This window comes from Miniopterus schreibersii (genome assembly GCF_964146895.1).
Source record: "Miniopterus schreibersii genome assembly, chromosome: 7".
Classification (NCBI taxonomy): Eukaryota; Metazoa; Chordata; class Mammalia; order Chiroptera; family Miniopteridae; genus Miniopterus; species Miniopterus schreibersii.
In genome coordinates this window covers 27,474,140-27,546,228 of record NC_138108.1, presented here as the reverse complement: position 1 = coordinate 27,546,228, position 72,089 = coordinate 27,474,140, and positions in this window count along the sequence as shown.

Genomic DNA, 72,089 nt, shown 5'->3' with positions numbered 1-72,089 from the left:
TATTTTGTAAAAAATATCTATTGCTAATTATGTTTTATGGTTACATAGACTTATATACCCATAGAAATCTTTCACATCTTACATCCAAATCAAAATTACATAGGATGTAAATTTTATGATAAATCAGTTAAATTATCACTACTTTCAATTGGCTCATATGATAGCAGTTTGAAGTAGAAAAACATCATCTCAATATCAAAAAGCACATGCATTTTACTACTTTGATTTCCTGTTAGTAATTACAGAATCAGTTAAATTGATCATTCTGGCATTAATTCTACCAAGGTATCCCAAAGAGTGCTCTGAAAAGTCTCATTCATGAAATTGTACAGTGTTTAACATACTGATAAAAATTTTGTCTTAATTGCATTTTACTGCTAAAAGACATTTGGGCATGTTGTGAGCTTTTAAAAAGCAAAAGTCTGCCTCTTTATTGATACTGTAAATTGATGCATTAGTTTTTTTCAGAATAACTGGATAGCAGAGAAGGTAATTATTATCTCGCATGCTGGGATATGTATGTGTGATTGCACCAACCACAGATGTTTTCATCAATAAAGAACTAAACAAAAATGCCACATTATTAAGTATTCATTCTTTATTTAATTAAGTACAGTTCATAGAGAGTGAAAGTTACCTCAGTTTTTATATAGATTAAATTTGTTGAAGTAAGAAACAAATTTTGTGTCTTTGGCAGAAAATAGTTATAAAATTGTGGGGTTTTTGCACAGGCTAAAATATTAGCAGTCTTTAAAATATTTTTTGTAAAACCAGAGTATTTAATTCTATATATTTTTAAAGTTTTATCTTCTTTCTCATAAATTTTATATATTTTCTCAAAACACACTTTAAGTCAGAAGTATCACTACCAAATAAAATAATCAGATATACAATTCCTTAACCAAGGACAATTGTCACATAAATTTTCTGAATCTGATTTTGATCTTTTCAAGATGTTTGTAGCATATGCACTTGTTCTTAACACACTTATAAATTATTGTATCACTGTAATTTTAAAAATATCCGTGGATTTTTATTAAAATAATGATAAAATGCCCACCTAAATATTCTAGGACAACAAACACATAGAACCATTGATTTCCTACAGAAACATTTATTCCTCACATATTTCATAAAGCAATCTTGAAACTAGAAAATAGAACAATGAATTTTCCAGCTCAGGCTGAAATTGTTCTTCATTCAATGTGGAGAATTTTATTTTTTTTGGCCAAAGAGGACCGATGAAACTAACTAATAACATGTGCCTCTTTTAAACTTGTTTCCATCTCATAACAAAATTGCAAGCTTTTCTCAATGATTTTTTGTCCCACTTTCATATCACTCATGGTAACCCTGATAAGAAAAAGGCACACGCACCTACTCATAAGCTGGAAGAGCCTGAAAGTCTGAATAACTGGAAACAATTATGGATACTTAGGCAGTATTTCCACAGCTTCTCTTTTACTAAGCTCACCAAAGTTTATGTTGCCTAATAAACAGACTTGTCCAAAAGTAGTCCCAGTTGCTCAGTCTGGATTTCCTGGACAATATGCTAGATGGGAACGGGGCTTCCTCTTGCCCCCAGCAGAAGGGCGTGGCAACTTAACTCAGCTTCCCAGGGGTCAGGGGAGTTCCTCACCCTGTCAAGGGCACTGCAGTTTACCAAACATCCCAATTTCTTCAGGCACTACAGACACTGAGTCATTCAAATAGCACATATCTAAACTAAACTGCATGGTTCTCAAATAGTTCTCCAAGTGAAAAGTATTTTTTACACTTTAACATAAAATGGTAGAAACAGCAGGGTGGGCTCTCCTATGGAGCACAAGCCCACTGAACGTTAGATAGCCCCTGGCCACGGCATGTACCTTGCAGGCTAGTGGAAGAATTGCAGGACCTGTGCCCTCCCTTGCTTACCTGTGGCTTGTAAGCTCCTTTATTAAAGACTATTTCTCAAACAATGTCATTAACATTGTGGATTTGCACCAAGCCCCATTACATGCCATTTTATTGAATGCATGATTGTTTTAAACAATACAAAAAAGAAAAAGTTATTTTCAGAAGCCCATAAATCTTCACGAAAATCAATCATTGATGCTTAAAAACATAGATTTTTTTAAAAAAATCCAACAGTCTTATATACTCTAAATAAATCAGGATAATATATAAAATAAAAATAATTTAATTCTAAATGTGCTTAACCTTTTATCATTATATAGGAGATACATCTATCAAATTTGCTGTACAATTAAATAATTAATCCTCAGAATTATGTCATCTATAAACCGAATTAACTATTTATTAGAGACCAAAAAAAGTCTTTATATTGTTTTTATATTTTTTCTTTTGTGACATTTTATTTTATATCTTTTTTTCTGTACATGAATTTTTAATAATATATTAGTAGTTTCTGCCTTCTCTTTTTTGTAACATAACTTTCTTCAAATAAAATGTTATACACAATCACAATATATTAAGTACTAGCATAGTTTGAAATTTATTTTATAGAAATCATTCCCAATTTATGACCATAAATTGATTTTTAAATTCAAATTTCTAAGTAAACATTTTATAATATCTTTTGGAGGTAAGTTATGGAAACTTTCCTAAATATATTGAATCATTATTTATTTATTCTAGCAGCGGACATTTAAAAACTGTGCCTGTCAATATTGGCGGAACAAAGGCAGAGCCAGTGTAAAAGGGCATCAGCTCTAAAACCACATGTCCTGGGTTCGTGTTTCAGCTCATCTACATGGTCAGCTGCTGAGCGGGGGTAAGAGATGTAGCTTCTGCAAGCCCCTGCTTGAGTTGTGATGTTAAGCGAGGTCTACTAAGTGACCATTTAGAAGCATGCTTGGGCATCAGAAGTGTTCTCTGAGGGTAGCTGCTGTTAAGGCAAGATATACAAATGATCCAAATCAGAACACTGTGAGATGAGAGGGAGCTCCATTAATAATTATTCCTGAACATAAACCAAGATTCTCCCAGGTAAACTGAAATATATGATCAACTTGGCTAGCGGGCTCTTGCTGATTGTAAGATGTCTAAAATAGCCCATAAAATAGAAATATAACATTAATGAATCACAGAGAGTTATTAAGAAAAATAGTCAAAGATGTAGGAATGTGTGATAAATCCTGAAAAAATTATTGTCAGAGAAATGTTAAAAGTAAAATAATTGAAAGTGAAGGTCTGGCAGAAAAGCACAAAGAAAGAATGGAAAGTCTACAAAGAAAGTCATCAAATATTCAGGCACGTACGCTTCAAAAATAATAAAGGCCCTGGTTAAACTTGATGAAGCCCTAGGCTTTATAGAAATATTGGTTTATAATTAGACTGTGAAATTAAAATGAGAAGTAGTGAACATCATGTTTCGCTGTCATGTGCTACTCTAGACTGTCCTGGCAAATATTATTCAGTCTAGCAATTAGCATACAGTGGCAATTACAACCTATATTTCACTGAGTAAAACATAAGCATTTTCATTACAATTATTTTTATTTTCAAGCTAAATTCCCAATATATTTTTAACATTAAACATAAAAGTTGGTTTCAATTTTAGGTGGATTTACTTTAATTTCCTATTTCCGTTTTTCAATGGCAAATGTCCTTGATTAATAAGGACCTCTTGGGTCTTCCTGAATAAGACCATTGTGAGGATTAAATAAGATGAGGCATCAGCAGCACTTAGCAATGTACATTGTTCATGAAATAAAATTTAATACAGTTTAAATTGCATCATTTAACTTGCTCTTGTGCTAAACACTAAGATTTAAAAAATGAATGATAGAGGCTGTCCTCTAAGTGCTTACTCTGTAGCTGGAGATTCTGATTTTCCAAATACATATTACAAAACAATCGTATAAGAACTATAATAAAAATTAGCCAAATATTCTTGTTCGGGGGTGTGGAGGCAGACAACTCACAGAGTGATTTTAAACCATTAAAGTGTGATTATCAAAGAACTGGTGAGAACTGCAAAACTCTCAGCACATACAACTCTGTTCAAACAACTGCAAGAAGTGCCTGGACGAAACTCTAGCATGGCTTTCAGCAGCTTAAAGCCATATCCATGGAAGGACCCCAGCCTCCCTTAAAATGCTCACCAGGAGAATTTACTGCTTGTTCCACACAAAACCTGGTCATTGGCAGATAGGCTCCTGAACCCCTTCTCAGAGCAATTACTCAGTTACTTTAGAAAGCTTCTAATTATAAATCCTTTCTCTGCCCTTAGAGAAGTAAATCTACCACCCAAAGCTGTTTCCCCAAGGATTTGAGAGCTATCTGAAAGTGAGCATTCAAGACGATAACCCCACTCCCAGTCCCTGTGTAGAATAAGGACCTAAATTGATGGGTGCCTTGCTCTAAATTACACCACTGTCTCCTGCTGTGAAGGTAGAAGTTTGTTTTCCTCTCAAATGAGTGCCGATTAACAAACCTGGATGGGCTAGTCACATGGACCAGCCCCTTTGACACCCTCAGTGCCACTCCCTTAGCATACCTCCACCTTAAAAAAGACTCCAGCCTTCTGTCTCTGACTTATGTTCATGCTGGACCCGCTTCCCTATTGGAACAGTTAGTGAAAAAATCTGTCCTTGCTACTTTAGCGCCCAGCTTGGTTTATCTTTTACATGGGAATATCCAAGAGAATTCAAGAAAACTTCAGGTCTGTTCTTTAACTTCTCTGAATGCCTTTAAGAAAAGCTATCATCTCCATCTACTTACCATTTTTAGGCAACAGAATAGATACATTTTGTGAGTATAATTAGATCACCTGAGCTTTTGTCCTTAAGTGATCTAACGATTCTGCTCACCACCATATCATTAAGGAAAACAACACTGATTGTACAGTTCATATATTATTATTTTTTGTTTCTTAGGAAAATATTGTCTCAAAGTTGAGAAAAACTGTACTTTCATGTCCCTCTAAACCTGATGCTTTTTTTACAAAAGAGTCGGAGCAGAATCAGAGGTGTGAACAGAGAGGGAAAGTTGCGTGCACTGAAACCTTGTGCACGTCCTGGGCCATGCTGTCCTCAGACCCAGTCCTTGTTCTCCTTCCCCTGCTCTGTATCTCGGGGTAGCTGGTCCTTGGCTCAGATGCTGTCTGGTTACTTTCAACAAAGGCTTTGAGCAAAATTAGAGGACAGAACGTAGGCAAAAGCTATGGTCTTTCTCCCTGCTCCTCTCTGATTCAGGCAGTGCCTCTCCAGGGTCTGGCCAGGAAGAAGATGCACCGTGGTTCCTTCCTCCCCAGGGGGACCCAGGCCCTCAATTCCAGCAGCATTGTCTCCCCTTTTGTTCAAAACTCTGGGTAAAGTAGCAGCTTCCTGCCTTTGCTAATGTCAGTGTGGTCTCAGCTTTTCTGTGACCTGTGAAACCAATTCCCTGCATTACATTTTCTCTTTTTTAAAAATATAAAGCTGTGTCTGTTTCTGTGGCTAAACCCTGATGGATACAAAACTCCCTGAAGGAAAAATGCAGATAATGATGTGAGAAAGCAGTAGGAGATAGTCAGAGATGTCTTAAACTGTAAAACAAGTCAATTCTTATTTTAAAATAGTGATTTGCGTCTTGTAGTTTCCCTACAATTATAAGTCTTAATTTGTGTGCCATTTTAATAAAATGAATGCGATTTATTTTGGAAGAGAAAAATACAGAATGAATCCATTATCTCTGGGATCACAGTTCGGTTTATCATAGATATCATTTCATCTAAAATAGCAATGCTAATGATAACCATGACAATATGCAGTTGTTACATCCCCATCTGGAAGTTTCAGAAGTTCAAAAACCGCCATGACGATAAAACTATGCATAGCCTAAACTGTCATTCCCCTACCTAAATCTGCTTCTAATTCAGCTTCTAATTAAAGCTAATTATTTTCCATTTTTCCCTCAGTACAAATATGTTTATACAAACATTATTCATTCATAAATATGTATTATAACCCAGAATAGTGGAGAAGAGCTATTTACCACTTAAAAAGCACTGTATTAATTTGTACTTTATAAACTATCAAATGTAAAATATATTTTCTTATAGAGAATTATTTTCTTTATCTGTATTATTTAGCAATTAGCTAGTCATATAATGATTTCTAAATATAAACAAAATAAAACAAAAATTTAAGAACACCTGTATCTGTTTACTTTCTAAAACATCATTACCTACAATATATAGATTTCTTAAAGTATGACCAGAGAAAGACCTTATGAAACAGTCAGTTGATATGCTTGATAAAATTACAGATTCCTGGGCCTAATTTTATATCTAATAAATCAGAGAGAGTACTTAGAAGTGGGCATTTGAAATATAGTCGACCCTTGAACAACACAGGTTTGAAGTCCGCTCGTCCAACTTTCAATGAGTATAATCGACCTTTTATATATCCATGGTTTTCCCATCCTAAGTTTCAACCAACTGTGGTTGAAAACAATATTTTCATATCCCAATCACAACCTCCCAGGGGTGGTTTCCCACAGCAGATTCCCAAACACAGATCGAAACCAGTGTTTTTCATCTGAGTTTGGTTGAGTTCACACCTAACACCCACATTGTTCAAGGGTCATCTTGATGGATGTTTAAGTTCAGCCAGACATCTGCATCATGCACATTAAAGTTTGAGGATCACCATTATAAAGGAATGAAATTAATTTATGCAGTTACAGTTATAGATGATTTCATAAAATAGGTTATAAAATATTTGTAAAATAACAACCTGTATATATCAATATAGAGATTTAATATTAGTGAATAGTGAAGGTGAAAAACTTGCAGATATAACAAATGCTTTGTACTGAAATATAAAAGCCTTTTGATGTGGCTACCTGCCTATAAAATCAGATCAAATATTTTAAAGATTGAAAATAAAGTGCAAATGCAGGACACAGGACTGACACACACTTCCATCCCCCAAAGAAGCTCACTATGTGAATGTGCGTTTAATAAGTTAAAATGGGCAATAATCAGAGAGAAGATTCCAACATAAGTGATCACATTGATAATGGCAGTTGGAACAGTTAGTGCCAATTTTCTTTAGTGCTACATAAGGATTATACAAAACAAGTATCAACAGGAATAGCTTCTGCGTTATGTCAGCTTTCAGTTTTAAACTATTCTTGGCAAATGACCTACCCAACTGGTGTTGAAAGTTTTAGTTTGACCATTTGGCCATGGACCCTCCCTAAGAGATCAGTAGGAGGCAAAGCAAAACTCTAAAAAAAGTTGTAAATTATATACAGTTTACAACTGAAACTAAGGTTCAGTATATTTGCTGATATATTTCAAAATAAAGACTTATCTCACAACCCTCTGGTGCATACTTCATCTTTGTTGCTAAATCCTTCTACTGTCATATTCAATTCCAACAACATGGAACCAGTTGCAGTTCCTTTAATGAGCACTGCTCTTTCAAATATCCACTCATCTCCGAGGGACTTTTTTTGTGTGTGAGAGGTTCTTTTCTCCCCTCCACTTAGATCCCTCATAAATGTTGCCTCCTCTATGGTGGCTATTCTAAGACACAGATCATAGCAACATTATTGTACTTTATCATTTTCCTTGGAGTAAACTTTCCTCAAAGTATTTTCAGCAAAATAATATTTTAAACATCACTTAGCACTCAATTATGATAACTTTATTTGCTCTGTACTCATTGAAATACAGGTTTTTAAATTTTCCTTTCTGTTTTATGGTACTTATAAATAAAGCATGGTGAAGAATTCCCACTTGATTACATCCCACAAAGTCATGCTTAATGATACACAAAGTAGTCTCTACACTGCAATGATTAAATAATTTGGTTTAGCATTTAAAAATAAAAAATAAGGCATGCATTTGGAGGAATGAAGAATAAAAAGGACATCATAGAATGTGCACATCACAACAAATCTCCTTGTGTCTAAAAGATACCCCGGTAAAGATGAAATTAAAGTAGGCTTTAATTTATGTGAATAAAATGCATTTGCGAAACTTGACACAGGTTAATAGTTTTACACATAAAACTATGCTCCTACTGTAACAAGTATGTGAAACCATGTAGAGAGTTTTAGAATTTAGGTAAATAACAGTCCATGAGACTTTGTAGCCTGTTAATTCTGTTCAGAAGTTTCTGGTACAAAAGATCCATTTCTTTCTTAATTCCCTCAGTGGCAATTTAGATGATGATATTGAAATAAATTAATTTTTAAGAACAAGAATGTTCCATTATTTTTTTAAAAAATGTTTTGGCCTGCATATATATACCCAAAGAATGTATACACATTTTAACAGCTGATAGCTCAATTTTGAAAATGAAATGTATTTTAATAAACACGGCCTTTGTAATTATTCAAAGTGTGTGTGTACATTTTTGGGGATACCCTATATAAATGTATATATACAAAATATCCATCTTAGAAATTATTTTAAGTAAAAGTCCATTTTAAATAAAAATTTATTTTAAGTCAATGGTTAGAATCATTGACTTCCCCAAACACCTACCATGTATCAATGAACTATAATTTCTCTGTTTTTAACCACAGCAGTCATACATGCCCTTATCATAGATGCTTTTCATTTGCAAGGATAGAACATTCCTAGAGGATAATGATTTTTCACCCTATTTGTACTGATTTCTAAGTGTCTAGTGTCACTCAGAAATAGTGAGCTAAGCTACAGAATGTCAAAACATGTTGGGATCATATGGACAGTTCTGTCCAAGTAGTACTTTAAATCAGTTATTTTTCCTTTTTCTTGTATAAAATCTGTCAAATATATATTCTATGTTGAATCAAGAAACTTAGAGCATATTAGAAATTCTCAAACTCAAGTTTTATCGGTGTGACTTTTAATGCTTAAATTGTCCTTCAGGAAATGTGAAATGAAGCAATTTTAAATTCAGTTAGATATTTAAAAATACTATATAATTCTTCTAAAAGTCAAGCAGCTTTAGTTGTTTTAGCTAATTCAAGCAATTTTATTAAAAAGAGAATAGAAAACTGTAATCTTTAAAATAATGCCAAAAAGCTCCAAATTCTTACCAAAACCTAGTAAAACTGGCATTTTATTTCTACATGTTACAAAACACTTAGGTGAAAACTTTTATGTTGTATTTCCTTAAATTCCTGAACTTTTTAAAAGCTTGACAAATATCATAAATATTTTTATAGTTCTGCAGTGTCTAAACTATTTTAACTACGGAACATACAATTAGTGGGTTGTCTTATTTTGTTTTCACTCACGGAGGATCCCAATAGATAAGTCGGCAAAGGATATCATCAGACAATGTACAGGAAGAAAAATATACTGTTTACTGGTTTATTTAACCAGCTGTACTTGACAGGTCACAAACAGGAAACGATTTTAGGGTGTATTCATAGGATAGCCTTTCCCTTTCTGTCACATCTCCCTACCATGAACGGGGTAGACATTTCCAACAGAACCCATTACATTTTTGAGCCCTTTCCTGTACAAACAGTCTCATTTTAATTCCTAAAACTCAGTATGAAGAGAAAGAATCAAACTGGGAACCCAAGCCCGTGCGCCCTCACTACCCGCCAGCTCACCTCCCGGGAGGTTCTGCAAACCAGCGGGGCGGTGAGCTGAGGCCTGTTGCTTCACGTCTCGTCTTCCACTTTCTTTCTCCCTCCCTAAGGCTCCAGGACTCCTTCACGCCGTCTTTCCTCTCCCCTCCCCTCACTGAGACCCCTTCTTCTACAGGCATCATCAGGGAAAAGGGATGGAAGAAAGGCCCTGAGCCTTTTGCTTACACGATGCCGTCTGACGCACCTCAGCTTCGGGAGCCTCCCCCGCCAGGCCGTCCTGTTAGGGATCCCTTACCGGGCTCCCCAAGGCCTCAGGCAGGCTTCCCAAGCGCCGTCCCCGCAGTCCTGACACGGAAGACGGCAGCTATGTTTGCAAACCGTTAAGCATGGCCCTCACTAATGAAAACATCATCATTATCAACTCCATGACTGCGGGTTTACCGCCGGCACTCGGAGATTTACCCCTCTCTCAGGATAACGCTCAGCTGGACGCTCTGAACGTAAATGCATTCACTCTCTCCTGCATCTTTAGATAGATAAACACTGATTACCCAAATGATGTGTGTAGCTTCTCCTTTAGTCAGACTTCATCTATGGCTGACTGTTTTTCATACCGTAGGTATACTGGTTGATTGCAGAAGTGAAACTGAGACAAAAGCCTGAGCACTTTACGGCTAAATCTAACAAATTGCTGGGTATAAACAGAAGAGATATTGTTATGATGTCTCCTTGGTCATTTTTTTTTCTTTTTTTGTTGGTCTTAGAGAGAGGAAAGGAGGGAGGGAAAGAGGGAGGAAGAGAGAGAAAGAGAAAGAGAGAGAGAAACATCGAATGGTTGCCTCCCGCATGTGCCCCAACTGGGGACTGAGCCCACAACCTGGGTATGTGCCCTGCCCAGGAACCACACCGCTGCCTCCGCAGCCACATCAGAATCACAACTAACACACAGAACCACCGCCACTCAGGGCCTCCTGAGATCCGGCTGCGCAGAAGCCCCACAGCCAGGGAGCTGAAGCAGCACCGAGACCGGGAGGAGGGGGAGACGCGGGCGGATCGGGGCTGAATGGGAGACAAGCCCCGGGCCCACACCCGGTGCGGCGGGTTAAACCCAGGAGGGAATCTCCGGGGAGGGGGTTTCCTGGAGGAGGGAGGGGTCCCAGCCCCACAGCAGGCCCCCAGCCCAGGGCTCCAGGGCCGGGAAGAGACGTCCCCACAACTCCGGGCTGTGAAACCAGCGGGGACTGTCCCTGAGGGTCGCGGAGGCTGCGGGAGCCCCAGCAGCTCCTCTAAAGGGCCCGGCACGGACTCACTCGGACGCTCCCTCTGAGCCCAGCGCCGGGAGCAGCCGGAAAGGACCCGGGACACTCGGGGAGGAACTGACCTGCCTGAGATCCGGGCGAGAGGTGGAGGGGCGGCTTCCTCCCGGGCAGAAGGGCTGGCGGAGGCCACGGCTCCTTTGGCGAGTCCTCCCCGCACACAGCCAGCAGGCAGGCGCCATGTTTGAATCGCCAGCACCTGACTCCCACCCTTGGCCCCGCCCCGTGATTCCCGGAGGCCCCGCCCCTCCCACCTGCAGCTCATCCAGGCCATTTCCAGGGGCTTTTCTGTGCAAGTGGCCTCTCGAGCCTCAAGCTTAGGACTTTCCTAAAATCTCTCAAACAAGCAGCAGCGAGCCCCATATGGCTTGATAAGTGGCCCCAGGCCTGGCACTAGCGGCAGCTGCATTGGCTCATAGCTGGGCCTCTCCTGGGCACCTCCAAGCCCAGCACAAGGAGCAGCCAACTACGGTTTGCTGTGTAGCTCATGCCCAGCCCTGGGCAAGGCACTGGCACAGGCTGACTTTGCACCTCCCAGGAGGCCCCAGAGACAGTGCGCCTGGTCCTCAGACTTGGCCACATTGGATTACAACCCTACCACATCCACGAGTGACACACTCAAGGGGTGCACTTGGTGAACAAAGCTCCACTGAAGTAAATCCTGCTCCATAGGGGTGGCTCTGACACAGCAGCTCTTTGGCTGTAGCTGCAGCTGGTCCTCACAGCTGATTGGCCTGGGAGTCAACTCCTCCTGGGGAGGCCAAGAGCAACCAAGGCTCAACTACAACAGGACAGTACACACAGGGGAGCATCTAGAAGGCCCAGCTCAGGTAACTGGGGAGGCTGAGCCACTGGACCCTACAGGACACCTACTACACAAAGCCACTCTACAAATTCCAGGAGACATAGCAGCTCTACCTAATACACAGAAACAAACACCTGGAAGCAGCCAAAATGTGGAGGCAAAGAAACATGTCACAAAGGAAAGAACAGAAGAAATCTCTAGAAGAGGAACTAAATGAAATAGAGCCAAGCAAGCTAACACACACAGAGTTCAGAATTTTGTTTGGAAGGATGTTCAAGTGTATTAGTAAGACTATTATGAAAACAAGTGAGACCATCAATGACATAATAAAGTATCAATCAGAAAGGAAGGCTACATGAACTGAAATGAGCAATGATTTGCAGGGAATCAACAGCAGAGTAGAGGACACTGAGAATCAAATCAACAATTTGGAACATGAGGAGACAAACACCCAACCAGAAGAGTGAAAAGAAAAAATACAGAAATATGAACATAGTATAAGGAGCCTCTGGGACAACTTCAAGCAGCCCAACATTCATATTATTGGGGTGCCAGAAAAAGAGAGAGAGCAAGAAATTGAAAACCTATTTGAAAAAATAATGACAGAAAACTTTCCCTACCTGGGGAAGAAATAGACTTACAAGTCCAGGAAGCACAGAGGGCCCCAAACAAGAGGAACCCAAAGAGGCCCACAGCAAGACACATCATAATTAAAATGCCAAAGGTTATAGACAAAGAGAGAATCTTGAAAGCAGCAAGAGAAAAACAGTACCTACAAAGGAGCACCCATATGACTGTCAGCTGATTTCTCAACAGAAACCTGGCAGGCCAGAAGGGAGTGGCAAGAAATAGTCAAAGTGATGAAAAACAAGAGGCTACAACCAAGATTACTCTACTCAGCAAGGCTGTCATTTAGAATTGAAGGGCAGATAAAGAGCTTCTCAGACAAGGAAGAGCTAAAGGAGTTCATCACCACCAGGCCAGCACTACAGGAAAAGTTGAAGGGTCTTCTTTAAGAAGAAGCTAATGAACAATAGAACTGGACAAATGAAATAGATTCAGAGACATTGACCCATGTAACAGACAATCATATTTCAGAGGGAAGAGGGAAGAGGGAAGGAGGGTGGAGGGTGGGAAGAGATTAACCAAAGAAGTTATATGCATATATGCCTAACCCATGGACATAGACTATGATGGGATGAAGGCCTGGGGAGAGGGTGGGAGCGAGGTGGAGGGGGTCAACTGGGAAAAAATGGGTCACCTGTAATATTTTCAACAATAGAGATTAAAAAAAAACACAAACTTAGATATTGAGATTGGATGTTACTGGACATACAAAAGAATATACCGAGCTTGGTATATTGGTGGTAATGCTGGATCTGTGTGAAAAGTATATTAGAATTCAATCTCTTTGCATTTGTATAATTTTTCTGCAGTTGAAAAAATCTTTAAAAATCTTAAAATCTTAAAAAAATCTATAGAACATAATAAAAAAGGAGCATATGACTACTTCAACAGAACACCTAGCAATGCTGGTATTTAGTATTTAGTAGTCTTATAAAATATAAAGTAATTGTTTGTATAAACCCACATGATAAGTAGGTCAAACAAATAATCATGTGCAGCATTCAATTTCCTTTTAACAATATTCTTAGTGGTTTTTATTCCTTAGAGATAGTGATCTGGATTGTTTTTGCTATATTTGTAATTAATACCTAAATTAATATAATTGTAACTATATGACAATATGTATAATATTTAAGCATGTATTATATTAAGGTTATTTGTATTATTTCAGATGAATTTCTCTTTTTATTGCTATTAAATGTTCTGCTGATGCATTTTTAATATTTTTCATTTATAAGATACTAATAATGATAAAGCTTCAGTAAATGAAATTATATTTTGCCAAATGACTTCTAGTTATTTAATATGTATATACTGAATAGTGTAACATTTTTCTGTAGATTACAGTCTTTTCTACACTTTTAAGTCTCTTTAAGTGGAGCATAATGAATGACTTAGAATAATCATTTGATATTTTCTACACATGATAGTAGTCAAGGGTCTCAAGTCATTCCCTAATGATTTCTTACATTCATGGTACCTTTGCAAAGTGCATAAAGGATCTAAAGGGAAAGGATCAAAAATAACATCTAACTACTTTACTGTTTTGCATATGAAAAAGAAATAGACTGAATAGAAATCAAAAGCATATTTTTTTGACCCTCATAGTTACTCTTTTATTATGGTTGGATATTAGGAAACAAAATGGCATTAAAGTTTGAACATTAAGCTTTCATTTCATCCTTAAAATGGAAGATAGGCGCAACATCACTTCAATCAAGTTGTTTTAAAAGGCGAGCAAAACTTTCCAACAATTGAGTCTTTCCTGATCTAAATTGATAGGAATTGTTATTTTATAGTATACCACTAAATTCAACTACATATTGTTTCTAAAATGTATGTTGGCATGTTTTTTTTTTAATTCTAACTAAAACATAAAACCGTATAGTTTACAATGTCTTCAAATTAGTATAATTTTTCTTTATACTGTACATATAAAATGATGCATGAGATGACTCCAGATAAATACTCATATGAAAAATTCACGTGTTGACATTCTGTACATTGGAGTGTATCATTGATTAGGCCTGCAGTGACAGAACTGCACTAGGATTTAAGACACCATACTGAAAGAGTTCATGACCTTGAACTTCTCTTAAGTCATATAAAAGGTATATGTATATATATACACATATGTAAACATATATGTATGCATGCATGCATATACATAAACATATATGCATGCATGCATGCATATACATAAACATATATGCATGCATGCATACATATACATAAACATATACACGATATTGTAGTCAATAATTTTATTGATTTGCTCTTGTAACAAAGAAATATTCTCTCCAATTTTTCTTCTATACAATTCGACCATCATTTTGCTGGAGGAATGATCAGTTCCCTCTGAAATGCAAGTTCTGCTTTCCAAACACCTATCCATTGCACTTTCAAAATTCACTACTGCATCTAGCGAGCCTAACTAGATCTAAGTTTCATGAGAATAATAGGTTGTTCTGCCCTGTAAGGTGTCATCTGTCAGGAAAGTGGAGGCTACCTCAACCCCAAAGACCTACTGGTTCTTGGCATTACTACCTGTCTCTCTACTTGAGGCTATAAATACCAATTTCCTGTCCCCGTGCCCTGTGGTGCTGCCATATGTTGTTACACTCAGGGAGGGACAAAATGACTAAAGCCCAGCTATCATTTATTAACACCCAAAAGGCAGGGAGGAGACAGAACCAGCATTCACTGTGCAACAGCCCATTAGATTTCAGGACAATCCATTGGTTAAGGCAGCTTTTTGCTACAGATATCATTTATTATTGTAAATTGATTTCAGGTTTGAGGTAGTAGAGCAGCACTGTTAGCTGCCTGTTCAACTCCGACTTCCCTCCTCTTTTTTTTTTTTTTTAATTAAGTCACAGACTTTTGCAGGTAGATCTGCTTTGAGAAACTCTCTTTCCAGCTCCGAGGTCAAAGTCAGTTCTGGTGACCTCATTCCCTTTGCTAATGACTGCTTCAGCAATGCCAGTTAACTAGACGAACGAGGACCCTTAGTAGGCGCTCCTGGAAAAGGCTTCCAGGCTCGTAGGAAGAGACCCACACAGGAAGATACAGTCTCTTTTCCTTCAGCTAATGCTTCTAGGTCAACGAATGATGTCTGAAACTGTGGGAGGGATTTCAGTCCAATAGGAGAGGCTAGGCTGGCAGGAGAGAATTATCCTGGAACCATGTTAGAGCCCAGCCAACAAAGGAATCACCCCTCTTCTGAATATCTCCTTGAGGAAGATAATTATACATTTTCCTGGTCTGTGAAACCCTTCTTTCATGAAGATTATAAGGTGGTATAAATTCTTAAATATTCAAAACTTCACTCCTAGAGTCTAATTTCACAATCCATCGACTATGGCAGCTATCAGGCTTGTTATATATGCCCCATCTTCTTATATAAAAGTTGAGGGCAAAGAAATATTAAAACCAGTTCTAAGATTCCAGGAGGCTTCCTCTTGAAAAAATGATCCAGGGATTTAATTTCCTTGCCCTGCCTGAACAATTAGAAATCTGGCAGAAATTAGAGATGGAGCTCCCCATATATCCATTCACACCTCACCACTCTGTTAAGAGTGGAATGTACGCTATTACCACTGAGGGTTGGTTTTTCTTGGATCCTCAATAGAATAGACAACTTGCTCTGTCAAGAAGTCTCAGATTTGGTGGAGGTCAACGCTCACTTTAGTTTGTCATTTTAAATTAACATAATTGTGTGGTTACAGAATTATTTTTCATAATTGTCACCATTTACCTCTTTGGTACCCTTCCAGCAAAAATGAAATTTCTATAGATATTTCTCTATTTGCGCATTTATTTATTGTGGCAGAAAAGTCTTAAATGTCTTTGTACAAAATGTCTTTTTTTTTTAGTGTGTTGGTTTATGGGGGGGGGTGTATGCATTAGGATTTACTTTTTTTTTTTATAGGTTTATCTTCTTAATAAATTTCTATCTGAAGACTCAGCTCATTCTTCAATCAAGATAGTTTCCTACTATTTTTATTTAGCACTTTAATTTGTCATTTCTTTTCCATTCTGTTATGTGTTTTTATTATACAGGGTGTCACAAAAAATGTATACAGATTTTAATGGCTCATAACTCAATTTTGAAAATAAATTATTTTAGTAAACACTGCCTTTATAATTATTCAAAATGTGCATATACATATTTTTGGGACACTGTATATAGATAGGATCTCCTAGAAATATTCTTCACTTACACAAGTCAAACTTTCAGTGTGTGTTTTTTTTTTTTTTTTAGTCCTAGGTGAATGTGTTCTGCTTTTGTTCTTTGGTTTTCTGTACTAATCAGTTTGCTGTTTACTGCTTCAATCAAGGACTTGCATTTACCAATCAAGTGTTCCATTTACATGCAATTACTCTCTATCTTAAATTGATTTTGCTCCATAACTGCTTTCTCTATTTTTTATGGATGCAGCATCTTTTATGTATTTTAGGAAAATATAAAATAAAAATTTTCTATAATATGCCTATTTAAGAAGGAAAGAGGGTGAGAGATCAAGATAATGAGAGATTGATTTTCTGAAATTTAAATATTTACCAAGAATCTGCAATATCTTTGGTATTTTTAATAGTTCTTGTGCTCTTTTGCTGTTTGCTCATTTGCAAAGTAATTCATTTTCTTGTTCTTGGAGGCTGCTAAAATGTTCTAGATGTTGCTTAACAAATCTACTCAACAAATACTAATGGAATACTTTCTGTGTGCCTAAACCCTTCTAGACTCTATACATATGACAGTGAATCGATGACAAGGGTTTTATGTTTTGAAGGTTACATGATAGAGCAGCATTCTCCAACAGCTTCCTGCAATGATAGAAATAGTCTGTTAGTCTAATATGGTACCTTCTAGTCACATTTGGATATCAAAAGAGAAGAGTTAAATTTCTACTCAATGCGGGTAATGTGACCAAAGAATTATATTTTAAATTATATTTAATATTTATTTAAATTGAAATAGCCACAAGTAGCTAGTGTCAATGTATCGGACCACCTGTGTATAGACAGTCATAGATAATAGAAAGAAAAAAGAAAAAAGGTATTTCCAGATAAGGATTTCTGAGAGCAAAATAAAGCAGTGAAAGAGAGTAGACAAAGATTGGGGTAGAAGGGACTGCCTTTGATTGTGTAATAAGAAAAGCCTCTCTGAAAGGTATGAAGTGAATTAAATCCTCAGTATTATTAAGGAGCCTTCTCTGGAAAAATGTACTGTAAAACTTTTCAAGCAGAGTAAAAAGCAAGAGCAAAGGCCCTGGGGTAGAAGCAAGCTTGGAGGGATTCAGGAACAAAAAGGACAGTATGGCGCCTTCTGTGTATAGAACAAGCTTCTCTCTCAGTGTTGAATGGCTGGCTGTGGGACAGATGCTCTAACACCTGCCTTTCATCACAACCAAGCCAAGGATGTGCTTACTGTAGATGCACTCGGCCATGCAACTATGGAGCCTCATCCTGAACAAGTCTGCTATTTGATTATACAAGTATCTGATGAGCTTCACCTGTTCATTCAGGTGATCTTTCATAAGGGCAATACCAAAATACAAGTGTTATTTTTCTCAGGTGCTAATTTGTATAACCTAGTAATGATGGGCTCATTTTACTAAGTGTAGAGCAACTTCACGTTATTCACCCTTCTTTCCAGTAGTGTCTAGATATGTGTGACCATAAGACTATATAATGTGGGAAACTTTTTAAGAAAAATAATAAGGAATTATGAACAAAATTACATGAGTGAATATTTTTTAAATAAAATATAAATTACACATTTTTCAAAGCTGTAAAAAACTTAAACATCGCCAAAAAACAAAATATATTAACATTATTATAATCTGTTACAGTGATATAACCTTACAGTGCTTTCATCCTAAAATTGTTGGTTGTATCGATTTTGTTTACCTCTTTCCATGTCAACAATTTTGTAATATCATATTCCATTGATTAAAGAAAATAATTCACACTTTTATCTTCTAGCTTGTTGATTTGTGAGATGTACTTCATCTCTATTGATAGCATTCCACGCTTGGAGGGCTTTCTCTGATATTAATATATCAACACCAGCTTTCTTTGGAATGGAATTGAATTGAATATGTTTCCACTCTTTTACTTTTAATTCATTTTTGTCATTTTATAAAATTGCATCTTTTATGTAGAAGGTATAACTGGGCATTGCACTTTTAACCTATCAGACAATTTTTACCTTTTCAATTGCATGTTTATATAATCCGATTCAGTATAGTTATTGTATGGTTAGGTTTAAATTTACATTCTTGCTATTTGTTTTCTATTTGTTCAGTGTATTTTTCTTCCTTCTTCCCTCTTTCCTTTACTTGTTTTGAATTGAGGTTTTTTTTAAATAAATTTATAACCACTATTGCCTTTTTATATTTTTTCAGTGTTTGCTCTGTTTTATAACACACATCTTTAACTTTTTATAGTGTATCCACTACTCCATGTATAATATTAGAAACACAGCATATACTTACATCCCCCCCCAAGTATTTTGTAATAGTTTTTATGCATTTTCAGTCTACATGTAATACAACCTACATGTTACTGTTATTAGCTCAATTATCTTTTTAAAAAGAGATTTTAAAAAAATGTTTATTATATTTACCCACATATTTTTATATTTATGGAGTTCTTTTTTTCTTTCTCTAGTTTTATCTATTAATGCATGCATGTATGTATGTATGTATGTTAATCCTCACCTGAGGATATTTTTCCCATTTATTTTTTTAGAGAGAGTGAAAGGGAGGGATTGCAGAGAGAGAGAGAAAGAGAGAGAGGTAACATCCATGTGAGAGACACACATCAATTGGTTGCCTCCTGCATGTGCCATGACCGGAACTGGAGATTGAACCTGCAACCCAGATACATGCCCTTGACCAGGAATTGAACTCTTTTGGGGGGGGGGGGGGGGGCGACACTCTAACCACTGAACAACACCAGCCAGGGCACTCTCTAGCTGTTCTACTTTTAAGATTGTATTTTATCTCCATTTTTTAGCAATTTGATCATGACATGGCTTGATGTGGTTTATTTTATACTTAGATTTATTTGACTTTCTTATATCTGTGAGACATAGATTTTAATATATTTAGAAATTTTCTGACCATTATTCTTTAAGTAATTTATTTTTTCCCCTCCCTTTTCTCCTTCTAATAGTCTGGGTACATGTGTACTATAATGCATGATAACCCACCGGTCATGAAACCTATTTTCATTTGTATTTAGTCTTTTTCTTGTCATGCTTCATTTTATATAAATTCTATCGCTCTCTCTCTCTTGGTTCACTGGTCTTTTCTTCTGCAGTATCTAATCTTTTAATATCATATAATGTATTTTTCATTTCAGATATTATATTTTTATCTCTAGAAGCTCCATCTGGTCTTTTTAGTATCTTCCATTTCTCTCCTAATCTTGTATATATTTTGCTTTACATTTTAAAAAATGATATTTATGAGATTATGTCTACTCATTCCATCATCCTCACCATTTCTGGGTTATTTCTATTTATGATTTTTATTCCTCACATAAGTCGTGTTTTCCTGCCTCTTTGCATATTGAGAATTTTTTATCGGATTCCAGATATTAGAATTTTTCATTGTTGGCTGCAGGTACTTGTTGTTCCCCTTTACAGAATATTGCATTTTATTCTAATACATAGTTCAGGTACTTGCAGATTATTTAGTTTTTTGAAACTTGCTTTTAAATTTTTTGTTTTTGTTTTAACACTGGTTGCAGAGCAGCTTTTATTCTGGATCTTATTTAACCCCTGTCTGAAGGCATATTCCTGAGAATTCTACTATGTGCCCCATATATTTCAAGGTCTCTAGATTCTAGGAACAAGATTATTCTCAGTCTTTCTTGATCGTTGACAATTGTTCATCCTACTTCTCTCTGGTGGTTCTCTGCGCAGATGTGAGGGTTTCCTCTCTCACATGTTCATACTCGTACTCAGCCAACATCTTCAGAAGCCCCTCCAGAAGATTTCTAGAGCTCTTTCACTGTCAGCAACTGCTTGTTACTGTGCCATGCAAATTCTCAGCATCCCTGAATTTGGATGCTTTTCTCCCCAACCCAGGTGAGACTGCAGGTCTGTTACACTTCTCCCTCAAACTACCCTTGGGCAAAAAAATAGAATTGGACAAGAGTAGTGCCCACTTTGTTTCTCTTTTCTCAGGTGTCGTTCTTTTGTAATGGCTTTTTATTTTTGTCTAAAATTGGTTAATGATTGTTGCATATATTTTATCTAGTTTGCTATTTGTTTATGGGAGGGGGCACTAGTTCTTGGAGTAGTTAATTGTTTTTTGGTGGAAAGCAGAAGCTATATCTAATTCATCAATTTCTAAAAAGTGGTTTATTCAGACATAAAGAAAATTTGTTTTAAATTACAAATTCATCTAACAAGCCAAATAGGGAAGATGCACAAAATTTAACTTTATAAAAATATTTGAATAAAATTAAATATTGTGTCATATTCTACCAGAGAGTGTTTCATCACTTATATTTATAGTAAGCAAATATTTTTATTAACACTTTTCACCATAATTTGCTTAAAGATAAACTTACCATAATAAATTAATAACAGAGCCCATGTAGACAGTTTTCCTAATACATTACTTACCATGCTTATTGGCTCTCAAAATTATTTTTGCACACAGCAACATAAGGGAACTTGCAAATGTATGTATTTCTAGAAACTGCTCAGTCTTATAATATTTGCCTCCATTTCTGGATGGTGTACAACAAAATAATTTAGAAATGGAAAATTTTTAAAAATATGTAGTATCAATTAATATTGAGATTTTGTGTGTGTGGTTTGCATATGTATGTGGTCTTTAACCTGCCTAAGGCTTTGATAAGGAGGAGTATTTTTCCACATGCTCTCTATACATTTAAAAACATCCGCTTTTCTTTATAAATAATTTGCCCTGTCTTAGTCTGTTCAGATTGTTGTAACAAAAATATAAACTGGGTGACTTATAAGCAAAAAACATTTATTTTCACAGTTCTGGAGGCTGGAAAGTCAAGATCAGGAGACCTGCAGATTCAGCAGATTCAGTGTCCCCTGAGAGCCCTCTACCTAAAAGGCTCTTTTCATCTCATTAATGAGGTTTTTGCCCTTGAGACCTAGTCACCTCCCAAAAGTTCCACCTCCTAATGTTATCACATTGGGGGGTAGAATTTCAACATATGAATCTAGTAGGTTGGGGATAGGGGACAAACAATCAGGCCTTAGCCCCTTAGCAGCCTCTAAGAATTTAACTTGAAACTAGCTCCTTTTTTGTTATTGTTGTAAACTTAAAATGTACAACTTGTTGGTTTGATACACATACATTACAAAATGACTACCATCATGGTACCAGCTAACACCTCCACCTGCCACATAATTACCATTTTTTTGTAGTGAGGACATTTAATATCTACCTTTTTAGTAACTTTCAAGTATATAATATAGTACTATCAGCTATAATCACCATGTTGAATAATAAATACCCATAACTTGCTAATTTTGTAAGTTTATACCATTTGACTAATATCTCTGCATTTCATGGCCCTGATAGCTATCACTCTACTTTCTCTTTCTATGATAGCTCTTTTCTAAATTTAAAAAAAACCACTAATAAATTGAAGTAATTTCCCATTTCAGTTTTTAAAGTAATGAATGTTTTTAAAATTTTAAAATATACAATATTACGAGACGTTGCATGATTAAATGTAACCTATTACATCTTAGCAGATATGAAAGCTTCTGTCTCTTTGTTCACAAGGAAGAAATTCTGGGACACTGTATCGATAGCCATGGTGCACATAAAAGTTGAACATGATCTCTAAACATTTCTGGGAAACCAGATTGCAAAAAAGATTTTCTTAGAGATTATTGTTACCATTGTTATCTTTACTCCCAAGAAAGAGGGCACTAGGGTCTCCCTGTTTCTCAGATCCTAACAAAAGTGTTCTCGGGGCACCCTGCCCCGACAATTAGAGCACACACACGGAGCTGCAAGTTCCAGCCCTGCCAGGAGGCGAGCTGGGGATGCAATGCTCGCTCTGCTCCTTAAGCAGGGATGACTTTCCACCACTGTGTTTCCAAAACATCATGTCTCTGACTGGTGTTCTCACTCACTAAACTATGTCCATTCCTTCCAGTGATAAAAAAACAATACTTTACAGTGGTGGTTTATAGATAATTTTCTTTGTCAATATTAAATTGAAGTAATTTGTTAATATTAAATTGAAGTAATTTCCCATTTCAGTTTTTAAAGTAATGAATGTTTTTAAAATTTTAAAATACACAATATTACGAGATGTTGCATGATTAAATGTAACCTATTACATCTGAACATTGTCAAGGTTCAGGAAAAACTGAACTGCCCCACATTACCCTCCTGCTCATGGCAGGCTAAAGAAACCCATTCTCAAGTCTACAATGTGTGTGGATAGAATTCCTTCTGATTTCAAAAGTGGTTCCTAAATTTCTGGGAAGGACACACATATGCAATAAAACCACAGCTTGTGAAGAAAAAAAGAAAAAGAATTATCTGCAAAATATCCCACTCATAACCTTTTTATGGTTAACTCTGTGCAGAGCGTGTATTGCATGGAACAGGGAAACATGCCTCTCATGTGGTTTCCTTTAGGTATTCCAGAAGAAAATCCTAAGTGACATGTTCAGAATAGGCTTCTTCATTGGTGGTCAGAAGTAAGATAAAACGCTGAATTTGCTATATGGATAGAAATAACTGTATATCAAAACCTGGTTAATATTATGTATACTATCAATGGAAGATCTTTTAATCCTTTATGTAACTAATAATTTTGATCAATGTTATCACAGCTCAGAAATTCAACAAACATATATTTGGAAGGGCAAATATGGGAGAGGCTATCTGGGGAAAATGATCATTCTGTGCTTTATAACATGGTTCTATGTTCAAACTTTGAAGTGAAACCCACGATTCTAGTGAGCTGAGTTGAGCCCTGTGATCCCCAAGTCCTGTTTTGGCCAAACAAGGAAACCCGAAGTTGCCTAGGACAAGAGTGTGCTGAGGTGACTCTGGTCCCTTCTTCTAGGCTCCATCTTAAGCTGCATATGTAACCGTGACATGAAAAATATTCCATCGCTTATAAAGGGGAAATTGAAGAAACAAAATGAAATGGTTACAACTCTGAAACAAGGAACGTAGGATATGATATCATTAATTTTCTTTGCTTTTTAGCTGTTACTCACAACAAAATAGATGTTCCTGCAGGGGGAAAAAACACTCTACAATGTCAGTTGATGAAAATGAATTACTGCATTTCACAGATGTTTTCACTTTGAAATGGAATATTATAATGGTGCTAAAACTTTTTACCACCATTACTGTAATTTGCATACCATTACTAGTGATGTTTATATTTTGAGCATTGAGATGTTTCTGAGCTCATCATAACTTAGTGCTAATGATTCTCAGTGCATCTGTGGAAAACCAGTGTCTATGCAGTTTTCTCCAGCTCAATCATCTTTGATGAGTTTGTACTGTCTTCAAAATATTCAACTAGGATTTTGTATGTACTTAAAGATTCTGCTTTATGTATACACAATCTGAAACTTAAATGGAAAGTAACAAACCAAAATTATGTGGCAGCATATGAATACACTTGAATTCTGGCATCTGCTTTAATAAAAGCATTTTAGTGGACTTATGCTATATTTTCCGAATAACCTGATCATTTTAATTTTGGATTCGTAAGAAACTGATGCTTTGTTTACAAACAATGAACTGAATTAGCCTTAATTTAGACTATGAGGTTTAGAAAAAAATCTAAATGCTGCAGGTGCCAGTAAAAGAGGACTCTAAAGGAAATTATTTCAAATGTGAAACATTGCAGAAAAGAAATAATCAGTAAAATTGATGTGGAAATTAAAAAGTAAAAATCAAAGGTAATAAAAAAAAATAACAGATGTATTTTTTTATAAAATGCCATAAAGTGAAACCAAAGCTCTCGGTGCAGGTTCATTATCCATGATCTTTAAAATAAGGATAATTAACAAGTGCCTCTGAACTGTTCTGAATGCAAGTACATTTTTCAGTTTCCTATTTTCCACATAATCATGATAATATCTTACCATTAACCAGGCATGTAACAGTAATTCTAAAATTATCCAAGCAGCAGCTTGCATTATGCAGCACTTCCTGCATAAACAAAGTTTCAGTTGCACGACCCTTCTCCTTTAGTACCACATGAGTGTGGATTTGATTCGCTTCAAGCAAAATAAGAACTCTAGCTTAAACAAGTTAAATGTGAATTACTTTTCACGTCAAAAGTTCAGAAGTAGGCCGTCAGGGACAGTATGCCACCTGCCCAATGACATGAAGGACCCGAGCTCACGTCCATCTGAACTGTCCTTAGTATGTTGTTTCCCTTATGGTTGACTGAGAAGCTGATATAGGAGCAACCTGCCAGATTTTCAGAGAAAAGGAAAATTAAAAGCACGCGCTCTCTTCTCTTTCACAAGATTGCCTAAGCCCACAAGTGAGCATTTTCCCTTGCATTTTACAGGTCAGAATGTAAACATCATCATTCCCAGCTTCACAGGTTCTTGGGGGGGCGTGCAAGAATAAAAATTGAGGTCTGGTACTAAAGATGAATGTGAGAATGGCGTGGAGATTTCAACTGCCAGGCTATACTTGATTTTATTATTCTGGGGCAGAAATATTGGTGTCCTGACTCTGTAGTTCAGATCTAGAGTCGAAATCTAGAATTTTATAGCAACATAATAATGACTTTAAACTTTCTTAAATGCCAAATCGCCCCTCCGCTGCTGACAGTCTGCCATCCCTTGTGTGCTCTCTCCCGCGGCCCACACCTCTGTGCATAGACCCTTCATTAAACTCTCATCACTTAAACCCTGGAGGCTGCCATCTCCATCTCCACATAACCAGCCTGAACAATTTTTGACATAGGTATTTCCTTAAATGCTTAATATCGATGCCCTGATTTCTCACAGATGTCTCACTTCTTTCTCTCTCTAGCAACTACTAAAATAGCACCTGTTTCCCTAAGTGCAATAAAGTATTTGAACATATATTTTTAAAAGAAAGCTAAAAATGACAAAAATAATAAACAATTTCTCTTGAGATTGATAGGAAAGCAAAACAAAACAAAACATCCACTGTTCTTCTAAAAATGATGCCGTAATTGTCAAATGAATTATTCAGTGAAGCATATTTACTATGGTGTAGCAAGTTTTACATCAGTTAAAATCTCTTTAATTCCAGGAAAAGAAAGAAAGAAGGTGAATTATTTAGTGTTTGTGTGCATTTTCATGTGTGAATATGTATGGGTGGGTATAGAAAGATCTTAATACTAATGATTTAATGCAATATGTTAGAAAGTCTAGTTTCATGAAAATTTTAAATCATTTAGTTCTTAAAAGAGAGATAAAGGCTTGATATATTGCAGAATCATTACTGATGAATCAAATAATTTGATTGAAATTCATTCAAACTGTGATGAGCCCAGCTAGGCATGGCTCACCTAGGATCCAGGAGATCGCAGTTCGATTCCTGGTCAGGGCACATGCCCGGACTATAGGCTCTGTCTCCAGCCGGGGGCGTGCAGGAGGCAGCCGATCAATGATTCTCTCATCAATGATTCTCTCATCATTGATGTTTCTCTCTCTCTCTCTCCCTCCCTCTACCTTCCTCTCTCTGAAATCAATAAAGATATATTTACAAACAAAAAACCTGTGATGAACTATAGCAAACAGGAATATATTGTCATTATATTAAATAGTTTAAATATTGATAATCTAGTAAGAGTTTTAAGATGCAGAAATGGACAGATCTTACCTGTCAAGTGCTTATACTTTAAGACTTGATGTCAGACAACAATTTGTGGTTTACTAGCTTCCCATGCTTTGCTTTGATAAATCCTTTGGATGAGACAGAGCAGAGAGCTCTTCTAGCTTAAAAGAAACAGAACTCAATCATTGGATTTAAAAATTATTTCTGTGAAAGATCACTTCCCGCCATTTTTGCCCTCTATCCGCAGTACCTAATGCTGCACTACAGAGCCTCTAGGCCCATTGTTTTCTCCATCTGCTGAGCATCAGAATCACCTAAAGTGATGGTTCTCCAAAGGCAATGAGCACAGGAACCACCTTATAGATCTTGTTGGATGTAGATTCTGACACAGTAGGTCCAGAGTGTGGGTTAGGATTTTGAATTTCTGAAAGGTTCCCCAGTGAGGCTGATGCTGACAATTTACAGAGCATATTTCCAGTAGTGAAGACAGAGCATCTGTAAAAAATGACTCCTAGACGACCTCATTAGAAGTCTGATCCAGAGTACCTATGGGTGGACTAGAGAATCTCTGCTTGGAACACAAGCACAGTCCTTTTATTTCAGTCAGTCTGCCTTCTATTAAGGCCTCAGATTCCCTGAATAAAAAGTAAAGGTCCAGTTTTCTTTTGTTAACCTGAATTTTCATTCACATACTCAAGGGTCTAATCATATAATTGCCTCATTTAGGCCAGAAAACTTTACAATGTCACAAAAAGCACAACTTGTGGACTTCTCTGCACGTGATAGGTAACAGTTTCCAGGAAAGAGACAGTATAAATATTAATACTGGAAGATTTCACACACAGTTGGATGCAATTTTAATATTCATACCTTCAGGTATATTTAAACATCAAGGTTACTTTAAGGATTACATAAATAAAATAACTGCTATTTTATAGGCCTATAAGTGACTATTTTTTCCCCATATATACATATAGACACATAGTATATATGCAAGGGGAGTAAATTAGATCAGGTCTTCAAATCATAAGAGTGTTTTCATAATAAGTAAAGCTATTGGGAGATTTTGAACAGGATTTTTAAAGAATCATTTGCCTTCTGTGTAGAAAATAAAATTGAAGGAAAGAACAAGTGAAAGCAAGGAAACAGGTTAGAAGGCTAATATTAAAAATTAATAGAGCAAATGAGAGATGGTAGTACCTTGTAATAGAGTGGCAGCATGGGGGGTGTTGAGAAACATTCAGGATTAATATATAGATTTTTACTGAGAAAGAGAGATGACTAATGATCAGAACCTTTTTATAAATCCTTAGCAGAAAAAAATAAAGTTTTGAAAGCTACTGTTGCATAGGCATGTAGTTTAAATAATTAAAAATATAGAATACAACAGGAGTTATACATATTTGCTATTTTAAAGCACCTTTAAGAGTAACATAAGCCCTGGCTGATGTGCCTTGGTTGGTTGAGCATCCTTCCGTGCACCGAAAGGTCGCCAGTTCCCTATCCAGCTTGTCCCCGGTCAGGCGCTGGTTGATGTATCTAATTATGATAAGTCCAGTGGAAATTTAGTGAGTTAAATATCCCAAGATTGATTAGTATTCTCAAATATAATTTACTTTGACAATTATAGTTTCAATTTTAAGTGAACAAAAACACTCTGCTTTACCACAAACATCTTTATAAATGTGATTTCATATCACAAACATTTTAAGTATCAGATTTACAAAAAAATGAATATTATAAAAAGATGCTGTCTTTTTTATTTAAAAGCCTAAGACAAAATTCAATGTTATGGGGACAAGATTTAGAGTAACTATAGCTGTAACTTAAATTTTCTGAAAAGAGATATCTAAATATTTACTAATCTGAATTATTATTTTTCTCTAAATACAGGAAAAGGGATACCATGTCCTTGCAATGTAAAAGTTCTTCTTGACAGCTTTATTTAACTTTTTTCTCAAGACTTTTCTCATTTATTGCTGGTTGAAACTTACTGCCCTTAGATTCAACATAAATTTAATTAAGGCTGAAACATGGAATCTGACCCTTATAATAATTTATTTCCACATAATGAATTCATCTTTGAGCTCAAAACCATAAAGAATAGAGGAGAAAGGGAAGTGGGTATTAATCAAACAGACTAGAGCAATGGAAACCAAAACCATGTTTTTAATAGTTATATTCACCATTTAGTGCAGCTACTGAAAGATAATTAGAAATATGCTTCATAAGAAGTCTCTTGAAAACACATATGTTTAATATATAAGGTATAAATCTCAACTTACAAAACCAGAAATTAAAGAAATAGAACATTCTTCAATTTTCAACATCACTTTGTTATTATGACTGGGAATCTTCATTTGATTCGGATGGCAGAGGCTTAATCTCAGTCAATGTAAAATCTTTACATTTCTCTGAGCACGTCTAATCCGTATAATTTTTTCATGTTCTTTCAATAATTCTCATAAATTTTTTATGACTCTCATTCTTTTGTTTAATCATGACTTCTTTATACTGAGCCATGGAATCAAGCAATCGTGTCCGATTTCTCAATATAGTAAAATGGAAAAATTCTCACAAAATACTCTACTTTCTCATATGTTCATAATTAGGGGATAAACGTATAATGTCAGTTGCTGTAATTCTTTAAGGATTCACCTTAAAAGAATTCCTTCTCAAATGATGACTGATACTTACTGTTCAAGGACCACAAGGGGGGATTTTTCTCAGTTTAGCCCATAACCACTTTTTAGTAGTATCTTTAATATCACAGCCATTATTTGATTTTTAAGCTAGGATTTTGGTACCTAGATCACAATTTCACTCCCCATTTTTATACTCTAGTTACTTCTGTGAAAGTTGACATAACTAGAGCCATTTTTAAATGGAGCCAGAGCAATCATTCCAGAGGAAGGTCTTGCTCCTTGAAATTTTGGGGTGTTTGGACCAGCCAAATCCAACGTTGTCTTACAAACAACTGTGTGAAAAGCTAACGGGAAAGCAGACATTCTGACAACAAGGACTGACTACAAACTCTTTCTAAAAATAGAATTAGTAACCAGCCAGATAAAGCTAAAGAGTAACTCAGCTTGTTAACACCAGTAGAAGTTTCTATTCATGCAATTATTTCCCTTTCTTTTCTCATAAAAACCCTTGCCTTCACCATTATAGGGATACTATTTGGGCTTCTGCCTGAATCTGTGCTTTCAGAACTACAGTTCTATTTGACCCAAAATAAATACTGGTTGCCTCTCAATTTTTTTTATTTTTAGGTTAACACTTCAGTGCTTGTGTTGATGGCCTTTACAACACTTCCAAGCAAGTAGTTTTGTAACCCATTCCTCAGTTTCAACAACCCTAATTAATGCACACAAATTGAACCCGGTCATCATTCAGAACTACTCCAACATTGAAGATTTTAAATCACCTTTGCGTGTCAAGCTTTCATCCAAACAAGCACTATCCACCAGGATATCTTTCATTATAATCTTCAAGGAGAAATTCTAAAACCCCCGTATATGTTCCTATTCCTTCTACTCAATCAAGACACTTATTCGCCTTATTTATCAAGGATGGCACTGCTAATCTAAAGCACAATTGATTACCTTTCTTATCAAAATTCTTTCTTTATTTGTTTCCTATATTGGTTAATTTCCCTACCACATCTTCAGTCACAGTTGTAAAAACTTTTAAAAATACCTTTACCTTTCAATGCACCTTTCATATTTTTCTCTACTCTATATTCTGCTGAAAAAAACTACATTTTTTCCCCCTATGTTTTTTAGTTCAGGACCTCATCTTCCCTAATCCAGACCATTACAAACACTTTCTAACTTTTCACTCTTTTCTCTACACATTACCACACACATTGCTATCATAGTTGCTCTTCCAAACATAGCTAGATTCCATCATGACATGACTCCCAAATTTAAAAATCCAAGGAACGCTTCTTGCTATTATAATAAAGTCCAGTTCCTTACGAGACTCAAAGCACTCACCGATCTCAACCTTGCTTAGTATGCTAGAACCTCAAACCTCCAAGAATATTCCCTTCACATTTCATTTAACTTTGAACTTTCAAAACATAGTTGTGATCCTCACGTGGAGTCCTCTTGCCTTTCCCCACAGCACGATCTGTCAAGACCATCTCAGTACTTTACCACCTTAAATTACACACATGCACATGCATGCACTTGCACTCACACACACACAATTTGTCTGACTTGAAAACTGTGTGTGGAATGGCTTCTGTAACAGCCTAAACGGCAGACTATCACACTCATCTGCATAGTTAAAAAATAAATTAAGAATTTAATACAAGCTAATTATAAAAGAGAAGCAACCTAATAATTTAGGTGTTATTAAGAAAACAATAAAAGACCCCGTTGCAGTCAGTGTCCCCACTCTCATGCTGCGAGACTTCGCAACCAGGCATGTATTTGGGCTCTAGGGATGGCTGTAGCCTGCCCTTACCAAATACGCCGTGCTATGGTTTCTCCTGGGAAAAGCCCAAGTTCTGCAGCTGCCTCCAAAGACTGCTTGCTGTTGGGAGTGAAATTTTAGAGATAGGGAGGCAAAGTAAGAGAGGGAGAGCCCAAGGAAATATCCTAACAAAATGCAGGTTATTAAAGTTTAGTGATTTTGATCTGTGACTAAAACTCAAACCTTTGGTAGAGTGTCCTCCCTTTTTCTAGTTCTTTGGCACCAGAGCAAGATAATCCTTAAAGTTGGTACTTCTTATCAGTTTAATTCTTCCAAAATCCCTGTCTTGTACTAATATTATTTTTAAAAGAAAAACAAAACAAAGACATTATAAAGCAGATTGTTTTGGTTCTTATGTAGAGTAGTAGTTTACTGAAAATCACATTTTGAGCTTATCATGTGGAATTTAGGTTGTCTTACAAATGCTACTAGCCATATGTGGCTTTTTAAATGTAATCATTAAGATTAAACAAAATAAAAATTTTAGTTCCTTCATCACACAATATTTCAAGTTCTCACTATTCACATGTAACTGATGGCTACAATATTGCACAGCCATGGACAGCACTTTAAAGTCTATTAGGTACGACGTAATTCCTGGAAGCCCCCTGAAGTATAGCATTTGAAACAAGTTCTTATATTTTTCTCTCGAAAGGACTTGTATTGGAAAAATTTTCTAATTTAAATCTAGTAGGAAAACAAACTTAATTTATTCCATTTTTTTAAAAGAAGATTCACTAACATTCAGGTCTTCTCATACATTTGGTAACTATAGTTCACAGAAGAGTATAAGCTTGAAATAAAAGTAACTCCTTGCTCAAAATTGAAGAAATTATGAAAAAGATCAAAGATAATAAGACAAATTAAAGTTCATTTTTGTATATGGGGACAAACAGTAATCTCGAGTCATTCTTTTGCATGTGGCTTTCCAATGCGGTACAGTCAATATGGAAAACATTATGAAATCTGCGAAAAATTAAAAGTAGAGTCACCATATGACCCAGCAACCCCTCTTCTGGGTATCTACCCGAACAATTTAAATACATTTTTTGCAAAGATATATGCACCCCCATGTTCATTGAAGCATTATTCACGGTGCCAAAGACATGGAAACAACCAAAGTGCCCTCAGTAGATGACTGGATAAAGTTGTGGTACATGCACGCAATGGAATACTACTCAGCCATAAGAAAAGGTGAAATATTGCCATTTGCCACAACATGGATGGATCTCGAGAATATCATGTTAAGTGAAATAAGTCAGACAGAAAAAGTCAAGAATCATATGATTTCACTCATATGTGGGATATAAACAATCAATAAACAAACATGACAAAAAACAAACAAAAACTCATAGACACAGACAACAGTAGAGTGGTTACCATAGGAAAAGGGGTAGTAAAGGGTAAAGGGGGTCAAATATAAGGTGATAAAAGAAGATCTGAGTTTGGGTGGTGGGCACGCAATGCAATATACAGATGATTTATCATAGACTTGTATACTTGAAACCTATATAATTTTATTAACCAATGTCACCCCAATAAATTAAATTTAAATTAATTAATTAATTTTAAAATATAATAAAAAAATCAAGAAGATTTTTATGAGCACAAATATTCTTTAATAATTAAAATTTTTAAAAATATGTTTATGATTTAGAAATGAGTGAAGATCTTCCAGAATTTAAAAGTGGAATTACTAAGCAGCACTTGCAGGTTTATAAGATGTTTGTAAAATTGGATCCTTTTTGATTTTTCAAATGCTGTATATTGGTCCCTTTAAACTACTTAACTATCAGATAAAGTACTAAATTATTATGGTCTAGAGCCTTCATTAAAATGACAAATCACTGTCATATTCTCATTAATTCTAGTAATTGTATATTAAAAACTAACAATTATAGTTTATATTTATTGAATACGTACTCTGTAGATTATCTCATTTAGACCTTATTACAACCCTATGTTTATTATCTCTATATTCTGATGCAGAAATGAAGACAGAACCTTTAGTTCACTTGCTCAAGATGACATTCCTGGAAAATGCTTCAGCTAAGTTTTGAAATCCAGTGAATTATCTCCATTAATCTATTTGAAACTTTCCATGATAATACTGATGTTCCTTTTATTTATTCAACAAATATTTTTTAGCATCTTTTATATGTGTGTGTTTATGTTTATATACATACATACATACTAAATTTGTTCTTTCCTCCCCTGGGGATATAAACAGAAAACAATATCTACACATACACACACACTCTCTTTGAACCTACATCGAATCTTTACACTACATATTTTAACTTATGAGAAAAAAATGTAGATATAAATTATAAAATTTAATATTTTTCTGAAGGTACTCTTTATAAAATGTTTTTAGAGCCTTGATTATTTGAGTCACAAGAATTACCTGCCTTGGTTTTAAAGGAATCACTTTGTATGTAATTTAAAAATAAAATCTGGTAAGAAGTGAGAAAAGAGACATATCAAAAACAATTGAAATGTTTTGTCTTTCATAATAATTAAAATATAAACAATTAAATAATTAAAATATAAATAAATAATTAAATAATCAAACTACAAATAAAACTGAAAAAAATTATTTTCAAAGGCAATAAATTACATATATAATTTCACAAGATGCTAGCTTTGCTCTCGAATGGGAATTCTTTACTCCAATCTAAAAGCCTAGTACCTAATATTTAGTATCCATGTGACATATTTGTGAAGACTTAACTACCTGAATAATGTATTTAATCAAGAAACTTAAATGTAATGTGTGTGTTTTTCAATGTCTGCTGATTAGAAAAAAAATTTATCAGCTCCCTAAAATTTCAAACTTAAGTGCTAATGGTAGGCATTAAGCTTATCTAGAATTTAGATTTGTTGAGATAAAAGTCAAATATAATGGCTCCAATACGCTTTCTTGTTTAACTCATACTCCATTCCTCCAATTCCATAAACAACAAAGAGTAAGAGGTATCTCCAAACGATTAAAAACAGTATGTAAATTTTTATCACAGTTCTTAGGTGAATAAAATCCTTTTTTTGAAATACCTCTCCCTTCTTTTCATCTGAACAGTTGAAAGAAGCTTAATAAATATAAAACTTTTAATATGGAACTGCTGTAGCAGAAAACATAACAAGAAGTTTCCCGGGACACTGTGCTTGGGAAGGAAAGAGGTCACAAACGGGAGTTTTGTGACAATCCATCGCTCGTTAAATTATCTGAGCTCTACCCTCTTCTCTTTACTGCATTCTCCCCTCCAAAGAGCGCTAAGGATAAGGGCTGAATGTCTTTCTGAATATCACTGGAAATGATTAAGAAGGTACAGTGTTGCCCCTCTCGCTGCTATCACTGTCAGGACTGCGTGGAGACCCTAAGGTGTATTTCCTTCCAGGATAAGCCGTTCCCTCTGGATGCTTCGTTCATCCTTCAGGAGGGAGCCCTCCCTTTTCAGGGAGCACTCTAGAGAATCCTTGCTCAAGCTTCTCCCCATAAATAATTTTAGCCTAATCTTCACTGTGGAACTACACGTTTCCTAGTTTGAGATTCTGGCTCTTATTTCTTTCTAGAGATCCACTCTGAACCTCATACGAACAGACATGGGACATTCACATTTCTCACCTGAACTTCCAGGCAGCTTCTACTTCCCTCACCAGTATGAGTAATTAATTAGTTGCTTCTATCCAGATTTACTGTATGCCTGCTCTGTTCAGAAACTGTTCTTAGAATGGTAAATATGGTGGCGAACCGGATCAGATGTGTCCCTGACCTCATGATCCTTAGTCCAATGGGACAGAGGCACTAATCAAATAATGATGCATTTGGCAGAAGTACATATTTCTTTGCTTAGAAGTTTTGTATGTTTCCTCATTGAGGAAAACATTGCAAATTTTTGAATAATCTTCATGGCATTGGATGGGAGACAGAATACAAAATTCCTAGTAACATTAACATTCATCTGAAATGTGGCATGCTTCCTCCTGTTTCTTAATGCTCAAACTGTAGAGCTGTCAACATATTTAAAAAGTCTAGATGAATGTTTTAGAATCTTAATCCCCCGTGAAGTAGAAATGGATTGAGTATACATTTTGGTGTTCTGGCCAACCTGAACAATTCAAATGGTAACCAATTTCATCAGTTCTTCCTATAAATTAGTGAATTCCATATGTGGAACCCTCTGCATGTAGAGCCATTGTACAAAGTGTATTTCTTCTGGAGTACACAGTAACTACTGAAACCCTTTTGAAATGGTGAGTAAAATCATATCTTAGCATGTGTATGACATTAAGACTCTACTTTCTGAATTTAAAGACAAAAATTCTTAATCACTACTCCCTCAAGAGATAACACATCCAAGTGACTGAATGTACTTTGAAGTAAAAGTCCATGAATTTAAAAAAAATTTTTACAGTCAATATACACAATCAAATCACCTCAACTCTCTGTGTCTTCATTTTCTCATTAAAAAAACAGGGATGACACTTTATTCTTTTGTAAAATAATATAACACATGTAAAACACTGGAGGCAGCATCTTGCACATAATTATGTTGTTTTATTGATATTAACTATAATTTAACTGATATATAACAAAATAAGTTTTTGCTGCTATGAATAGTTCTCATACGTGTTAAATAAATTGAAATTGATTTTACAGAAATACACCTTTTAAAATTCCCAGAAAGTCTCCCTAAACACAGCAGATACATACCTAGTAACCAGAAAATATATCCTTGAAAATATCAGCTGCATTATTGCAACAGACATTGGCAGACTAGCCAATGCCATTGCCATTTACATACAGTGGCAGCTGCCATTTATGGGAAATGACTATTCTACATTTGGAGCACTACTACACCTCCTTTCATTCACCTTGCCTATATATTCTTAGGGTAATGCCGGGGCCAGCCGGCAGGCGAACGAGGACCTGATTGAGGGGGTGAGGATTAGAAAAGAAAGACTCATAGAAAAGGATGGGATCGGGAGGGCTACAGCCAAGGCAGAGCTGAGCTGAGCTGAGCCGGGCTGCGCCCCGAGTTTATTGATTACAAGCTTTTTATAGTGCACCCAGACCACAATACCCAAAACAGTGACCTTTTACCCAGTTCCTGCTCTGCACAAACATTCTTGTTTGTCTAGACACTCTGTCTCCAAGTCAAGGTCTTTGTGCAGGGTTTCTACTCCCTAAAGCAAAGGACACTATGTAATCTTAACTAAGCTACAGGAGGCAGAGGTGCTAGCTCTGCCGACCCACCCTGCGGGTCAACGTGCCAGAGATTTCTCTCTAAGGCGACGCTAGGGTCGGCGAGCCCCTGGAGAGACTCCAGGGCAGCACCCTACCAGGCAGAGGTGCTAGCTCTGCCGACCCACCCTGCGGGTCAACGTGCCAGAGATTTCTCTCTAAGGCGACGCTAGGGTCGGCGAGCCCCTGGAGAGACTCCAGGGCAGCACCCTGCCAGGGAGACTATTCAGGAGGGGCAGCCAGCCGGCTCCCCACATCTCCCCCTTTCTTTTCTAAACTAAAGACTTAGGCTCTAAAGCTTTTGGGCGGGTATGCAGGTGGAGAGTATGTAGTCCTATTTTTAGGACTTTAATATCTCTCATGAGTGTTTTCAGTATGCAGGGTGTTATTAAAAAACCAAGGACAACGAGAGTAGCCAATCCGGCCATTCCAACAATTCCATGTTTCCAATCTGTTGCTGAGAGGAAATGTCCCCTCATTCCATTAACCCAAGATTGCGCCATTTCTGCAAGTGAGGTGTCTATCTTAGGCGCTTCCCTCTACAGTTCATCCAATGTGGTTGCTTTGTACGATTGGTGAGATCAGGTTCACAGATAGGCACCCCCTCTGGGGGATTCGTGGCGCTTCCCACAGCGATCTTACTGGGATACCATAAGTCCACATACCATAAGTCCACATACCAATGTGTCCAATCTGAAGCCGACAAAGTCCAAGGCTGTTGACGGCCATCAAGAGAAAAGACTCCGCTGAGTACCGGCAGTAAGGACTCAGACTTAGTAATGCCAATTTTAAAGCAGCCCGCTACCCCATCATTTTTTGAAAAGCAGATGGGCTGATTCTTGGCGTGTCCATGATAAGTAAAGTTCGAAGCCTTCACTGGCTGAATATGAATACTAGAGTGTCCTCCCACTGCCCAGGTGTCATTGGTGTAAATCACCACCTCCTCATGCTGCCAGGTTACAGGTTGCAGCAATGGAGGACTGGGCAGGTAGGCCCAGTGAACCGCCGCAGAGGCTCCAGGGGCGGCCGCGACCAGGGCTATCATAGCCAGAAACAACCGTTCAGGAGTGACCTCCATTCTCTGGTTCTGCACCATCCTCCTCGCCTGGTCGGTCAGTCGCGCGAGGGTCTCCGTCACCGAGGTCTGGGGCGCTGGATTCCGTCGAGATGGAGCTCGGCCGCGCAGGGGCGTTCTGGAACGCATGCCGTACCAGCCTCTCCGGGAGCCACCGCGGCGCTTCAGCATCCTGTGGAAAAACACACACATGCCCTCGGCCCCAGATTAATACCGGATCTGGCCCATGCCAAGCCCCATCAAGCGGATCCTTCCATCTCACCAAGGCTTGGTGCTTAGATGAACTCGGCTGCCAAAGCCTTTGGGCTGCAGAGTGGCCTTCAGCATCCAAAATTAAAAAATTAAGAATAAAAAGAGCATGATTTAACTGATTCTGGGGGGTTAGGGGGTACAGCTCCCCCTTTTTTATTCTAATTAATTGATTTTTGAGGGTGCTGTGCGCACGCTCGACTATGCCTTGGCCCTGTGGGTTGTAAGGGATTCCAGTCTTGCTCTGAATTCCTAGTTGGGCGCAAAAATTCTGAAAACGCTGGCTAGTGTAACCAGGGCCATTATCAGTTTTTATTATTTTAGGTTGTCCTATAATGGCCATGCAGCGTAAGCAGTGAGCAATAACTTGAGTACTGGACTCAACCGGCAAGGCTGAGGCTATTATAAAGCCTGAATACGTGTCCACTGTAACATGAACAAATTTTTGCCTACCAAAGCTAGGGATATGGGTGACATCCATTTGCCACAGATGGTTGGGCAGCAGCCCTCGGGGGTTGACTCCATAATGAGGAACAGTAGTAAGAGCAGGACATGTGGGGCAGTCTTTTACTATTTGACGAGCCGCCTCTCTGGTGATTTTGAATTGGAGTCGGAGAGTATGTGCATTTTGGTGGTGCAGGGCATGGGATGCCTGGGCGGCGGGCACTCCGACGAGGTAAAGTCGGGTGGCTTCGTCTGCCCGTCTATTGCCATCAGCTAAAGGCCCAGGTAAATTAGTGTGGGCGCGGATGTGCCCAAAATAACAAGAGTGACTGCGATTTAAAATGGCTGTTTGTATGGCCAGAAATAATTGCTGCACAGTGGAGTTAGTGGTGCCAATAAAGGGCACAGTTTCAATACATGAGAGCCCTCGGACTACATAGTGACTGTCAGATATGATGTTTATAGGCTTGTGTGCAAAGTCAACAAGCACCCGACATACAGCAGCTAATTCAACCTCTTGGACTGAAGAATAGGGGGTGGCCCATCGGACAACTCGTTGCTCATGCACATAGGCGGCGGTGCCCGATGAAGAGCCATCAGTAAATACCGTGTCAGCATCAGGCAAAGGCTGGTCCGTCACTATCTTAGGAAAGATAACAGAATGCCTGAGAAAAAACTGTAAAAGTTTATTTGGAGGGTAATGATTGTCCACCTGTCCTGGGAATTCAGCTAGAGCAATGCCCCAAGGTGTGCATTTCTGGAATAACCAGTTTATCTGGGCCTGAGAATAAGGCACTAAGATGGCCGCAGGCTCTCGTCCGAAATATCGGCAAGATTCTTCTCGAGCCTGTTGGATAAGAATTGCCACATGCTCGTAATAAGGGGTTAACACTCGAGCAGGTGAAGATGGGAGATGCACCCAGCGGAGTGGGCGGTCCTGCCATAGGACGGCCGTGGGGGAGTGGGTGGTGGCCAGGATGCAGGCATACCAAGGCTTGCTATAATCACAAAAAGTCGCCTGCTGTGATTTTATGGCTGTCTCGACCCTTTGTAGGGCCGCCCGTCCTGCCTGTGTAAGTTGTCTTGGGGAAGACGGGCTTGAGTCACCCTTGAGAATGTCAAACAGGGGTTTTAACTCTCCAGTAGTTAAGCCTAAATAAGGTCTGATCCAATTAATGTCTCCAAGCAGCTTTTGAAAGTCATTTAGAGTATGAAGGTCGTCCACTCTGATGGACACCTTCTGACAAGAAAATAGGTCAGGCTGAAGATGAAACCCCAAGTAAGCAAATGGAGGATGACGCTGCACCTTCTCTGGGGCAATAATTAACCCCTGCTTACTCAAGTCCTGTTCAAGGTCTGCAAAAGCCCTAAGTAAAATTCCTTCTTGACTAGCTGCAATTAATATATCATCCATATAGTGACACAAATAGATAGTGGGATAGATCCGCCGGACTCGGGACAGAGTTGCGGCTACAAATTTTTGACACAAGGTGGGGCTATTTGCCATCCCCTGCGGCAGCACTCTCCACTGGTATCGTTGCATGGGTTCTTTGAAATTTGCTGATGGGACACTAAAAGCAAATCTCTTGCAATCCTGTGGATGAAGGGGAATAGTATAAAAACAGTCTTTCAGGTCAATAATTATTTTGAAAGTGCCTCGGGGGATGGCCGCAGGAGTGGGCAGTCCTGGCTGAAGAGCGCCCATAAGTTCCATAGTCTCATTAACTTTTCTTAAATCCTGGAGCAATCTCCACTTTCCAGATTTCTTTTTAATAACAAATATGGGGGAATTCCAGGGGGAGTTAGAAGGCTCTATGTGGCCCTGCCGGAGCTGGTCCTGCACCAGGTCCTTAGCGGCAGCTATTTTTTCCTCAGACAGGGGCCATTGATCTACCCACACAGGCTGATCTGATTTCCAAGTTATCTTATCAGCGTGGGTAACAGGAATATCAAAGGCCCCACCTAAAAATACCCTAGGCCTGCGCGACTAGGGCGTGGCTGGGGCTGCAAAGGTTCCGTAATTCCATCTCCAGCCTTTTCTGTGCTAGGGCAAACAGGGCACGCTCTCGGGGGTCTAGTATTTTAACCCCTGCCTGTCCAGCGTGCGGCAAGGCAGTCCTCGCTGCAGCAACACCAAAACCCGTCCCAGGGTAACTAGAGGGGTCATCTGTACCTCCTCTCATCCCGCCAGAGCCTGGACCCTGTAAGAGATCTCTCATCTGTTGTAACATTCCCTGCATCTTGCTCTGTACCTCCTCCGCGGTGGCTGCGGAGGGGGTAGGGCCAGACCTTTTTGTGCACTCTTCAGGAAGAAAAGCAAACTCCCCATATCTCTCTCTCTCATACTCTGCAGCGGCTTCTTCAAGATCTCCCTCTTCCTTTGGGGTTAGTCTATCAGGCCGGCTATTGCCAACAAGAGGCCCCGGCTCCAGCGGGGGAGCGGTGGCCACATCCTCAGAGTGTGGATCTTTCACAGAGTCAGCACGGACCTCTAGGGGAGGATTTATGCGGGTGCCTTCATGGCGTGGGTCAAGGCTGTCCCTAACCAAATTCCAAAGAGAAAAAGTTTCTACTGGCATCTTTTGGGGTCCATGGGCCTGAAAATATCCCTGCAAGCGTTCTCCTACCTTATTCCAAGTTTCTAAATTCACCGTGCCCTCCTCAGGGAACCAGGGGCACACTTCCTCCACAAACTGCAAAAATGTATGCAGTTGTGAGGTACTAACCTTGGCGCCCCTAGAACGGAGCATTGTTTTTAAGACTTGTGCGAACAGCATTCTACTATTCTCCTGTCCCATAATTTCCTTACTCCCGATGTACTAACCGCCCTCTCCGCTACCGTGGTTGCACTTACCCAGTAGCAATGCGCGCTCCCCGAGCGGTGTCCTCTACCGTTGTCCCAGGTTTTCAGGTCCCTGTTCGGGCGCCACTTGCCGGGGCCAGCCGGCAGGCGAACGAGGACCTGATTGAGGGGGTGAGGATTAGAAAAGAAAGACTCATAGAAAAGGATGGGATCGGGAGGGCTACAGCCAAGGCAGAGCTGAGCTGAGCTGAGCCGGGCTGCGCCCCGAGTTTATTGATTACAAGCTTTTTATAGTGCACCCAGACCACAATACCCAAAACAGTGACCTTTTACCCAGTTCCTGCTCTGCACAAACATTCTTGTTTGTCTAGACACTCTGTCTCCAAGTCAAGGTCTTTGTGCAGGGTTTCTACTCCCTAAAGCAAAGGACACTATGTAATCTTAACTAAGCTACAGGAGGCAGAGGTGCTAGCTCTGCCGACCCACCCTGCGGGTCAACGTGCCAGAGATTTCTCTCTAAGGCGACGCTAGGGTCGGCGAGCCCCTGGAGAGACTCCAGGGCAGCACCCTACCAGGCAGAGGTGCTAGCTCTGCCGACCCACCCTGCGGGTCAACGTGCCAGAGATTTCTCTCTAAGGCGACGCTAGGGTCGGCGAGCCCCTGGAGAGACTCCAGGGCAGCACCCTGCCAGGGAGACTATTCAGGAGGGGCAGCCAGCCGGCTCCCCACAGGGTAACTTCTTAAATGTCTTAAAAAACTGGCCCATTCCAGCTTACTTTGGAGTTCCTATGAAGAACATCATGGTCAGCAGTGACATGTTTTTAACACCTATACAGTTCCTTCAAGCCAGTTGCACTTATACTTATCTGATGGCCACCTTTCCCGTCCTCTGGTAGGTGTTAGGAATATAAAGATGAACACATCGCCTTCCTGCCGTAAAGACTCATCATCCAACAGGCAGATGCCTGTGAAAGAGCATCTACAATAAAAAGAGAGAAATCCTGATCAGCATCACAAAAAAGTGCACAGGATCCAGGACATAATTAAATCCAAAGGACTGAGTCAGGTCACTTTGGAATTAAATAACATTGAAGATGCGTTCCAAAGGGGATAAGTAAGGGAGAGCTCTGAAGGAAAAGGAAACACCAGGAAAGGTAAGAAGGCGAAAACACTGTGCTGTGACTGGGGTAAGAGTGAGCCCTTGAAGCTGAGGCTGCCGCACAAGTTACAGCTGTGCGAATTCCACAAAGAAAAGGTGACGTTTGTAAAAAATATGTTATGGGAATTAATATGAAGTAGACCAAAGCATAGTAGCATGAGGAGAGGATATGGAAACTGCTTAGGAAACAGTTCAAAAGTTAGAGATGGGTAAGCTAATGTTGTGCACTGATGTGAAAAGTGAATCCATTAGTGAGGGAGAAATGGGGAGACATTTTTCCAGATTTGAGACTGATTGGAGGTGGGAAGAGAAAAATGAAGAAAATAAGCACAAGGGGAATAAAAATTTTGCAGATTAAAAATGACTTCAGGAGGAAACAAGCTGGCGGCGTAGGTAACAGCTGCTCCTGCCGCCTCGCGCAACCACATCAAAATTACAACTAAAACACAGAACCACCGTCACTCAGAGCCTCCTGAGATCTGGATGAACAGACGCCCTAAAACCAGGGAAACCAGGGAACTGAAGAAACACCGAGACCAGTAGGAGGGGGGGAGACGTGGGCGGATTGGGGGCTGAATCGCATAGACATGGATGCGGGCCCACCCCAGGTGCAGTGGGTTAAACCCAGGAGGGAATCTCGCGGTGGGGGTTTCCTGGAGGAGTGAGGGTTCCAGCCCCACAGCAGGCCCCCAGCCCAGGGCTCCAGGCCGGGAAGAGACGTCCCCACAGCTTCGGGCTGTGAAACCAGCGGGGACTGTCCTGAGGGTCGCGGAGGCTGCGGGAGCCCCAGCAGCTCCTCTAAAGGGCCCGGCACGGACTCACTCGGATGCTCCCTCTGAGCCCAGCGCCGGGCAGCAGCCTGAAGGGACCCGAGACACTAGGGGAGGAACTAACCTGCCTGAGATCCGGGCGAGAGGCGGAGGGGCGGCTTCCTCCCAGGCAGAAGGGCTGGCGGAGGCCATGGCTCCTGTGGCGAGTCCTCCCCGCACACAGCCGCAGGCAGGCGCCATGTTTGAATCGCCAGCACCTGACTCCCACCCTTGGCCCCGCCCCGTGATTCCCGGAGGCCCCGCCCCTCCCCACCCGCAGCTCATCCAGGTCATTTCCAGGGGCTTTTCTGTGCAAGTGGCCTCTGGAGCCCCATGCTTAGGACTTTCCTAAAATCTCTCAAACAAGCAGCAGCGGTCCCCATAGGGCTTGATAAGCGGCCCCAGGCCTGGCACTAGCGGCAGCTGCACTGGCTCATAGCTTGGCCTCTCCTGGGCACCGCCAAGCCCAGCACAAGGAGCAGCCAACTACGGTTTGCTGTGTAGCTCATGCTGGGTGGCCCTGGGCAAGGCACTGGCACAGGCTGACTTTGCACCTCCCGGGAGGCCCCAGAGACAGTGCACCTGGTGGTCAGACTCGACCACGCTGGATTACAACCCTACCACATCCACGAGTAATACACTCAGGGGGCGCACTTGGTGAACACCAAAGCTCCACTGAAGTAAATCCTGCTCCATAGGGGTGTCCCCAGCACAGCAGCTCTCTGGCTGTAGTTGCAGCTGGTCCTCACAGCTGATTGGCCTGGGAGTCAATTCCTCCTGGGGAGGCCAAGAGCAACCAAAGCTCAGCTACAACAGGACAGTGCACACAGCCCACACAGGGGAGCACCTAGAAGGCCCAGCTCAGGTGACTGGGGAGGCTGAGCCACTGGACCCTACAGGACACCTACTACACAAAGCCACTCTACAAGTTCCAGGAGACATAGCAGCTCTACCTAATACACAGAAACAAACACCTGGAAGCAGCCAAAATGTGGAGGCAAAGAAACATGCCCCAAAGGAAAGAACAGAAGAAACCTCTAGAAGAGGAACTAAATGAAATAGAACCAAGCAAGCTAACAGATACAGAGTTCAGAATCTTGTTTATAAGGATGCTCAAGCATATTAGTAAGTGTATTATGAAAACAAGTGAGAAAATCGATGACATAATAAAGTACCTATCAGAAATGAAGGCTACACAAACTGAAATGAAGAATAATTTACAGGGAATCAACAGTAGAGTAGAGGACACTGAGAATCAAATCAGCAATTTGGAACATAGGAGACAAAAATCACCCAACCAGAAGAGCAAAAAGAAAAAAGAATCCAGAAATATGAAGATAGTGTAAGGAGTCTCTGGGACAACTTCAAGAGGCCCAACATTCATATTATTGGGGTGCCAGAAAAAGAAAGAGAGCAAGAAATTGAAAACCTATTTGAAAAAATAATGACAGAAAACTTCCCCTACCTGGGAAAAGAAAGAGACTTTCAAGTCCAGGAAGCACAGAGGGTCCCAAACCTAAAGAGACCCACAACAAGACACATCATAATTAAAATGCCAAAGGTTAAGGACAAAGAGAGAATCTTAAAAGCAGCAAGAGAAAAGCAGTTAGTTACCTACAAGGGGGCACCCATATGACTGTCAGCTGATTTTTCAACAGAAACCTTGCAGGTCAGAAGGGAGTGGCAAGAAATAGTCAAAGTGATGAAAAACATGGAACTACAACCAAGATTGCTCTACCCAGCAAAGCTATCATTTAGAATTGAAGGTCAGATAAAGAGTTTTTCAGACAAGGAAAAGCTAAAGGAGTTCATCACCACCAAACCAGCACTACAGGAAAAGTTGAAGGGTCTTCTTTAAGAAGAAGCTAATGAACAAAAGAATCTGACGAACTAAATAGATCCAGAGACATTGACACATGCAACAAATGATCGTATTTCAGAGGGAAGGGGGGTGGAGGGTGTGAGGAGATTGACCAAAGAAGTTATATGCATATATGCCTAACCCATGGACACAGTCAATAACGGAGTAAAGGCCTGGAGAGGGGGTGGAAGCAAAGGTGGAGGGGGTCAATTGGGGGTAAAAAACGGGAACCCGTAATACTTTCAACAATAAAGATAAATTTTAGAAAAATGACTTCAGGCGGAAAGTTTAGTTCTACATAACTTCAGTATAATATGAAAACTCTACATAGAGATCAGATAATGTACAATAGCACTATTTCTATAATAAATCTAATTTATTTTGCAATAAAGTTTTCAGATATTCTAGTTCCTTCTAACTATAATAATATATCCTGTAGATCAATATTCAATTAAATTCATGTATAATATCTTAGACAATATCAGAACACCTTCAATCTTTCTCCTTCATTCAGACATGTTGGTCTTTCTGTGTATTAGTTCAATTTCTATTTAAACAGGGTTCATATGTGTTTGTATTTCCTTGATATCGAGTAGTATTGGAAGAATGAATTGACATATAGGTGTGTAGATTTTAGGGAGGTTCAAACACGTGGCACCTTTATTAGCACATAAGAAGCTCAGTAATTGGGTCCACATGAAATCATCTATCCAGTAAAGTGCTGGAGCTACTCACACCAGCTTCCAGCAGTCAATTTTGTGCAACTCTTCGCTTCTCCCCATTCAGGGACTTCATACAGGTAGCTTGAAATCTGCCATGATGTGAATATTTATGCTGAGGAAATTTTAGCAAATGCTACATCTAGGAGTCCCTTCCTTCACCCTCAGAGCTGTTTGCTACACATTCTCCAGCTTCCCCTTGCTGTCCTACTTAACCACACTTCTCCATTCTTTTTCTCAGGACCCAACAACAGTAATGCACTTGCCTGTGGGATCTGTCACTCAGAAAACTCCCAGGGATAGGTGGCTGTTACTTCTCTTAATTCATAACCAATTCCCAAATCACCCTGGAGTGTTTTCCTGCATACCCATTCCCCATCTGCCATCTGAAAATCATTTGTGGGAGGAAAGACAAACTTTTCTTCACTTCTCTGTCACACAACTTCCCTCTTCATGAAACTTTCAGAGCAAAAAGCCAGAGCACCAGTTCTGAATTTGACAAACACTGTTCGACTTAAGCAGTTATAATTTGTCGACCCCCTTCCAGCCCTACACACTTAATTGTGTCTCCAGTTTCTGCCTTACACATAATTTATGTTCAATCTGATGATGACACATGCCACAGAAATATAACATTAAGTTCATTCAGTCTACATAATATATTATATTTCTCATTCTATAGTAAATGTTATACTTTAAATTTTCATAAAATCCAGTCATAAAGTCACCAAAATATCGAACACTTTGAGCATGTGAAAAATATTTAATATTTTAATTTATTTAACATTTTAATGGTACTTTATGAGTAGATAGATATTCCATGTCAATTATGTATTAGGTGCTAGATTATGTGATCAGTGACCTTAAGGGCCTGTTTGATAAAGAAGACAAAATTTAACTACCCAAAGTTTAAGTAATAAAATATCTTTAGTGAAAGGAAAAAAAAAAAAAAAACAACAAAAAGAGAGGCTGAATAGATTAAGATTCCTATTTGGAAAATAGCATAGGGCTTCAGAAGGATTATGAATTATGATTCATAGGTAGAATGAGAAAGGGGCTTCATAAATAAAGTAACTAAGTATATGTGAGAGAAAATGAGGACCTTTACTCATCAAAAATAATGGGAGACTAAAGAGGAACTGGGGAATAGCTTTGTCAAAGGAAGAAGGAAAGTTTATAAGATATCATCAAATGCAGAGGATTTAGGGCTTGATATGAACGGCAAAATGGCACGTTATAAATTATTCAGTGGCAGTAGCATCATGAAAAGAATTGTCCCTGGGGACATTTTTCCACCTCTTGATGTCCTGTCCTGTGTGAGGCAGGCTGTCCCCGCCCCTCCGCCTGGGCCACAGGAGCGCTGGGGCTTATCCGAGAGAGAACCGGGAAGAACACTTCACATCAGGTCACTTCTCTTGTCACTCTGGCACCAGGACGACCTTCCTCTCCCCTGTGGCCCTGGACGCAGCTGGGACACCATGGCCTGCACCGGCCCAGCGCGGCCTCTGTCTAGGTCGGCGACTCTCTCAGATTCTTGGGTTCAGGCGTCAGGCGCATTTCACTCTAATATTTACTAGTTTTCCCAACATTGTCTGTATCAGTATATTGACATTTTGTTCTCCAATTTGCTTCATGCTTTCGCTTTATTTTCCAGTTTGTTGAGAACCTGAGAAAGAAAGAAGGCTGCCCTCCCTTGAACCAGGTAACAGATCCCAGATCAGCGTGTTGGGAAGAGCAGGGGCGATGCTGAGAAAACTGAGCCAAGGAGGGGATGAAGGGCAAAAATGCAGCGAAGCTGCTGATTAATTATTTCAGTGTTCAGTGATATGTAAAATGGGACACGGTGGTGGGTTTAGGAATAAAGATGAGAAAGCTCTTTGAAAAAAGAAGCAGAAAAAGAAATTCCAATGTATAAAAGAATATGTAGAATTTTAGATGATCAAAGATATATAGCTCTGTGCACTCGAAGAATAGCAGTTCATTAGAGCATGGAATTTGAACTTTTTATAGGTTTAAAATTTTTTTCTTGTATATATTTGTCTTCATTTACTTTTAAGAAAATATGTTTTTGGTTGGGACTTACTAGTTTTAATCCCACAGTAAAAAATTACCATGTCCACTTACTTTGAAATATTTTCAAAACAAGTTAATAAATCTGCATTTCCTCCTTCAACTCACTTCTTAATAGTGGTTCTAATTTAAACTGAATGAACTTGACCACAGAAGAAAATTTACAGTCCTTACATATTATACTTAAAAGATTCAGATGAGTCTCATTTAGATTATCATTATTTTGCCCGAGTTCCGTGAAAGTCCTAGAAAGAGATAGAAGAAGAAAAAAAGTAGCAGATAAAATCAAATACAATCAAAGTCTGTCTTATTCAGGCTGTGTTGGCAAATGTCCTGGACAAACCTGTGACCTGTGTTCTCCTTCGCTTGAAACGTGTTGCAGGAGCCAGTCACATTTCAGTAAGAGGCCAGGGTGGCAGTTTTAGACAAGCTGTGACCTTTTATGCCAAGTGAGAAGAATACTGTCCTTTACATTGCTTCACACTGGTCACTATTTAGGAAATAAAGTTTATAAAGTTAGTAATAAAGAGGGGATTTCCCCAAACCAGATTGTTTCACTTTGGTGTTACCTTCTGTAAATGATAGCTTAAATACATCAGACAGGCTTAGTCATGTTAACAGGATAACTGAAACCATTAATAAACTAATAATAAGAAGAAGAATAACAATAGCACCACTGATAATATTTAATTATAGCTTACTATATGCCATGTATTTTTCTAAGTAATATAATTTGTTTTCATGTATCTAGTTCAATTTTTCCCAACAATTATATGTGTTTGTACGCACAGAGTTAGAAATTATTTTCCAGGAGTCAAACAAGAATAATTTTTTTGAAGAAGAACACTGTCAATACAACCTGGATGGAAACATGGAATAGATTTAGAGGAGATAGAGAATTTCATTTCCTTAAGAAACACTCTGTAGCTGCTCAAGTTGCAACATTTACAGAATTATATTGGTTGCCTAATGAGATGAGTGAATAAATTAACAGCTGTGAAGATTAGGAAGCGCTGGGGTGAAATGGGGGAGATGGGGTTACATGTTTAACAACTCAAACAAACAGACCAAAAGGCTGGAAAAGACTTGTAGTTCGTGACTGCAGACACCAGCAGCACCTTCTGGCCGTACTCTATTTCCCTCTGCCACATCTCAGGGTTATTAAGAGAAGAGCAGCCTTGGCTGCAACATAAAAATTCCAGAGACAGCACCTGGCTGGCGTGGCTCAGCGGTTGAGCGTCGACCTAGGATCCAGGCGGTCGGGGTTCGATTCCCGGTCAGGGCACATGCCCGGGCTGTGGGCTCGATCCCCAGTGGGGGGCGTGCAGGAGGCAGCCGATCAATGACTCTCATCATTGATGTTTCTCCCTCTCTCTCCCTCTCTTTTCCTCTTTCTGAAATCAAAGCATACTAAAAAAAAAATTTTTAAATCCAGAGACTGAAGACACATTTCTTAATGGGCACACAAGCAGATCAATATTCTTCTTTGTACCAGATTGTATATTGCAGTCAAAATAGAAATCATGTCCTGCTATGCCTCTTGTTTATTTTCTCGTAAGACCATAAATACCAAAATGCAAGTTATCTCAACCCCAAAGTTCTATAGATGAGAGAAAACAAAATGAATAAAACTTGAGTAAAATCAAGACGTCGTAAATATAACTGACACTTTATAATACTGATTAGAGGTGCAGGCTCTGGAGCCAGACTACCTGAGATTAAATCACAGCTCTGAACTCCCGAGCTGAGTAACCTTAAGCAATTCGCTCAACCTCTCTGTTTCTCCATGTCCTCATCTGGAAAATGAAGATTCCAACAGTATCTGCTTACAGGTAGGAAAGAGTGAGGGTTAAATGAGTTATCAATATTGTGTTCCTTTAAGGCTTTACCTACACAACTTAAAAGATTTTTGAAACTTGAATAAAGGAATTCTTTTTCAGATCTATTCAATTCCTGAACTCTCTGTAATGCCTAACAACTTCAAGAAACCTGATTCACTTCAGTCATTGGTTTTAATTACAAAGCATTCTGTTTTCTTTATAGAGACACAGAAACATCCCCAATGATGTTAGGCCTCGAACTCAGCAATATTTGTTCCCATAATTCAAGGTTATTCATAAGGAACAAAAAAAAATTCAGTAAAGCTCTCTAGGATCTTTTCTGAAAATATTGGAAAGACCTTTGAAATGGACAGACTGTTCTTATGAATTTGCAGCAGCATCAGTTTTATGTTTAGGGTGGTCGTCAGGGGTTAATTGGCAGTGCAATTTATGCAGCAACTTAAAGGTGAGGTCTGCAATACAGAACTTACGCAGAACCTAAAAATATTATTACAAGACTAAATTGATAGAACATGAATTAAAACTGAAATGCTATTAGAATCAGCTCAAAACGGTGATTACTTTTCTTGATCAATCTGCTTTCTTGATATTAGATTTAGTAGTTGATATTACCACTTGAATTTATAGTATACAAGTTTTTGCTTCTTATATTGGCACAATATGAAGGCAGTGATGCAATTTAAAAACATGTAAACTAAAATGAGTGATTATTAGTAGCACTCAGGTCAATTATAGATACTGAGAAAGAAAGAAATTATAAAGGAAGCATCCCTTTCAGTGTGGGAATTTAGCTAATTCATTCAACCGAGCGAGTAGTCACCACTGCAGGGCAGTCAAATTTAATGTATAGATTCTGCAACTCTTAAAGAATATTAGTATAACTGAGAAATAAAATGTTTAAAATCTTCAATTCTCCTTATGATTCAAAGAGCATAAATTGTTTATTAATAAATTACATCAAAATTTTTCTATGCTGTATAAGCATTTTGTAAAATTTTCCTTTCTTTTTACTTTATTATTCATTGACATGTTTGGTGAATACAAAATTGGTGTTTCCTCTGCTATCTTGGTCAGAAACTAGGTAGACAGGCACATATACAGCTGACCAAACTGTTAATTTTCAGATAAAGGGCATTTATACAAGAAATAGCAAAGCATTTATCCTTAAGTTCTTCCTGTTGAAACACATTGGTCCTGTCATTTATAAATATAAGCTCTAAAATTAAAACATACATCAGCCAACTTTCTATTAATATTTTTGAAAAACAAACTATAACTCTTCAGATTCTGCAAAGAGATTGATATTATAAACTTCTTTATAATACTAGCAAAAGCAGTCTGAAATATCTTATAAATGGAAAAAGTCATTTTTGATAATTCAGAGAACATGGTCTATCTCATATAACACAATAAATGGATATAATTTTTGCTAGAATTTAAGAAAGAAATTGGAGGAAAATGACTTCTCTTTTCTATTATTCTTTAACTGTATCTTCGGTAGTAGTTTGGGCTATAATTTGGGCAATTCGTGTTTTATTTTTCCTCCATCCCCTGCCTCCGAGGACCATTTCCTTCTGATTGAGGAGCTGCTAAGACAAGATAATGGAGTGCCTGGCGCTCGGCGGGGAGCCTGTCACTGCTGACTCTGACTGCTGCCTTTGTGGTGTTTTTCTCCTTACACTCCTCTGATTTTCCCAGGCACGGTGAGAAACAATTATAAAAGCCATGAGACATTATAAAACACTATGCCACCAAATAGTTATTTTTAAGATCCTTTCCATCTTCTAGGTCTCTTTGTTTATCTTTAGAAGTGGTAAATTGTATCATTATTTTCTCTTCCATCTGCAGCTTAGGGACGGGAGATTGTTTTCTGACTCGGAGGAGGCAATTTTACACTGTGTACAATCTGTATAATTTCTTATGTTGGCTGTCATCACATCGGTCAGAAACCTTCAGCATCTGTACCTTCCCCTGAAGTCTCCCTTTGTTGGCCTTGCTGAGACGGACCTTGTGACCTCCCATGTTAAGAACCACTACACTGGCCTTTTTTGAGATCATCGAGTAGACACGACCAGTATTCAACCACATTCGGTCCTCATTCTCTTTCTGTCACGAGGAAGACTATCCCTTTGAGGCCACTTGCATAGGAGGGTGGCTCAGAAAGCTACAGGGTACTTCTGCCCAGTGATATACGAGGAACTCTGACATCAACCACGTCTGGGCCCGACAGGCCTCACGAGGATTGCCCACGCTCCCCCTCCGCCTGCTGTGGCATCAAGGGCTCCGATGTGCCGGTGACGCAGCTCCAAGTCTCATGTCCTGCTACCTGGAAAGGTGAAACAGCTCCGCCTTCTCCAGGCACATAGACCCTTAGTTATCCATGTGGGGCACGTAGTGTAAGGAAGCAGGTATCTTCTGCTTGTTAAGCCCCTGAAGTTTCAGCATCACCCAATCTACTATAGAGCAGCTTTTTTTCATTTTTCTCTGGAATTATGGTCACTAGGCAGCATGAGTGTTATCAACCACCTAGAAATGCTTAGCAGGATATATGGGTGTGGCAGGACTAAAACGTCCCACTATTTATTGCCCTGCCTTTCTCTGCAAAACAAATTTCTAGGATAACCAAAGAACAAAGGAAGTGTGTCAAGGAGGTATGGACAAGAACCTAACCTAGATCAAGAGGCAGTGGGGCAATTTGGAAAGAGTAGAGGGTTTGGATTCTAACCCTGCTTAATAACATGTTTCATTCATCAATTTCACCAAATATACCTGACCCATAGTTTGTTGTAAACAATTAAACATAACGAATGCAATGTAATTTGCAAAGTCCCTAAAGGATATTGGATACTTAAAAATGTTAGCTATTATTACTATTATTATTACTATTTTTATTATTTGGCTAATAGTCCCGTATGTTAGCCAAATGTATACGTTAATTAGTGTAAAATAATAATACATAAAAACATATCCCTTCCCAAAGGCAAGATGTGTTCTTTTCTAATAACTTAAGATTTATTTCAATATAAGTTTGAGTACTTTCCAGTTTGGTATTTATTTTAATGCTTCCTTTAAGGTGAGCCAGCATATTGTTAAAAACAAAGAAAAGGTAAGTTCTAACTTAGTTGAATATTCCAACAAATTTCCAGCTCTGAAAATAAACACAGCGTGCCAAGAGACTACTTGGAGTTCTAGTTGCTTGCTTGCTGCTGGTCCTAATTCACCCTCCAGTTTGTGCTAGTGTGAGCTAAAGTGAGTGAGAGAGGAAACTCTCAGATATCAACTATACATTCAGGAGACATAAGATCATCGCATTATGTATTTCTTGGGGATGAAGACCATATGTTATTGATATTTGTCCCTTCGCATATCACATGACTCACACATTGTGATAAATAACAAAAATATTGTATATAATTTTGCAAATGCAGTACATCATTTATGGTTTACTTTTCATGATTTATGGGTTCTTCTTTAAAGTTTCTCAGTGTTTTTCCTTAAATACTTTTTAATTTCATATAATTAAAATGAGTTTTATGCGTTTCCATTATGCTCTTGAGTTTATTTTTGCATAACCTATATGACAGAATCCCAGTGTGTTGTTAAACATAATATCAATTGAAAAATAATCTTTAGGTTCTATTGTCTACATACGTAGGATTTTCATTGCATCACACATTGTCTCTAATCTCACATTTCACTGACCAATTTTCATCCTAAGTCCTTTGCAAGAAAAATGTAATAATTCCTCTATGAAGCAAAAATAAGCATAAGAGAAAAAAAAGAAAATATATTACCATATGTTTCCTACGAGCAGGAATGTTTCAGGTAAACTTTTTAGCAAGAAACAGCAAAATTTTTGGAAAGTAAAAACAAACAACAATGTCTAATCCTTCTATACTGTTTGATTTTTAACTTAGTAGCAAATAACAACTCTGAGAATCAATCATGCAGCAAAACATATACCATATAATTAGTGATTCAAAATCATCATCATTCAGTATATGTTTTTATTCTCTGGGGAATATCAGCAGAAATAATTTTGCATTTAAAGTGCTGAAATCATAACAACCTTTTATATAAAGTCACATTTACTGGTCTTATTTTGACAGTTTTAACAAAAATTGATGGACTATATTAAAATACTCCTTTTCCTCTCAACATATCTCTACTTTCTCCCCTTTTTATTGAATGTTTTGGAGTGACACTGCTTAACAAAATTAAGGTGCACAATCCTACAACACATCATCTGTACACCATCTTGTGTTATTGTGTGTTCACCACCCCACTTCTACCAACTTTTGTCCAGATTCTCAGAAAGTGCAAGGGGGGGGACCACACAAAAACCTAAAAACTAACAATCTTATATTCACAAAAATGATCTTTCAAAACTGATGGCAAAATATTCTCAGATAAATAATCAGAATTCATTGCCAGCAGATTCACCTTACAAGCTCCACTAACAGATGTTCTTCAGGATAAAGAACTGACACAAGACAATAATTAAAATCCAAGGAATGAACAGAGAGGCAGTTAAAGCAAATATTCAGGTAAGTATTAAAATGGCACATATAAACACAACCCTGCCAACAACAACAGGAAATGTGAATGTATCTCTCACGTTTTATTTAATCCTTAATATAGTTAATGTTATTATTGTTACAGCTGGATTTTTGTCTGTCCTTTATTCCTTAGTTTTAGATTGTTTCGATCATTACACAACTCCTTGACTATACTAAAAAGCATTAACGTGACACTGAATAAGTGAATTTTGTAATGGAAGTCTATCTTCATATAGCAATTCAAGTGAATATATGAATACATGAAAAGGAAATATTACTATGATTAGGCACTTATATCTAGTATGAATGTGGCAATAGCAGGATAAATGTTAATTCATAGTTTACTGCTTCCATGTTGGGCAATGCCTCACCTCTCAGTGTGGAGGTGCACGTAACTCTGGGAAGGGGTGAATGGGGTGTTTTTGTTATATGTAAGTTTGATTATTTTTTTGTGTTACTTTCATATTTTTTACCTCTTAATACTCATTTTTCTGGCTTTCTCAAGTTTATTCAATTCATTTTACTCTTAATTCATACTGAGAATTCTAGTTAAGATATTTTACGTTATAGTCAATGTTTGAATTGGCTATTTTAACGAGGACATTTACTCTAATATCTCAGCTTGAAACCCTTCTTTCTAATTCTTTATGTATCTGAATTTCTACAATACTCAGAGCTGTACAAACAAATTTCTCCAATTTCCTATGTAAACATTCTCTGTTAAATAAGATAGTAGCATGGTGCATCTTCGCCCAGTTTCTGCTGCTCTAAAATTAGGAGTAGTACTGGGTTCTAACTGAAAAATTATCCAATTCATTTTTCATGATTCCCCTCCTACGCTTCTTTTGAATTATGTCTCTTCCTCTCTGTTTATATTTTCCAGGTTTCCTTAAAATTTTCTGATCAGTTAATTATCATCAGCAACATTATCCTTACCATCATCTATTACAGATATACTAATTAGTACTTATCAGGTACTATGCTCTACCTTATTTTTTGCCTCCATAATCGATTTAAAGTCTTGAAATAGCCCAGTGATAAAGGTACTTAAAGTTCCATTTATGCCTAAAATTATCTCACAATCATATTCCAGAACTTCTTTGAGAAATTAACTGAGATAACCAATGTTTAAAATACTTTTTTGTTGTTGTTTTTATGTGATTTTATGTCACTGTGCAAAAGCCAGTTTAATAATTGCTTTTTGTATGTTAGAAAATATAAATGTCTGGTGGGAAAATTCTTAAAACAAACATAGGAGGCAATATTCCTTCAGTAGAAGCCTGATCACCTCAGCAATTCTCTTATGTTTCGGTTTCATTTATTTCTATTCCTTATTTTCATTCCATTTCTATGGTTTTTGGACAAGGTTTATAGCTTTTGGCAGAAGAAAATCAGTGAAAATGACTTAGTGGGACCATAATCTCATGAAAGAAATAAGTGCTTGTCAATCAAGGAGTTTTAACCTTTACCATGTCTTGACCTTTACATTTTCAAGGTGAGCCTATTATTTGGTAAAGAGTAACACAAAACGCCACAGGATGCCCTGTGATCAATACAATCAACAGACCTTCGCATTGTGTGTTTAAAGTTATTAAGAAGATAAACAAACACATCAGAATTTTACCAGTTGGAACAATCCTGTATTGGATGCTTGCCTTATTTGAGGATTTACAATTGATTACCTCGCTGTCCCAAATTCTACAATGTTATAATTCTCAGTGACTCCACAAAAGGATAGAAGACCTGCTACAGAATTGTTTTGGGGCTTAAAGTTGAACTCAACTTTCATATTTATCAATTATATGAACTGAAACATGAAGGTATAATTATCGTTTTTTTCAAAATTACTTTATAATAATGCTTTTCCATTTATTCATCTATTAAGAATGTTTTGAGTACCTATACTAAGTACGTGACACATTTCCTTGGGACATTGTGATAAAACAAAACACATTGTCTTTCCTTTTAGAGTTTATATCCTAGTGCAGCGATCAATTCTGAACACTTAAGGGGGCATTAAAATATGTAATCAAAATTGTGATAATAATCTTAAAAGGAGAGGGATGTGATAAGAGTTTATGACAAAATTCCCTGACTTATCCTGGATGGGTATAAGAAAATTTACTTGAGTAAGAATCATTTGAGCAGTCTTAAAAGATAAAAAGGAACTGCCCTGGCCTGGTGGTCAGTTGGTTGGAGCACCCTCCCATGCACCAAAAGGTTGTGTCTAGTATTTCACATGTCTAGTATTTTTGGATTGGATACTGCACATTTTGTATTACATTTTATAGTGTTGAGATATTGTTTTCTACCTTTAAAGAATTTGATATTTGTATATGGCACAGATTTAAGTTACTTCCTGATCAGTTTGATCACTTGACATTTGTTTTGTGTTTTCTTTGGGTGGTTCTAGGGTACATCAGTTCTAGTGTACACTCAATAGTTTATCAAAGTCTCTCAAAATGGACAGGGATTGCCCGGCCGGGCGTGGCTCAGCGGTTGGGTGTTGACCTAGGATCCAGGCGATCGGGGTTCGATTCCCGGTCGGGGCACATGCCCGGGTTGTGGCTGGATCCCCAGTGGGGGGTGTGCAGGAGGCAGCCGATCAATGACTCTCATCATTCATGTTTCTCTCTCTCTCTCTCTTTCTCCCTCTCCTTTCCTCTCTCTGAAATCAATAAAGATATATTTTAAAAAATAATAATGCATTGCTCATAGGTATGTCTCTTTCCAGGCTCCCTCTTCTGTTCTATAAAAAAAAAAAAAAAAAAAAAAAAAAAAAAAGGACAGGTATTAAACATCTTGAAGACCTGTGAATATTCCAAGGATTGCTTATCCTATAGCTCCTGGGAACTGGTCTTTACTTCCTCATATAATTTCATCTAACACATATTATATCAATATTCAGGAAAGACTTAGGGAAGCATGTCTGCAAACTTCTGAAGTTTTAATTGGTTATTATCGGTGGTGGTTTGCTTGCTTCTGGGTATTTTCCTTTTCTCCAGCACTCCACCTCACAAATTTCAGCCACCTTGCCCACTGTCTTCTCAACTCAAAGAGGCTGCCATTTTCCTCTCAAATTCTTTCCCTTTTTCATAACTCAACATTTTTCTGCAGACCAAAAACCTGGTTTGTTTTACTCCCTCCAGAGGCCACAGTTCCGCCCCTGCTTATTGTTCTAATGTCTGAAAACAGTTGTTTTATACACACTGTCCAGTGTTCCAAGTATTTAAGGCAGGTTGGCAAGCTGTATGCCTCTGGAGCCTTCATCGCCAGAAGCATTACTATTTTTTAAGTCGCTTTAGAGATAGTATTGCTTCAGTACAAATCATTACACCTTAATGGAAAGCAGAAGCCTAAACCTGTTTCTCCTCAATTTAGTGTTGTTTAGGATTACTGTCTTTAACAATGTCTCTAATAAACAGCATATGACTATAAATAAATAAAAATACTTCAAAACTGTATTATGGTCAAAACCACCAAAGCTGTTAGTGAGTTTTAGCTGAGAATATACCACCTGTATAAATAAATTATTCAATAACTACCACTATACTCATTAATTATTTATAGTTATAATTTTAAGTATTGCTTTTCTTTCTAGAAAGAGTAATTGAAACATTTGACAAAACTCATTTATTTACTTAGTCTTCTCTAATATCTGCAGACCAAGAAATCTGGACAAGATAGCCTTCAAGGAATTTGGAGCTCCAATATTTTATACATATTTTATATTATATATATATCAAAATGTCATAAAATATAATGCATAATATGCAATACATTATATATTGTATATGATAAATTTATAACAATATGGCACTTATAAGTTTCCCTTTTTTCACCTTTTAGCAACTGTGGCTCAGACTTTCTAGACCTAAAAATAATTTAGATAAAATGATTCTGTTAATAGAAAAATGAAATTTCAGTGTAAGGCTTTAGCTTACTTTCAACAAGTTTGCATCATATAAACTCATCCAAACTACACATTTCATAGCTTCTCTCATGAGAAACATTAGAGGAATGAAGTATAAAGTAAAAATATTGAGAAGACAAATTCGAAAACAGAAAAAGGAAAAAAATATCGCACAGGTTCTTTTTTTAAACTAACTTCTCATACAGAGTGATTATATCTGTGGCTCAAATTGTGCTTGCTTATATTCACACTATTTATAAATCTGTCATAAAGATTTACGTAAAACCCATGTTACTTAATATTGGGGCTGATAAATGCATCTATAGTAAAAGTTTTTTCTGACTACATTTTTATCATGAAATAAATTTTAACGGTGACTACCAAAGCCAAGTTCTAACTGAAAATAAGTCTGCTCATAAGCCTCTAGATAATAATTTTCCAAAGCTTAATTTCAATATATCCCAACATACTAAAATAGCAAAATAAGAAGGCTTATAAAGAATCTCTTTGGCCCTGGCCGGTGTGGCTCAGCTGGTTAGAGTGTTGTCCCACCCACCAGAGGCCACGGGTTTGATTCCGCTCAGAGCACATACCCAGTTGTGGGTCTGATCCCCCAGGGGGTGCATGCAGGAAGCAATTGACGGATGTTTCTCTCTCGCACTGATGGTTCACACTCTCTCTCTCCCTCCCCCTTTCCACTCTCTAAAACCAATTAAAAAACCATATCCTCAGGTGAGGATTAAAAAATAATAATAATTTCTTTGACCCTTCCATATGTCAGTTTTCTGTGCCTTCCCTCTTTAAACAATCACTTTCCAATAATTCCCAGCTATGTAGGTAAGAACTTAGCAAATATATATATTTACCACCTCCAGTGTGGTATGACTATGCTCTCCACTAGAAACATGCCCATGAAAGAACAATCTAAAGGAACAAACAAAACAGAAACAGACTCACAGACACAGAGCGCAGACTGATGGTAGCCAGGGCTGGGGGCTGGGGGACCGGGGGAGCAGGTGAAGGGATTGGGAAGGACAGACTGGTGGTCACAAAATTGCCACGGGGATGGAAAGGACAGCATAGGGAATATAGCCAATAATAGTGTGATAACTATGCATGGTGCCAGGTGGGTACTGGAAATATCGAGGGGGATAACTTTGTAAAGAATATAATTGTTTAGCTACTATGCTATACACCTGAAATGGATACAAAATAGTACTGAATGTCAACTGTAATTGAGAAGAATTTTTAAAATAATAAATTTTAAATAAAACATACCACTGAATAATGCTGAGGTGTTGCCAGTCTGGAAAAGTATATGGTTGTGTGTGTTATCAGGCTGTCTAGGAGCACTAACGATGCACTAACGATGCTCTTCTGAATTTCTGCGATGTGTTCAAAGACTTTCCTTATTCCCGTCTGATTAAAATGCCCATTCTTCTAGCCAGCAATTGGGAGAGCACTGATTTTACTCAGTAACCTTACCACTGAGGTATACAAGGCTCATTGCCCAGACTTAAAGTATTACTACTTTAAAAATATTTGACATTTTTGTACAAAAGAATAAATTACTAAGAAAAGAACACAATGCAAAGTGAGCTGCAGAACTGCAGCTGGATATCATTGTGTCCAGATAATTTCAACACAAAGAAGAAGGCTTGGAGACAGGCAGTAGGTCAATTTATCCCTGAACTAGACGCTGGTTCAATTTGGTACCCAACATATTTTAAAATAACTCCAAGGCCAATTTTAAGTAATGATCTAACATAATTTGGCTGTTCAAAATTTGGTACTTACATTCATACACATTTGTGGTCTTGGTGATTAGAGACAATTGGGATTATAAATATTCTTTACTACAATCTCCCAATGGGAGGCTGCAATAAAAGCGAGGGTTAGTAAAACTTATGTCGAATATACAAACATTTAAGAAATTTTGCTCACTTTTCTTCTTACCACTAAATTTTCCTGGTAGATCCATTTAGTCATGTATCAAATATGTCAATTGCACAAGCAAATGATTTAAAGACATATTTTGAAGTTTTATTTTTTTACCATTCATTATCTTTTTAAAGAATCGTTGTTTAACAGTGTAATGTTATCTATATCACTGTTATTGGCCTAGTTTTTCCTTCTTTGATGAGTAGAGATCCATTCCTGTCTATATTTTTATGACAGGTTATGTGGTAGTCCTTGGTCTTGTCCACTAAGGCATTTCTTTATAGGATCACTTGTAACTCAACTTAGTATCTAATGGGCACTATCTCATGTAGTTCTCTCAGCTAATGTCGAATCTTTTTTTTCCTACCACAGTCACAATTTTAACTGATAAAATGCAGTACATTTCCATTTTTCAGCATATAAAGATATCATGGACCTTAATGTCTATGTACCTTGCCTAACTTGTTTGATAAGCGAAGTCCATAAATCACTTACCCTATACACAACCACTGACTAACATTCCTCCATTTCTTATCTCATTTGTTTTGTGATGGAGAATGAAAAGAAAGATATGTACTACATGGGAGAGTGAGTGAGAGACATCTCAGTTTATTAGTTATCTTCTTCTCCCTTCTGCTCTCTCTAAAATCAAAAAACACATCACACAAAAAAAGATGTGCTGATTTTTCAGAGAATGGGAAGTTGAAGATAGAGTTAGCAAGACTGTCAAAGTTTTAGGTAGAATATTAAGAAAAAATACACAGAAAACTATTTTAAAATTAGTTATTCAACATTATTTTTTAATGTTATACTGTATTAAGAAAAATGAATTTAAAAGGTGGGCTGCAAGTCACATTCATGAGTATTTTAAGTAAAGGACTATACTTATATTTCTACATACTGGTTTTGATGATATAGTGTTTGGTAACAGAATTTTTAGTACTACATGAATTATTGAATTATTTTTTTCTGGGTTGAAATACTACTTTTCTTCCCTGGTATGATATTGAAGCTTTAAAGTTTTGCCATTGATGTGATGTTTCATCTACAGGGATCTACACTTGAATAATAAAATAGTAGTTGCCAACAAAAAGGAGGTAAGAAAAATGCTTGTCTTGCTGATTTATATGTCTTACATTTATATATATTCTTGCTTGAACCCATGTCATTTTCTGGAAGAGTCAGAAAAACTAATTTTTTCTCAGATATTTGACTATAAAACTTACTTCCTATAATTTAGCCACTAAAGAAACTTTAATACATCAACTTTAGTAAATGATATGAGTAGTATTAAGAAGAATCAAGAGGAAAATGTGAATAATTATAGTAACTAACCAAAGAAAAATCCTAGCCACTATACTGAATATTTGATTAGAGATTATCCCTGTGTATTGGATTTATTTGCTACAATTCAATTATGGGAAATACAGCATTTTGCTTTTAAGTCTAATCAAATTCCTCAGAAAACCGAATCTATTTATCCCTCTATCCATCTATATGGATTCTTCTCATTACTTTCTCTTATCCTTAAAAAATTAACTCTTTAAATTTTTAAACAGAATATAAAAATAAACATTTGGTAATATCAGAATGTTTGTTTAAAAACAAGTATAATAAAACTTATTAACCCAATCATGGTGTTCTGGTGGTACCATGGACCAGTATTTAAAGATACATCAATAATTTTAATGGACTTTGGTTAGTAATCTCTCTCTAAATATGAACCTATACTCTTCCTTGAGATAGATTGACAACTGGGTTTGTGGTTAAATAACTGTTATAACATTTTTTGTTTTAATGTAGTATGCTGTCTTTTCAAAATATTAATGCTTTTTACTTACAAATTACTCAAACATGTTACCCAAGTTTCTATTTGTATGATGGATGGGCTATTTCTTGTAAAAAATAACCACTAACACAATTCCAAGTTGATATAAAATTTAAAGTTGAAATATTTAAAGGAAAATTACATTAAGTTTATAAAGCAATCAGAAATTCCTTCCTTAAAAAATTTATTCCACATGACTTCAAAATCAACAGTGAATTTTAATCTCTTCTTTATAAACAACTTATAAAACAAAATCATTATTATGACTAAAACTGATGTTCATAAGTATATTATTTAGTTGTTGCTGTTGTTTGAGTCCACAAAAGAAAGAATTCATGTGAAAGAAAATAATCCATTGCACAATTGCCATCAAATATAAGAATACCAAGTTTAGAAAAATTATTCCCAAATATGTATTCTGTAAGCCTGTATAACACTTTAGTATCACCTTTATGTTTATGTTCAAGAAAGGACATTTTGACTTAATTGATGATCTAAGTTGGGAGAACATCAACTTTTGATTTATTTTTATAACCTTATACTTGAAATTTTTATTGGTCCATTTTTTCCAAATTCCCCCACAATATTAATAATGCAAATTGTGAATGATTACAGAGAAACTTAAAACTGATAAAAGCTATAGGAGGCAAACTGAAAAGCATACTATTATTTTAATGACAGTCAGGTGAATATTGGCACATCCAGAAAGTCTCCAAAACTTTGAATTATGAAAACTACTCTTGTGACTTAGGAAGCACAGGCTTTAGATGGTTGCTTCTAATGATTCTGCACTATTTGCATGGATTTGAGGGCATCATAAAGAATACATGGAAAGGGAAAAATATATGGCTTATATAGTGGTTTATATGAGAAGTTGTACAATGTTAACAGAAGCATTTGTTCCCTAAGTAAACTGGATTTATGAGGATCAAAGTGTAAAAGCAGAAGACAAACTACTGGTAATAAGTGAAGCTGAGAAAATGTTAAAAGTATGGCTAAACATGTGCATTCTGTTTATTTTTATTTTTCATTGAATTTATCGGGGTGGCATTGGTTAATAACATTATATAGGCTTCAGGTGTACAATCCTACATCACAGCACCTGTATGCTGTATCGTGCTCACCCCCCCAAGTCAAGTCTCCCCCCATCCCCACTTATCCCCCCGTACCCTCTCCTACCTCCCCCAGCCCTTTCCCTCTGACAATCACCCTCCTGTTGTCGGTGTCCGTGAGTCTTTCTTTCTTTTATTTATTTTGGTTTTGCTTAGCTCCGTCACTATGCTCAGGCAGTGTTCAACCCTCCCCTCTGTTACCGCCTCCCCGGTTAGTGCAGTTGGTGTTAGATATATCCCAGCTGAGTGTAGGAGAACAGAAAGTTATGTAAATTACCAATTATTTTTTAAAGAAATTACAATGGCAGTATGTCAAACAATTTTCTCTTTGGTAGAGGAGGAAAACATGAGTTTTCCCCTGGATCATATGGGTACTGCAGAAGGAAATACATCGTAAGCTGTTCTTGAAAGTCTGCACCAAAGGAGGCTGGCTGCAGGGTCGAGGGCAGCCTGGGAGAAGCAGCTGAAGGTGGGCTGCCTGGGGCACGAGCAATAGAAGGCTCACTAGCGTCAGGGGCAAGGTCCCACAGAATTGCTCTACCAGGAGGTTCAGCGTTAAGGTACCTGTTGTAATGGGGGATACACAGCATCAGGGAAGGACAGACCGTCCTACCCTATTGCTCTTCTTTCTTCTGCTCCCTCCTCCGACCCTTCCAGCACCAGAGGGGCTGCTGAAGAGGCAAAAGCAGCCACGGGAAAATGGGCAACAGCTCACGGGCGGCCACCATCCTCCTAAGCCAACCCTGAGATGTGGGGAAAGAAGGAACTTCAAACTAAAAGAAATTAATGATGGCACAACGAAGGAGACCATCAACAAAAAGGAGAGGGGCAACCTATGGGATGGAAGAAAATACTTGCAAACCTCACATCCAGTAACAGGTTAATATCTAAGATATGCAAGGAACACGCACAACTCAACAGGGAAAAAAATCCCAAGTGAAAAATGGACGGCGTGCCTGAAGAGGCAATTTTCCAAAGAAGACATGCAGATGGCCAGCAGGTGCACGGAAAGGTCTCAGCATCACTAATTAGCAGGAAACGCAAGTCCAATAGATGTTGCTCTGAACAGTACATAATTTTATTTATAAAATATACATAAAATTTAAAAATTATATTTTGATTTCCATGTTAATAATTTATGTGGGAAATCTAGATAAATAGTTTATTTTTCCTGATATCAGAGAATAGAGGTTATAGTATCAGGAGACAATAATATTGAAATCAACAATCTATATTCTGTGCTGCCATTTGCTTTTATTTTAAATAAGTTTAATACAAGTTTGATAATTTCCTCACAGGAATAAAATGCATGGGTGCTACAAATATGCAACTTACTCTTTATCCATATTGTTGAAAATAACAGAGTTTCCTTTTTGAAGGCTGAATAATATTCCATTGTAAGTAAGTGCCATATTTTATTTTTCCTATCATCTGTTGATGGCCATTTAAGTTGTTTCCATACCTCAACTATTGTGAATAATGCTGCAATGAACATGGAAATGGTTTCTTTGAGATCCTAAATTCATTTCTTCTGAACATATATCCAGTAGTGAGATTGATCAGATATGTGATATGGTTTAATATTCAAAATATTTAAATTCTTATAATTCAATAGCAAGAAACCCCCCAAATAACCAATTAAAGAATAGCAAATGATTCTAATAGGCATTTCTCTAAAGAAGCTATACAACTATCCAACAAGTATATCAAAAGATGCTCAACATCAGTAATTAGTAGGGAAATCCAAATCAAAACCACCATGACCAGATGGAGACTTGATTTTGCGTGGTGAACACATAATACCATATACTAATGATGTATTATAGAATTGTATGCTTGAAACCTATATAATTTTATTAACCAATGTCACTCCAATAAAATCAATAAAAAATAAATAAAACACAATGAGTTATAACCTCACACCTGTTAAAATGAGTATTACAAAAGAAAAACAAAAACAAATGATAACATGGCTGATGATGTGGAGAAACTGAAATTCTTGCACACTGTTGGGGGGAATGTAAAATGGTTCAACTGCTATAGAAAACACTATGGAGTTTCTTTAAAAAAAATTAAAAATAGAACTACCATATGATCCAGCTATTCTACTTCAGGGTATACATCTAAAATAATGGGTGATATTTTAAGTTTTCAACAAATTGGCTCTTTGATCTAAAGTTAAAGAAAACTTAAATTTCACATCTAATGTGCTCAATAAGAAATAAATATACTTGAAATATATATACTATATATGTGGGTGTGTATATATATGTCTCTCTATATATAATTTTTTAAGATCCCTTAAATCAAAAAACTATTATCATATACTTATTAATCAACTGAAAAAATGAAATATTTTTACAAATAGCATCTTTATTTCACATAGTTAGAGTTTGAGGACAAACTTCTACTCTGAAAGACAACAAAAGAGAAAAGAGTAACACTAAAACTTATTATACACGCAACTAAGGGGAAAACCATGGTGACAAGACTGATAATTATTTTATAAAGTCATTACTTTAAAAAAAAATAACAAACAAACAAACAAACAGAAAACATTGCATGCTATATGCCAGACTAAAAACAAGCCACTGACATAATTGTTTCTTTGATATAAAAAACCTGCCTGAATTTATTTTTCTGTTGACAATTGCAAGCAATATAATTGTTTGTGTAATTGGATAATTGAAGGTTCAGTGAGCCTTGCTTGTTCTAAAATGATGGGCAGGTGGCTAATTGTTGTTAAAATTATTTTCACACACAATAAAGTGTATGCATTTAAAACTGAGGTTGTAAAGAGGAAAGTCATTCATGTTAAATTCTGCCTTTAGACATTTAACACAGGTTGACAAATTTAGAGCAATAGTACCATAACCATTAAATCCTGTAAAATGTATTCTTTTGCAAGAGAATGTTCATAATTAAAATATTTTCTCAGAAAAGTTGAGGGGGAAAAGAAGCAGAGGGAAGTATGTTTATTAGGTAAGGAAGTATATACTGATTTCCTAAAATGAGGCAAATCAATCTATTAATTCAGACAAATTATCAAATAATTGGCAACTACAGATATGGCTTATATTTCACAAAATAACTAAAAAGAGAGAGAGAGAAGAAGAGGAGCACTTGGGATTCTTTATAAGAAGAGGTTGTCAATTATAGCAGAATTGTACTACAGGGTTAAGCAGAGGAAAGATTGGTGAAAACATAAAATATATAGCCCAAAAATCTGCTATGAACAAAGCAAATTAAAATATCTCTCTTGACCAATACCCCTTTCTTAAAAATTGACACTAAGGTTTGTATTTTCTTGATAATATTTTGGTGCAAAAAATGAAATCATTTATAACCCGTATTGTTCTATTAAATGATACATTTCAGAAGTCTATTAAATACCATTTTTAAACTATTGGCATTATCTAGTATATAATGCAATAGAATGTAGATGATATTTCTTTTATCATTTGATGTGTATGTAAAAATTTAGAATATAGCTCGGGCTGGTGTGGCTCATTTGGCTGGGCATCGCCCCTGCATGGAAAGGCTGCCGGTTCAGTTTCCAGCCAGGGCCCAGGCCCAGGTTTCGAGCCCAATCCCGGGGGGGGGGGAGTCGATTGATGTTTCTCTCTCACATGGATGTTTCTCTCTCTCCCTCTCCCTAAAAATCAATAAAATATCTTTAAAAAAATTAAGAATCCAATACTGCAGCTCAGTTGCCATCTTATTGGCGATAACATATGTGAGTTTATGACATTCCTACAAACAAAACTTTAATTTTTCTTCCACATTCAAGAATGATAGTGAATATTGAATTGCTATGTATTACATTAGAACCTAATATAATGTTACATGTCAATTATATATAAATATTAGAAAAGAATGATGCTGAACAATAATGCATATTATTAAAGAATCCCTAATCCACTTTTTTTTTAAACTGGAATTTTCTTATTACCATATTAATTCATTTCATCAGTTTTATTTTATAGTATCTACTTCTCATTTAAGAGGATTGCATCAAGGAAGGAAAATGTTTGGCAAAGTCCATTTTTTACAACGACTTGTTTGACATAATTTAAAGTAAGGTTTTTAGCTTTGTATTATCAGAAACTTGCTTTTGTTAACCAAATAAAGGTCTCTTTGAAATGGTCTCAAACTATATAATTCAAAGGGATCATTATATGACGTAAGATAACAGATTATTCTTATGTCACAAGGTGAAATATAACAGTCAAACAGATCAAAAGCTCTGGTAAAAATAATCTGCATCAGTAAAAAAATAAAAACTGCGAGAAAAATTGTTATAATGTGAAGGTTGTTTTTGCTTATAAAATCAGAAGAAGGTGAATTAGTTGAATCATTCAAATATATTCTGGCATCAAACCGTCAAGCCTGCTACAACTTTTTTCAGAATATACTTTCCACTGATCTAATAAGCTTAACCATAGAGGAAAGCATTAACTTGCGATCTGAGTTTCATTTTTATATTTAATACGAAAGGCCCCGGGAACATCCATTCTACCGCTTCTATGAACGACAATGTATTTCAAGATGACTGTATATGCAAATAATACCATCCACCTTATATTGATTAGCATTTTATCATCTAACCTTTTCATTCAACATCTCATTTGGATTAACAACAAGAAGAACCAAGAAGCCTCTTTCAAAGAGAGAAAAGGGTGCCAGGAGCTCAGGAGCTCACATTTTCTTTAAGATGTTTCTATAACTTATGAACATTTTCTGTAATATTTTATATACACACACACACATGTGTATATATGTATATATGTGGGGTGCCCCCCAAAATGTATACACACACTTTGAATAATTATAAAGGCAGTGTTTTTTAAAAATACATTTCATTTTCAAAATTGAGCTATCAGCTGTTACAGTGTGTGTACATTTTGGGGGACACTATGTACATTAGGACACTCACAGTGAAGACTCAAACACAAAGTTGATTTTTTCTCTGATTAAAAAAAAATACCTTTCTATTAATTACAAAAAAAAAATATTACAACACTTTATAAACAAATGGTGAACTTTTCATACTCTTTTATTCTTTATCCAGCTAATGGAATATAAGATACAACCTGATCAATCAACCTGGGTTCCAAAGTAAGGATCCAGGGGTAAAGCCTACGAAGTAGCAGGAGCCTTGGGTTGTTGGTTACCATGACAACTTGTACACATGCATATATAATATACATCATATACATTCGCATACGTATCACACATACACCAAGGCCTGAAGATCGTGATGATCATCGAAGGCTGACGCATGTTTCTAAACGATAGAGGCATTTTTTAAACATTCCATTTTTTGAGCTTGAGCTATTGCCTGATTTTTCAAAATAAGAGAATAGTTTTTACTTTTTTTAAGAAAAAAGAAAGTCATTATTTTGAGAGAGAGATTTCTTTGTTTTATTGGAAATTTATTCATTGCCTTGGGGAAATGTACGAAACAGAGGTTTACTCCTGGAAGCAACTTTGGCAGCTAAACCTAAATGTCAAAGAAATCAGAGAAAATGGTGTTAATCCTGACTCCTATCTGCAACGCGTTCTTCTCCCTCGGGCAAGGTCTGCGTCTAGGTCGACGTGACTGTCCTCGGATGCACAGGTGAGGTGGGACCGGGGGGCACGCGCTCGGAAGGCGAAAGCACCGAGACCTCGGGCGCAGGCCCGGGGGCAGCGACGCCGTGCCGCTCGCCTGCCCGGGGCGGCCCCTGCTGGCAGCTCTTATCTACTGCAGGTGCAGTGCAGACCTTCTCCCCGCAGGGATCAGCCTGTCCTGTTTACCATAGGCTGGCAGGAGTTTCCTCGCCAACACGTTTCGTTAAGTGCCACATCATCTTCATGTTTATAAAATATTTTCTTCCTCACTAAAAACACCAAGCACACACAGGACAGAACTAAAGGTAAAGTGCCGAGGGCCCGCCGCGGCGCACCACGCATCCCCCCGCCGGCCCTGCGCGGCCGTCCCCGCGCTTCGTCACGGCCAGAGCGGCGCCGTGCCCACCGGGCAGAACCGAGGCTTTGGGCCACACTTAGAGACTTCGAGAACCCACCTGCCCGAGGCCAAAGCAGTCAGGGCGGCGTGGGCCCCGTCTGTGTAAGCCAGCTCTCCGCTCGCGGGGGCGCTTTCGGTGCCGCTGACGCCTGAAGACTCCCGGGCGGCAGCGGAAACCCCAAGGGCCTGGGCAGGGCCGAGCCGGCGCGCAGGGCAGGGCAGGGCAGGGCAGGGCAGGGCAGGGCAGGGCAGGGCAGGGCAGGGCAGGGCCGCCCGCCGGAGGGGGCCAGCCGGGGCCTCCCCACACCCGAGCTGCATCATATTGAGCTGTTTGCACGGAATAAAGTCTCCTCCTTCACCGCACTCCAAACTGGGGACACTAAGGACCTTCAGGTGACATCTTACAATTTAAACTGCATTCCTTATGATAGAAATCTCTGTCTAATAAATGAATAGGAAAGCTTTTCCAAATACTTTTCAATTACTTTCAAGCATTATACATACTAGATTAATGAACAGTGGAACAGTGGACGGAAATCTTTTGTTTTACTCTGCAGACACCAGGCTGCAAAATATTATGTTTATTATTCCTTCCCAGCTCTGACCGTTCTATCCTGTCTCAACTGTTTGCCAATGTTTATTCATAAAGTTGGCTTCTTTTGGCCTTTGCTTGTTGAGACAGGATAAACAAAATTAGTTTGCAGCACCTGGTCTAGAATAGTTAGCTCATGAGAAATTCTGTCGCAAAGTTATAATAATTTAGGGTTTATTTCATGCCCATGGTATAAAAATAAAGCGACCTGTGAGTGATTTCAGGAAAGGAGACATACTAGAAAAAAGTGTATCGATTACATAAATACGTGTAATTCTCCAGGAATTGTGGTGTCATTTGTGTTTGCAAGTCCGAGTAAGCAAAAGATTATTTAAAAAGTAAATTATTGCCAAGAGCCTTTGGGTTCCAGATCTGCTTTATGTAACCTAGTTCTTAAATTGCTAAAATAACATAACCATTCTGTAGAAATCAGCTGGATAAATTACCTAATAAAGGTTGATAAATTAACCCGTTTAATATTGACATTAATTTGAACTTTCAGATTTAAGTTTTAAATGTTTTGTTTCTCAGAAATCAAGTCCCAAGTTGTTTTTGTTTAATTCCACCTTGCTCCCTAATGGTGGTTCATTTAGTTATTTGTCAAAAGAGAAGGTATTTTGAAGTTTCCATAGCATTTTTAACAGCCCTGAAACTCATTCTAATATTTCATACATGAGTCTGAAATGTACTAATTATAGCACAAGCTAAAAAGAGTATGTAAAATGAATCTAAAAGTACTTAAGGAAGAAAATGAACATGAAGACCTGCGGAATGGCAGAAAGGAGGAACGCTCTGACCTCTGGGGCAACACCAGAGAGGTCCAGGAGTCTTCTTGTTCTGGAACAAAATGTCAGTCAATTCTAATCCCACACAGTTTCTGGAATTTAGCCCAAATTTTTCTGTGAAACTATCTGATCTGAACATTCCAAAGCATAAATTTGTTCCTCTAGGATGAAGAATTTAATGGCCTCAGTTGGTTTTGACCAAGTAGGCAAGATCACGTGGCGAAAGCAATTTCTCTAAGAACAACACAGATGAAGAGGAAGCAGTAGGCATTTTTAACTTCCCAGCATATGCAATTTTCTCTTCTCAAATACACTTCTAACACGCTGAGGCTTCTCATGACCTGCTTCAGATATCACAAGTACAAATTATAAACATGCACTATTTTCCCTTTAAGAGATGCCACGAGTCTCATTCAGTTTATTAAAACAGAAGTGGGATGGAGAGGAGTTCCATAACTCCTATTTAATTGGAGGGTTCGATCACTAATATTTAATGTAATTATCTATCTGGTTGGATTTAAGTCCATAATTTTCTGTTTGTTTTCTCTTTTCTCCACTTTTACTTGTGTTCCTCAGTGCCTCCTTTCTTGCCTTCTTTTGGAGTAACTAAATTTTTTAAATATAATTCAAATTTTACCTCTTTGCATTACTTTATTTTTATATTTTAGTAGTTGCTTTAGAGAAGGATTTCTCAACGTTGGCATGATTGACATTTGGGCCATTTGGGGGGCTGTCTTGAGTACTGTAAAAAATTAAGCAGCATCCTTAGTCTCTATATATTTGATGTTAGTAACACATCCTGCCTCTGAGTTATGATGATGAAAAATGTGTCCAGCCATTGTTAAGTGTCATCTGAGGTTGAGACCACAACTCTAGTAACTACGATATACATTCTTATCTATTCATAATCTACTTAGAGTTAAGATAACAGACATGAATTTCTCACCTCCACTTTCCTTTTTCTGAGGTGCCAAATATAAAAATACAATGTTATAATTCTACAAAACAATGTAATAATTTTGCTTAAATGCAACAATCAAAAGTTATAGTTTGCTTATATCCCACAATATGTTTATAATTTTTGCTCTCAATGATCACATATAGGGTGTCCAAAAAAATGTACAAACACTTTGAATGATTATAAAGTCAGTGTTTATTAATATACAGCTCATTTTCAAAATTTAAAAGAATCTACAGAAATGAATAATTTTTTTTATTTTTATTTTTATTTTTATTTTTTTTAGTCAGTGCCTGTTTTCAAATGGATGGTCCAGGCCCTGCTGATAATGCAAAACAATGGGATCACAAACATCAAGAATCATTTTGTTCGCTATTTGTGAGCCCTCAGTTTGTCAACTGTTACTGGATTTGTACCATAAACTTTATCTTTTATGTATCCCCATAAAAAAGTCTAGTGGATAAATTTTCTTTGTTCAAAGCTTAGTCAGGCTTCACCCATTATTTCAAATCAGTTAAACCTGAAACGGAATGAAAATTAAGTGAGTTATCAGCTGTTAAAGGGTGTATACATTTTGGGGGAACACCAAAAAATATAAACATACTTTGAATAATTATGAAGGCAGTGTTTGCACTCCAACTGCATTTTCAAACTTCCAGTAGCATTTTAGGGTGAATTTCCTTTGTTCAAAGCTTAGTCTGACTGAAAAGAAACATCAATTGGGATATCAGCTATTAAAGTGTTTATTCATGTTTTGGGGAAACCCTGTATTTTTGTAAAAGAATAAGAGGATTTGAAATTGTATTTAGACAAATATTTTCAACTTTGGATAAACTTCATTTCTTTCTGATCTGAGTTTCCATTTGGTTTAATTTTCCTTCACTTTGAAAACTTCCTTTAACATTTCCAGTAGTGCAAATCTGCTGGAGACAAAGTCTCTCAGTTTTTATTACTGGAAAATGTCTTTATTTGACTGTATTCTTGAGGGATATTTTTGCTCAATATAGAATCCTGGTGTGACAGTTGTTTTTATTTTCTTGAAATGTTTTCAATATGTGGTTTTTTCTCATTGTTTTCTGGCATCCGTTGTGTCCGATGAGTATTTAGCAGTCATTCTAAATATTGTTCTGTGTAAGATGTGCCCTTTATTTTTCTCTGACTGCTTAAAAAGTTTTCAATTTAGCTCTGGCCAGTATGGCTCGGTGGTTAGGGAGTCAGCCCATGCACCAAAGGGTCACGGGTTCGATTCCCAGTCAAGTGCACGTACCTGGGTTGCAGGTTAGGCCCCTGGCCCTGGTTGGCAACCAATCAATGTCTCTCTCTCACATCTATGTTTCTCTCTCTCTCTCTCTCTCCTCTCTCTCTCTCTTTTCCCCTCCCTCTCTCCCTTCCACTCACTCTAACAATCAATAAGAAAAAATTTCCTCAGGTGAGGATTCACAAAAAAAATAAATAAAGTTTTCAATTTATATTTTGATTTCAGCCAAATGCGTGTAGGTGCCATTGTCTTTGTATTAATTCTGCTTGCTGAACAAACACCT